Source organism: Microcaecilia unicolor, chromosome 11 (genome assembly GCF_901765095.1).
Source record: "Microcaecilia unicolor chromosome 11, aMicUni1.1, whole genome shotgun sequence".
In the NCBI taxonomy this organism is placed as follows: Eukaryota; Metazoa; Chordata; class Amphibia; order Gymnophiona; family Siphonopidae; genus Microcaecilia; species Microcaecilia unicolor.
This window is the reverse complement of record NC_044041.1, coordinates 196884089-196935844: the sequence shown is the minus strand read 5'-3', so window position 1 is coordinate 196935844 and position 51756 is coordinate 196884089. Positions and strand designations below refer to the sequence as shown.

Genomic DNA, 51756 nt, shown 5'->3' with positions numbered 1-51756 from the left:
TCTTTGGTCAGCCTCTACTTTTTTCTTCTGTGATTCGTCATCGTAGAGGATAACCCTGTTTTGTACCCTGGTCATTGGAGCCGACTCTGTGGGTGCTGTGGGTGCTTCAGCACCCCCAATATTGAGAAAATTCCTTGTATGTGTCCAGGGAGGGGTTATTTCCATTGGGCTTAGCATCCCCAATAATTTTGAAAAGTTGGCTCCTATGACCCTGGTTGAGACTGAACAGGAAGTAGAAAGCTGCTATGTCAAAAAATATAGACAAAAAAAAAAAAAAAAGCTGACACATGGAGTTGCTGGATCCAGTTGTCTCACTGGCTCCTTTGGAATAAATTCGAGAGACAGAGATCTCGAATCCTTCCTATAAATGTACAGCCACACCTGCTGCTGTCACTGCCCCAGCAGCAAGAGCAGAGCAGCTGGTCGGCCTGTCATATTCTACAGCTCGCTGACGTTTTACTAAGAATAAGCCGACATGCAAGCCTCCTCGAGTAGCCATAGCAGCCCTACCAGCTTTGCCACCTCATGCCTTTCAGAATTCTCCCACTGCTCACAAATGCCAGCCTAACACTAGGGGCAGGACAAGGAACAGTCCAGTGTTTTAACTCTCATGCTTTCAGGACTGCACCAAAATGTGCTCTTTTTTTACAGAGCTCTGTATTGATAGAACGGAAAGTTGATGAGACAGGACTTTGCATGATAGGGCTAGCTGGTTTCCCCTGGGCCCCCCCCCCCCCCACCCATGCAGGCAGCAGAGATGAAGCCAGTTTGCTGATGTCTTGGATCACAGTAGGGTTTGGAAGAGCTCCCAGAGATTAAATTCTGTAATGTCCCAAAATAACTACCGACAAACTCCGCAAGCAACATCTAAACTGTAGTTGACATCTGCTTTAAGCGTTCTCTTCAACCCTGTCACCGATAGGGGAGGTTTGTTTGTTATTTTTAAAGTGCAGTATTGACAGTAACCTATCGAGAGAATTCAGTTACCAGTTCTAGCAAAACTATCAGTTTACCTTGCTTCGTTCTGGCTATTTTTCTACTGACATTTCTGAGAGCTCCGCATCATTTTCCAGATTGAACACTGCCCTGATCCACACACTGTGATGTGAGAGACACCCAATCTTTTTCAACCAAGGCTTTCCCCACTATTTCCGTCCTGAAATTTCTCTCCTTTCCAAGGGGTCTTCCAGAGGCGTAGCCAGACACCTAATTTTGGGTGGGCCTGGGCCCAAGATGGGTGGGCAGAAGAACTCCGCCCTGTCCCACAAGGGATTTGGTCTCTCCCTGACTTGTCTGCATGCCATATGGTCTTTCAAACATCCCCCTCCCCTGCATACCTTTTAAATAGCAGATTTTCACCGGCAGCAAGCAGCAACTAATACACTCTGCTCATGTTGGCCCCACAGCCTTCCCTCTGATGCAACTTCCTGTTTCCACATAGGAGGGAAGGCTGTGGGGCCGGTGCGAACAGTATGTATCCGTCGCTGCTGGCTGTAGGCAACAATCTACTATTCACAAGGTATGCAGGAGGGACAGCTGTTGGGAGTTTTGGGCTGGTGGGGATTGGGGATCCCTGTCAGCCACATCATAGGTGTGCTGCTACTGGGTGGGCCTGAGCCCATAGTGGGTGGGCTCGGGCCCACCCTTGGCTACGCCCCTGCATTTTACTAAGCTTCAATACACATGCTTATGCAGAAACATGATGGCAGATAAAGGCCATAGGGCTCATCCAGTCTTCCCATCCTCAGCAACCTCTATCTCCTCCTTTCCCTAAGAGATCCCGCATGCCTGTCCTTGTCTCCACCACTTCCACCGGGAGGCTATTCCATGCATCCACCACCCTTCCCTTAGATTACTCCTGAGCCTGTAACCTCTTAACTTCTACGCCCCCTCATTCCAGAGTTTTCCGTCATTTGAAAGAGGCTCACCTCCTGTACATTAATACCACGGAGGTATTTAAAGGTCTCAATCATATCCCCTCTCTTCCGCCTTTCTTCCAGAGAATACATATTGAGGTCTATAAGACAGAGACCACTGACCAATTTTGCAGCCGCCCTCTGGAACGACTCCATCCTATTTTTGTCTTTTTGAAGGTGCAGCTCTAGCCAGAAAAATGTAGCTGTGTAGCAGGGGCATCATGGTTTGCACACAGTAGGGTCCAAGGACAGTCAACCTGATAAGTCAGTCTGGGCTCGTCTGGAGCATAAACCATCCAGTGCAACCAGCACATCATTTCAGTACTTGAATGAAATTGTTTACAGTGACAAGTCAATAGGACGCATCTCTTCGTCATCAGTGAGGTGCAATGCATTTTAAAAAGTGTAGCAAACTTCCTTTTATTGCAGTTATATCACCACAGAAATATGAAGGTCAAGATTCTTGACATTTAGGATTAATTTTCCTGTCACAAAAGATACATACTGCACATAAAGACTAATTTTGACATTGATTCACACTGTAAAAGATTCTCTAAGGTGAAATGTTTTAAGCAGAAAGTTCTGATACCTTAGTACTTCCATAGGAAGGATCATTCCCACTCTTCCTCCCCTCCCCCCCACACTGCACTCATACTTTGCCCATGGTGAAAAGTAGGCTGAGTCCAGAGCAGTGGCATAGCAAGGGCGGGGTGGTAGGGGCGGTCCGCCCCGGGTGCACGCTGCTGGAGGGTGCAGAGAGCACCCGCGCGCCTGTCGGCTCCGCTGGTTCCCTGCTCCCTCTGCCCCGGAACAGGTTACTTCCTGTTCCGGGGCAGAGGGAGCAGGGAGCCAGCGGAGCCGACAGGTGCGCGGCTGCTCTCTGCACCCTCCAGCAGCCAAGAATGCACCCGGTGGGGGGCTTGATGCACCGGGGGGGGGGGGGTATGTCACTGCGCCGGGGGTGTCATGCTGCACCCGGGGGGGGGGGGTGCGCAGCAGCAATCCGCCCCGGATGGCAGCCGACTTAGGAACGCCACTGGTCCAGAGAAGGGGTAAGAAATGATGCACATAGACTGCATAACCGATCTCTGTGAATCAACCTTTGCACCTGCTTCTTGGTACCCCGTTCTTTACAACAGAGAGCGAGGTTGCAGTGTTGCTCATGCAAAGAATTGCAAGACTGCAACCTCTACAAGGAACGGCAGGAGGAGGTGATGCTTCAGCATTACCCACGTCCCCCCCCCCCTGATTCTATATATTGCGCCAAACCGCACATAAATCTATAACTACGTGTGTAGATTGTTTTAAGAAGCTGTTAAGCGTTGTTAACAACTCTTAACAAGCAATAATGAGCAGTAATTGGCAACAATTAGAATTTACACGCGTACATTGCTAAGCATATTCTGTAATGTACTGCATCTAAATTCTAATGCATGCACGCAAAAAGAGGCGTGCTTAGGGGAAGTGTGGAAATGGGCGTTTCATGGGCGTTCCAAAATCTACACGCGTTGTTATAAAATATGGACCACTGCGCGTAAATCTACGTGCAGGGGTTTACACCAGCTTTTCATTGGTGTAAATGGATGCGCGTAGATTTAGCCACATGAACTATGCCTAAGCGTACTCTAAATACCACACATAGAATATGCGTAGGCGTAATTGTCTAACGCGTGTTAATTTTAGGTACCGTATATATAGAATCGGGCCCTTTGTGTCTCAGGGAGGTTATTAACACTTAGACCGTGTGGTCACTGCCTTAAGTTAAATGATGGGAGTGAGGTTTTACATAATCCAATTCAGTGCTGATATTTATATAGGTAGAGGTGCAAACCCCGTGATCATGCCAGGAAAAGCCATTCAGCAGGCTTAAACTAAACAGTTAGCTTATTCAGATAGAAGCTGAATATTGCTGATGTCTTGATAATTCTTGAGGCATCTTCGCTCGTCCCCTAACCCAGCCCACTTTTATTCAGATAGTATCTGGCTGTCTAATTTACTCAGTCCATATAAGTTTTTATAATACGTGGATTTGCAAATTATGCATTGAATGGCATCTGGCAAATGCATAATTTTGTTTTCTTTTTTGACTATCAGCCAGACTGAAATTTCTTACTGTATCACATGGTATAGCCCTCTCCTCAAGTCGCTTCACTGGCTCCCTATCCGCTTCCGCATACGGTTCAAACTTCTCCTTTTGACCTACAAGTGCATCCACTCCGCAGCTCCTCAGTACCTTTCCGCTCTCATCTCTCCCTACACTCCTCCCCGTGAACTCCGTTCGCTGGGTAAATGTCTCCTGTCGTCACCCTTCTCCCCCACTGCTAACTCCCGGCTCCGTTCCTTCTATCTCGCTGCTCCCTATGCCTGGAATAGACTCCCTGAGCCAGTATGTCAGGCTCAGTCTCTGGCTGTCTTCAAGTCTAGGCTTAAAGCCCACCTCTTTGCTACTGCTTTCGACTCCTAACCATGACTCTCTTACTCAACACCCTCACTTATCACCCCTACCACTGCAATTTCCCCACCCCTAGCTGTCTGTTCGTCTGTCCAGTTTAGATTGTAAGCTCTGTTGAGCAGGGATTGTCTTTTCATGTTAATTTGTACAGCGCTGCGTAAGTCTAGTAGCGCTATAGAAATGTTTAATAGTAGTAGTAGTACTTCCCAGACAGAACTCAGTTTTCTGTAATAAAAATGTGACCATAGTAACACAAATTTGTGACTTTTTAGTGGAGTGGAGGAGTGGCCTAGTGGTTAGGGTGGTGAACTTTGGTCCTGGGGAACTGAGGAACTGAGTTCGATTCCCACTTCAGACACAGGCAGCTCCTTGTGACTCTGGGCAAGTCACTTAACCCTCCATTGCCCCATGTAAGCCGCATTGAGCCTGCCATGAGTGGGAAAAGCGTGGGGTACAAATGTAACAAAAACAAAAATAAACCCAGACAGGGAGGAAGGGGCATTTGTCACTCATCTTTGCTCTTCATGTAACCTGTCATATACATTCCTGAAAAACAGTTCGGCGTTCAGGGAATTGTTTGGCTTGTAGGAATACTGTGGATGGCTTTGTTCACCCCATAGCTGCTCTGTTGCATTCTGGAGGTCTTGCGTCCTGTACTGAAAAGGCCGCATGGTGTTTTCAGTCTGAGTCAAAGAGTCTACGAAGACACACTGTGCTCCCTCAATGAGTTCACCATGAGTCCCAGTGACTGCATGCAGAGAAGGGGATGGCGGTTGTTCATCCAGCCCGTGGTCTGACAGGCAGTCCTCCTGAACCTGCACCGTGGATAATAGTGATAAGAGTCCCGCTGGATGTGGCCTGTAGTTGTTGGAGCCCACGCCTACTTCTAGCACTGATAAAAGCAAAGGAATGTCTTTCTCGTCATTATCTCTATCTATTTGTAACGTCAGCTTGTTGCTGTTGAATGGGAACCTGGTTTCTCGAGGGCATTGGTGTGGGTATGAGAGAACATCCAACCCTGTAGCCTTCATGGATGGATGACTCTCCGAGGACTCATCGGGTGCAAGCTGAGTTTGACATTGGTATTGCGGTGCATTCACTTCAGCCAGACTAATGCCATCAGTCGGAGTATTTGCGCGTTCTTGGTCAAGTTGATAGATGCTGTGGCTGCCGGGACTGGTCACCTGAGCATAAACTCCGTAAGTTAAAGGCAACTTCTTGCTGCTCCCATCCGGGGTGTATTTCTGTTTAAACTGAGAACAAGAGGTGAAGGGAGACTGATCCTTTGGAGGCGATGATTTGGAAAGGGATTGAGAATATATGGTCTGCAATCTGTAGGCGTTTCCTGACGGAGCTAAAGGTTGAGACGACTCAGTTTTGTTGGCAGCATGCGTTCCAATGCCGGGAAATGGCGCTGCTGAAGGAAGTCCACCAGGCCATGAAAAGACGTTTATGGAAGAATTCCTCGTGTCTTCCTTCGATGGAGTCATTGGCTGGAATGGGGTCATCCCTTTGAAATCCTGGTTGGGTGAGACAGAGCAAAAAATACGTATAGAAATAAAGGTTAATAAATAAAATTAAAAAAGGATGTTCTTACTTTAAATGAGAGCTCTGTTACATTTTCTCATGCTGCTTCATTTGCTACCTACAGTTGGCGGCTACCAGTTTAGTGACCACAAGTAAGTTAGGTTATCGTCCCACCTCCCAGTTTATCCAAAACGAGCAATCATGCAAATGAACAAAAAAACCAAAAGTAGGGTAAAGTCACTCCTTCCTCTATCTGACCTTAAGCCTCAGTTACACCTGGGGCTCCCAAGACCTGTCCTGCTGGCCACGCAGCCAGTCGGTTTTGCAGGATATCAGGGATAATCACAAGACCCCCCCCCCCCCCCCTGCCTAGAGGTATCAGGATTCCTGGGTCCTCTCTTCCCCCTGCTAAAGATAACTGAGCTTGGCAGGAGAACGTTGCGTTTTCCCCATTGTAGCTTACAAAGCTAGGTGGGATTATGGGAATGGTGGCAGCAATTATGGATTCACGGAGTGGCTGTCACAGCTTCTGCCAATTCCCCGTCAAACAAACCCTCTCCTGCCCAGGCCTAGTGAAATTAATGTCTCTCTCCTCTGCTTTTTTCTCAGTGGTCTAACTGATTTTTAAATGCCCCCATCCTACACACTTGTTTTATTTTTGGACATTGTCAGAGTTCAGTTTTTGTTACCTGTACGTCTGTTATCTTCTCTGAGCTATAGTGGTGGTGGGGGAGGGGCAGGGGCACCGAGTCCGAGGCATCTTAAGCAAGTAAGGTCATATAAGTAGGATTTTTCCTGGAGGTTAAGTGCTTGGAATAGGCTAGTTGTGGCTGGGGAGATACTGTGGTGAGCAGGTTGTTTAGCCCAGTGCCAGGGACTTTGGACAGGAAGCGTAGCATGAGCTGTGATCCATCACAATAGGAGAAAACTAAGCTTGGACAATATGATGACGTGCCCTGAAAAGGCCTAGCTATTATCACAATAGACTTAGCAAGGATCCCAGGTTGCCCAATTTACCCACAGAGCAGGGGCGTAGCCAGACCTCGTGGTGGGAGGGGGCCAGAGCCCAAGATGGGGGCACATTTTGATCTGCCGCTCCCCCCCCCCCCCCCACTGCCTCATCGCCCTGCCGCTCCCCCCCCCCCACACTGCCTCATCGCCCTGCCGCTTCCCCCCCCCCCCACTGCCATAGCAAATACCTTAACTGGTGGGGGTCCCCAATCCCCGCCAGCTGAAGCCTTGTCCAGCGCCGGTCGAGGACAAGGCTTCAGCTGGCAGGGGTTGGGGACACCCCCCCCCAGCAAAACCAGGTACCCAGAGGAAATGTAGGGGACCCAGGCCCCTGTGGCCCCACGTAGCTACGCTACTGCCACAGACGGCAGCCAGATTGCTGGGATTAGGATGGGTTCAGGGTACTGTTTTGTAAACATATTATTATGTGTTATGGAACAATAAAGAAAACTGTGGCCCTTTAATTCTGGTGGGAGGCGGCGCTGGTGGTTGGGAGGCGGAGATTGTGCCGGGCAGACTTATACGGTCTGTGCCCTGAAAAAGACAGATACAAATCAAGGGGCTGGTGGTTGGGAGGTGGGGCTAGTGCTGGGCAAGACTTCTACGGTCTGTGCCCTAAAATGGCAGATACAAATCAAGGTAAGGTATACACAAAAAGTAGCACATATGAGTTTATCTTGTTGGGCAGACTGGATGGACCGTGCAGGTCTTTTTCTGCCGTCATCTACTCTGTTACTATGTTACTATGTCTGTGTTTCTTCAGGGAGAGAGGGAAATGGGGATTCATGACAACCTGTATGATTATGCATGAGATATATTTGTATACATTGGAAACCCAGTGCATGCAAATTTGTCTTATACACAGTCATTGTGGATATCCCAACCACCAGACTATCCTGAGAACTTGGTGTAGATAGGGCACAAAAAAAACCCCATTTAATTATGCACTGCCCTTCCCCCCACACCAATCTTCTGAACCAGCTTTTCCTTCAGAAAAGTGGGCTCAAAAGGTCCGTGGGTGGATCGATTCCAAGCATCTCGATCCATTGTTTCTTGACGTGCAAAAGTCATTCACCAGAGATTTGGGCTGTTGTCTTGGATGTTGTACGTATTTGTGGCACACGCAACACAGGGTTAAAACCAGGAGTCCGAATGAGAACGCCAGTCCCACCAACAACAGCTGGAGCCACGTGGAATCTGGTGAAAGAAAAAGAAAACAGGCAAAGAATACATTAATAATATGTTCCACAAAATCCGCCCACCCCCCCCCCTCCAGCAAAACAAGCTTTTAAAGTGACAGAGACAGCGCAGAGGCTTAACGCCACTGAGCCATGGTTGACAACAAATGCCAGTGTTCCTCAAATGTCCCCTTTCCCTGCTCTTTTAGCGTCATTTTTAACTAGCTTTTTACATTTCTTATCGTTATACAGATGACAAAAAAAACAGATTGATGACATCCAACATGATGTTGCTGATGTCTTGGGATCATGGGAAAATATTGTGGTAACAGAGAGGGGCATTATCGAACGCGAATGGCCATCTCCGTGGGCGCCTATTTCTGTGAACGGGACAAACCGCATTTTCGAAAAAAGATGGGCGCCCGTCTTTTTTCCGATAATACGGGTTGCGCGGGGCAAATGCCTAGGAGTTGGCCGTTTTTCAGCTGAGCGCTATCGGTTTTCAGCGATAATGGAAACCGAAGGCGCCCTTCTCAAAAAAACGAACAAAACCAAGGCTTCGGAGAAGGTAGTGTCGGCAGCTGGCCTTGCTGAGTTTAAAGGGGGTCTGGACAGATTTCTGAAGGAAAAGTCCATTGATTGTTATTAAATTTTGGGTTTTTTGCCAGGTTCTTGGGGCCTGGATTGGCCGCTGTCGGAGACAGAGTGCTGGGCTTGATGGACCTTTGGTCTTTTCCCAGCGTGGCAGTGCTTATGTGCTTATGTGCATTGGGTCATGGGAGGGGCCAGGATTCGTAGTGCACTGGTCCCCCTCACATGCCAGGACACCAACTGGGCACCCTAGGGGGCACTTTTACAAATTAAAAAAAAACAGTAAAAGAGCTCCCAGGTGCATAGCACCCTTCCCTTGTGTGCTGAGCCCCCCCAAATCCCCCCAAAACCCACTGCCCACAAGTCTACACCATTACCATAACCCTAAGGGGTGAAGGGGGGCACCTACATGTGGGTACAGTGGGTTTTGGAGGGCTCAGCATTAACCACCACAAGTGTAACAGGTGGGGGGTGGGGTGGGCCTGGGTCCGCCTGCCTGAAGTCCACTGCACCAGGCACCTGCATACTGCTGTCAGGGAGCTGGGTATGACATTTGAGGCTGCGATACAGGCTGGAAATAAAAAGTTTTAAAAGTTGGTTTTTTTTTGGTGGGAGGGGGTTAGTGAACAGGATAATGTGCTTTAGCAACGTTTCCGAGAAAAGAGAACGTTAGCAACGTAAGGGGAAAAAAATTGAGAACAAAGATAACCTCAGAGTAAGATGACTTGTCTAAAACCACAATGACCTGTCTAAAACCATGTAAAGCATTGCCTTAAGATAAGTGCGTAAAAACAGCTGTTTTTAGAGCATAATGTTGGAGAGACAGACACAGACAATACAGTAATACCTCGGCTTTCGTTGACTTCAGTTATTGTTGGTTTCGGTTTTCGTTGATTTTTTCCGCGAGAAATTTGGCTCGGATTTCGTCGGTTGCCTCGGATTTCGTCGGCGTGCCCACGTGACTTTGCTGCTAATTTTGCGAAAACGCGTTCTCCTGCTCAGTGTGACGACGTTTTTCACGTCTAGCCAAACAATTCCATTGCTTTCCAGTGTTTTTGTGCTTTTTTTATTCATATGGAAATAATTGCCTCGGTTTTCATCGGTTTCGGATTTCGCCGATTGTTTTCGGACGGATTATCGACAAACACCGAGGTATCACTTGTATCTTTGTATATCTGGACTGTCCTCCCATGAGAAAATTACTAATTGTATCTGTGCTTTTGGCAATTAATAAAAGAAATTGATTTTTCTCATACGTAGCCTAGTCTTTCCTTACTCGAAATTGTGGTTGGCTGATACATAATATCATGTGGTAGCCAGGCGGAAGTTCTAATTTCACACATTTTGCATGCATGTAGGCACATACGTACCTTAGTAAAAGGGCCCCAAGGAAATCTTAATTTAGCGCACATTTATTTTTAGTGTGTGATTAAAAACGCTAGCGCGCCTTTGTGTAACAGACTCCTTAAAGGCGCGCTAGCATTTTTAATCACACACTAAAAATAAATGTGCGCTAAATGCTAGAGACACCCATATATTCCTATGGGCGTCTCTAGCGTTTAGCGCATGCTAATCATTAGCACATGCTAAAAATGCTGGCGTTCCTTTGTATAAAGACCAGGGCCGCCGAGAGACTAGGCCGGGCCCGGGGCAAGGCCACCCCACCTCTGCCCCCCCCCCCCCCCGCCACTGCCGCCCCCCGTCGCTGCAGTCCGTGGTCTCACCTGCCTGCCTCCATAGCTCCAGGCCCCCTTCGTTCAAAGTGGCAGTCGCAGATCGCGTCTCTTCTGGCCTTCCCTCCCTGTGTCCCGCCCTCGTCTGATGTAACTTCCGGTTTCCGCGAGAGCGGGACACAGGGAAGGAAGGCCAGAAGAGACGCGATCTGCGACTGCCGCTTTGAATGAAGGGGGCCCGGAGCCGTGGAGGCAGGCAAGTGAGACCGGGGACTGCAGCGCCGGCGGCCTGACCCCGGTGCCGGGCCCCCCTCGGAGGCCCGGGCCTGGGGAATTTTGCCCCCCCCCCTCTCGGCGGCCCTGAAAAAGACCGCCTAAGTACATTAGAAGTCTGTCTTCCTGAAAGGTTAAAACGATGCTGTTTCTAATAAGTAATAATCACAACTGGTTGGGCTCGGGAAATTCTCGAATGGGGACGCAAGTGCGTAAGGGAATCAGAAAGTAAAGTAGCTGAGTCGATTTGTTTTTTTGTTTATTTTAAATAAACTGTATTTTATCTCACTCTGGTGCCCCCTTTCTGAATCTGCAAATATTTCGCAAACCCAAGTCATGCACGAAGCGGCTGATCTCGCCCACTTACCTGGCAGTGTTCTCACCAGGAAAGCTTGCTCCTCACTGTTTTCTGCACTTTTACGGATTGAAAAGAAAACGATCCCATTATATTCAGTGTCTGGGTCTAAGCTGACAACGTCAATTTCTTTTTCCTTCTTTGTCATTCTCCACTGTGAGCAAGAATTAGAGAGTGATGAAGAGATAGATTTCCACACCTACAGATTTTTTTAAAATGTATTTGTACATAGGTAAGGTAAGGGCTGAGCAGCAACGGTATAGCCAAGGGTGGGCCCAGGCCCACCCAGTAGCAGCACACCTATGATGTGGCTGGCAGGGATCCCCAAGCCTAGGGTTACCATATGTCCGAATTTACCCGGACATGTCCGGGCAACCAGACGGGTTTTGCCAACCTGCCCGTTTGTCTGGATTTCTGGACAAATGGGCAAATTGCTAGCCTCCCCTTACTTACTACTGCCCTGGTGGTCTAGTGACCTCTTCCGCCTTCAGGACAGGAAAGAGCCCCCCTCTTTCCTGCCGGGAGAGCTGCCCTGCATGCATCCTTCCTGGGAGCCAATTCAAAATGGCCGCCAAGAGTTGAAGTGACCTCGTGAGACTTCAACTCTCGGTGGCCATTTTGACTCTTTCCTGCCCCGAAGAGGTCGCTAGACCACCAGGGCAGTAGTAAGGTAAGGGGAGGGGGGTGACGGGGAGGGGCGGTGACAGGGTATGTGACAGAGGGGAGGGGAAAATGTGACAGGGGGTGGGGCGAGGGTGTGACAGGGGGCGGGTAGGGTGTGTGGTGGGGGCGGGGCATGTGTCCTCCTTTTTGGGGGACAAAATATGGTAACTCTACCCAAGCCCCACCAGCCAAAACAACTCCCAACAACTGTCCCTCCTGCATACTTTGTAAATAGCAGGTCTTCACCTGCATCGAGCAGCGACTGATACATACTGTTCGCACTAGCCCCACAGCCTTCCCTCTGACGTATTCCCACCTATGCGGAAACAGGAAGTTGCATCAGAGGGAAGGCTGTAGGGCCAACATGAGCAGTGTGCATTAGCTGTTGCTCGCTGCCAGTGAAAATCTGCTATTTAAAAGGTACGCGGGGGAGGGGAGATGTTTGATATATCATATGGCATGCAGACGAGAGAGGGAGAGACCGAATCATTTGTGGGATAGGGCAGAGTTCTTCTTCCTACCCATCTTGGGCCCAGGCCCACCCAAAATTGAGTGTCTAGCTACGCGCCCCTGCTGAGCAGTTACATTAACATTAACAATAAATTTATATTCCACCGAATGCTTTTTGGTTCAATGCGGACCACACGTTAAAGAAAACTGAACTTTTTCAGGAATAACAAAATATAATCTATCAAAAACAGAACATTTCTAAGCTACATATTCTACTTAACATTATTTAGTGCAAATTTTCTAAACAGGTAAGTTTTAATCTGTTTGTGGAATTGGTGGGGGACAAGTGGCATCTTTCCATTGATGTTAAGTGTGTTCCTAGCTTGTTTTGTGGGGTTTAAATATGTCGATAGGGAAGGGGGGGGGGGCAGGGAGGAACTTTAATCTCATTTTGTTTTGTTTTTGTTCCATTAGTACATAAGTACATAAGTACATAAGTACATAAGTAATGCCACACTGGGAAAATACCAAGGGTCCATCGAGCCCAGCATCCTGTCCACGACAGCGGCCAATCCAGGCCAAGGGCACCTGGCAAGCTTCCCAAACGTACAAACATTCTATACATGTTATTCCTGGAATTTTGGAGTTTTCCAAGTCCATTTAGTAGCGGTCTATGGACTTGTCCTTTAGGAAACCGTCCAACCCCTTTTTAAACTCTGCTAAGCTAACCGCCTTCACCACTTTCTCCGGCAACGAATTCCAGAGTTTAATTACACGTTGGGTGAAGAAAACTTTTCTCCGATTTGTTTTAAATTTACTACACTGTAGTTTCATCGCTTGCCCCCTAGTCCTAGTATTTTTGGAAAGCATGAACAGACGCTTCACATCCACCTGTTCCACTCCACTCATTATTTTATATACCTCTATCATGTCTCCCCTCAGCCGTCATTTCAGTGCATGTTAAAATGAACAAAAAATATGAATATAGAAATATAAAACAATAGGCCATCAAATCATTTATTTATTTATTTATTTATTTATTTATTCATACGTGTGTCCCACAATTATCCAAAAACAAGTTTTGATTCAATGTGGCTTACATTTAATAGTAGTTTATACTTTCATAATTGTTTAGAATTTACTATGGGGCTTTTTTATTAAGCTGCATGAGGTGTCTATGAACGCCCAACGTGCATCCATTTTGAATTACCGCCCAGCTACCGTGTGGCCCTTGTGGTAATTTCATTTTTGATGCACGTCCGCCACGCGCGCCGGAAAATATTTTAATTTTCCTGCGTGCGTGCGTGCATGCGTGCGGTAGTAGGCATTTTATGCGCGTAGACCATTACCGCCCGGTTACCACATGAGACCTTACTGCTGGCTGGCGATAAGGTCTCGCACCCAAAATGGACGCGCGGCAATTTTCATTTTGCTGCACAACCATTTTCGGCAAAAAATTTTAAAAAGGCCTTTTTTACAGGTGCGCCGAAAAATGATTCCGCACGGGCCCAAAACACGCGTCTACACTACCGCAGGCCATTTTGCAGCGTGCCTTTGTAAAAGGGCTCCATTTTATTATATTTTGTATCTATCTCTCTATATAAAAGGCAACCCCAACGTTCTGAAGCCTCCACCGAAGTTGAGGCGCCCGAGATATCCGGTGTGCCCTGGAGTGTCTGCACCGCCCTCGCGTCAAAACGTCATGACGTCGAGGGCGGAGCTATGACACTCGAGGGCCGAAACGGAAACGCCACCCACAGCGAACAAGGCAAGTAGCTCGGAGGGACGGAGGGAGGGGGCCCCTTGCTAGCGCCCGTTTCATTCCGCTCAGAAACGGGCATTTTTTCCTAGTATATAATATTATACACTTTACTAATGAAGTCTAATATTTTCATATATAATATATACAAGTCTAGTACATATAAGAGCCAGCTCTGATGATATAGCTGAGCTCCTATATCGAATCTAGGGAGCATTAATTTGTATTGTGTTTGGCATCATTTTAAAACGTTTGCACCTATGCTAGTATTTAAAAACCAATATCCAAACTAAGTCCAAACTTAAAACCCACCTCTTTACCACTGCTTTTGACTCCTAACCTCTACTCACTTGCCCTGTCCTTTAACCTCACTTATTTATTCCCTTACCCTTAATCGTTCTGTCTGTTTACCTGTCTTATCTAGATTATAAGACAGGTAAACAGGTTGGCAGAGCTGGTGGTTGGGAGGCGGGGCTAGTGCTGGGCAGACTTATATGGTCTGTGCCAGAGCTGGTGGTGGGAGGCGGGACTGGTAGTTGGGAGGCTGGGATAGTGCTGGGCAGACTTATAGGGTCTGTGCCAGAGCTGGTGGTTGGGAGGCGGGGCTAGTGCTGGGCAGACTTATACGGTCTATGCCGGGGTTGGTGGTTGGGAGGCGGGGCTAGTGCTGGGCAGACTTATAGGGTCTGTGCCAGAGCTGGTGGTTGGGAGGTGGGGATAGGACTGGCCAGACTTATACGGTCTGTGCCAGAGCTGGTGGTGGGAGGCGGGACTGGTAGTTGGGAGGCGAGGATAGTGCTGGGCAGACTTATACAGTCTGCTCCAGAGCTGGTGGTTGGGAGGCGGGGTTGGTGGTTGGGAGGTGGGAATAGTGCTGGGCAGACTTATACGGTCTGTGCCAGAGCCGGTGGTGGGAGGCAGGGATAGTGCTGGGCAGACTTATAGGGTCTGTACCAGAGCTGGTGGTGGGAGGCGGGACTGGTAGTTGGGAGGCGAGGATAGTGCTGGGCAGACTTATACGGTCTGTGCCAGAGCCGGTGGTGGGAGGCGAGTCTGGTAGTTGGGAGGCGGGGATAGTGCTGGGCAGACTTATACGGTCTGTGCCAGAGCCGGTGGTGGGAGGCGGGGCTGGTGGTTGGGAGGCGGGGATAGTGCTGGGCAGACTTATACGGTCTGTGCCAGAGCTGGTGGTGGGAGGCGGGGATAGTGCTGGGCAGACTTATACGGTCTGTGTCAGAGCCGGTGGTTGGGAGGCAGGGCTGGTGGTTGGGAGGCGGGGATAGTGCTGGGCAGACTTATACGGTCTGTGCCAGAGCCGGTGGTGGGAGGTGGGGATAGTGCTGGGCAGACTTATACGGTCTGTGCCAGAGCCGGTGGTTGGGAGGCGGGGCTGGTGGTTGGGAGGCGGGGATAGTGCTGGGCAGACTTATACGTTCTGTGCCCTGAAGAGGACAGTACAAATAAAAAAGTAGCACATATGAATTTATTTTCTTGGGCAGACTGGACGGACCGTGCAGGTCTTTTTCTGCCGTCATCTACTATGTATAAGCTCTTTGAGCAGGGACTGTCTTTTTGTGTATTGTGTACAGTGCTGCGTATGCCTTGTAGCGCTATAGAAATGATAAGTAGTAGTAGTAGTAATATGGCTATGTTTTAGTTTCCACCTGCACTGGGGTAAAATGTAAATACAAAGGATCACAGAAATCATGCTAGCGATGTAAAACACTCGAACAACTTTCTTCCAGCAAAAAACAAACCCTGACTCTTGTCGTTAAGCAGTAACTGTAATCTTCATAAGCTCTTTTAACTTTTGAACTGCAGGCATCTAGCGGGCAAAGTGATATGGCTAGAGCAAATCCAATTAGAAACTTATACCATATATAGTTGCTCTAAATCGTAGAAATTTAATTAAGCATTTGAACCCTGGGCTTATGAGGCTAGTTATTACTAATTATAGTTAATGTGGTTCAAATGCTTAATTAAATTTCTGCGATTTAGAGCAACGATATATGGTATGCATTAATATGCTGCAGATACAACTTGACACCCTTAATTTATGAGCTCACATCTACTAAAATATTCCAAAAGTCTTGTGGCAGTAAATAGAAGCAATGTCTCTTACCTGCTTGCTGGTCTTTAAGTTGGATATAATCAAGTGGTAAAGAATGTCGTAGTTATAGATGCTTTCTACGGTCTCCTGATACCCGTCCTTACTTCTTAAAGGTATGTAGGGAGGCTGAATGACAAACTTTATAGATCGAACACCGGCAACATAGCTTAATGTAGGACGTCCGAAGGCAGCTATAACAAACATATAGAACCTCATTAAATGTATCATGTTATGTTACGTATGCAGTACATATGGGGCATCAGCAATCTATAATGCACACATACCCCAGACTCTATTTATTTCTAAAGCTTATACCCCTTTTAAACCTAAGCGGCTAACATACATAATAATAACACATACACTACAAAAACAACATAATCCGCATAACCCCCCGCAAAATAACATGGAAAAGGCCCGAACAAAAAAATAAGAGACCCTTCCTTCCTTCCTTCATTTGGGTTTGGTTTCTGACGCTCTGCACGCACGTACAACGTGCAGGACGTCAGACTCACAGAAACAAGTTGTACGTGCGTGCAGAACGTCAGAAACCAAAGCCGAAGGAAGGAAGGAAGGAAGGAAGGAAGGAGACTTCGGCTGGCGGGGATTGGGACCCCCAAGCAAAGGGAGGTGAGGCTCGACGGCAGAGTGATGGCAGGAGGAGGGGGGGTTGAGAGGGTCATCGGTAGGGGGGTCCAGGGGCAAATCTACAGGGGCCAGGCCCCTGTGGCCCCATAGCAGATACGCCCCTGCCTTTTACTAAGCCATGTAGGTGCTTGCGTGTGTCAGTTTTGAACTACCGGCCAGCTACCGCGTAGCCCAAACTGTAATTTCATTTTTTGCGTGCGCCGGACATTTTCCGGCACGCGGTGCTAACTGGGTGGTAGTTGGCATTGTACATGCGTAAACCATTACTGTCCAGTGAGATCTTACCGCTAGGTCAATGGGTGGTGGTAAGGTCTCAGGCGCCAATTTTTATTTTGCTGCATGTCCATTTTTGCTCCCCCCCCCCAAAAGGCCTTTTTGGCAGGTGCGCTGAAAAATGAACCTGCGTGTGTCTAATACACGTGTCTACACCAGCACAGGCCATTTTTGGGTGCACCTTACTAAAAGGACCCCTAAGTTTTCAAAAGCTTCTTGAATTGTCCTGCATTTGCACAAAGGCCTATATAGCCAGGCAAAGCGTTCCAGAGAACTGGACCCGCAACTGAGAAGGCTGCAGCCCTCATCCTATATAATAATTCTCACCACTAACGTTCTAATGTGAGGCCTGCCTGTGTCCGTGGCTCCTGGAGTTGCTGAGCTAGGCTCCGTACCCAGGATGATGTCACTACTCCTCCCCCTGCCTGGGAATCAGTTGTCAGTGCGCCGCTCCCTGCCACTTCGGAGCGAGTGGCAGGGAGCGGCGCATCAAAAAACTACAAGCGCGGCACCACAGACCCCCCTCCCCCCTCGGCGCATCACCCAAGCCCCCCCCCCCGGCACATCAAACACCCCCCTCCCCCCACCGGAAGCACATCAACACCCCCCCCCCCCCCCGGGCACATTAACCCCCTCACCACCTGCAGCACTGCTGCTTCTCCTGTTGAGCAGCAGCGGCCGCTACAAAAAAAAAAGAGATGAACGTTTTTAAACCCAGCCCAAATCATTCGCAAATGCCCGAGTCTTAAAACGCAGTCTCTGCAGCCGCTCCTCCTCTCGCCTCCACGTCACTGCCCCTGGAGTAAGACCCCGGAGGAGCGCAGCGACGTGACAGGCGAGAGGAGGAGCGGCTGCAGAGACAGCGTTTTAAGACTCGGGCATTTGCAAATGATTTGGGCTGGGTTTAAAAACATTTATCGCTTTTTTTCTTTTTGTAGCGGCCGCTGCTGCTCAACAGGAGAAGCAGCAGCGGCCGGACAACGTTACCACTGGCAGCTGCGGGTGGCGAGGGGGTTTGATGTGCCGGGGGGGGGGGGGGAGGGTAGCTGGACATAGGTGGCTGGAGGGGGGCAGGGGAGGGAGGTGGGGAGGAGGTCCTGAGACCAGAGAGGTGGGGGTGGGGAGGGGGCCCTGCGAGAGGGGGGGTGGGGGCTCACACTCACTCACTGTCTCTCACATACACTCTCTCTGACACACTCCCTATCACACTCTATCACACACACACTCACACACACAGACACTCTGTCTCTCACACAAACACACACACACACACACACTCTGTCTCTCTCTCATTCTCTCTCTGACACACACACTCCATCTCTCACACACACTCTCTCTCAAACATACACACTCCAAGGAAAACCTTGCTAGCGCCCGTTTCATTTGTGTCAGAAACGGGCCTTTTTTACTAGTAAGAGCATAATGCGTATATCACTAACAGATCAGTTGCTAATTTCTTCACTGAATCTGATCTCAAATCCCTAGCGGATGCAATTTTATCACAGAATGTAAATACCACGGAACATTCCCACAAACCATCTGGTGAAGCAAACACAAAACTTTAAACTGAATCCTGAATTGCACAGGTAACCAATGAAGCTGCTTCAAAGTGGGAGTAATGATCCCACTTTGATACACCCACAATTACCTTCGTGGCGGCATGCTGCACCACCTGCAAAGCTTTAACACTAGCACTAGATACCCCCAAAATACAGGGGCCCTTTTACTAAGCCGTGTAGGCACCTATGCGCACCCAACGCGCGTCAGTTTGGAGTTACTGCCCGGCTACCGCGTGGCCCTTGCGGTAATTTCATTTTTTGACGCGCCTCCACTTCGCACGCCGGAAAATAATTTTTTATTTTCTGGCATGCGGCAGAAACCGGGCGGTAATCGTCATTCTTTGCATGCAGACGATTACCACACGGTTGACGCGCGAGACCTTACCGCCAAATCAATGGCTGGCGGTAAGGTCTCAGATCCAAAATTGGACGTGCGCCAGTTTTTATTTAGCTGCACATCCATTTTCGGCAAAAATGTTAAAAAGGCCTTTTTTACAGGTGCGCTGAAGAACAGGTCTGTGCACGCCCAAAACATGCGCCTACACTAGCGCAGCCCAATTTTCGGCGCACCTTAGTAAAAGGACCCCCCCCAAAGAATTACAGTAGTCCACCCTTGATATAACCATACTTCGCACAACATAGAGGTTGCGGGTGCCGAGGGCAGTTGCATGTTCAAACTAATTAGTTACCCCCATGACTACTAAGCCGCACTAGCTGTTGCGGGTGCGCTAACGCCGACACTGCCCATTCACTTTGAATGAGCTGTGTCGGCGTTGGCAAATGGCAGCCATTTGCGCAGCCTAGTAAACAGAGGGTTAATGTAGTATCAACAATCAATAATTGAGATTAATTGGCAATTATTTGGAGCCTCTGCTCCAGGCACCTTTTTATAATTTGAAGTGCCTGTATACAAATGCTAGAAGCCTAAAAAGTAAGATGGGAGAGTTAGAGTATTTAGTACTAAATGATGAGGAAGATATAAAAGACATCTCAGAGACTTGGTGGAAAGAGAATAATCAATTGGACACTGTGTTAACAGGGTACAAATTGTATTGCAATGATAGAGAGGATCAAATTGGAGGGGGGGGGGGGGTTAACGATAGTAACGTAGTAAGTGACGGCAGATAAAGACCTGAACGGTTCATCCAGTCTGCCCAACAAGATAAACTCATTTTACATGGTATGTGATACTTTATACCCGAGTTTGTCATTCTCAGGGCACAGACCGTAGAAGTCTGCCCATATCTGTTCTAGTACTAAAAGTTCTGAAGATTCTGGAATCCTAAAGAGTTACAAGATTCCGGAATCCCAATTAGTAGCAACATTCCATGTAGAATCCCAAAGAGTAACATAGTAACATAGTCTGCCCAGCACTGTTCTTGTACTAAAGGTTCTGAAGCTAACGTCGAAGCCCCTTAAAATTTACACTCAAGTCCATCAGTCACGATCAGGGCGTAGACCGTAGAAGTCTGCCCAGCTCTGTTCTTGTACTAAAAGTTCTGAAGATTCTAGAATCCTAGAGTTAAAAGATTCCAGAATCCCAATTAGTATCAACATTCCATGTAGAACCCCAAAGAGTAACATAGAGGGGCATAATCGAACTGGCCACCCATTTTAAGGGCGTCCATCTTTCGTTTCGATAATACGGTTGTGGCTGGCCAAATCTCAAAATTTAGGTCAACCGAAATGTTGAGATCACCGACCTTAGAGATGGGCAGCCTCGGTTTTCGCCTATAATGGAAACCGAGGACGCCCATCTCAAAAACGACAAAATTCAAGGCTTTTGGTCGTGGGAGGAACCAGCATTCATAGGGCACTGGTCCCCCTCACATGCCAGGACACCAATCAGGCACCCTAGGGGGCACTGCAGTGGACATCACAAATTGTTCCCAGCTGCATAGCTCCCTTACCTTGTGTGCTGAGCACCCCAACCCCCCCCCCAAACCCACTACCCACAACTCTACACCACTATAGCCCTTAGGGATGACGGTGGGCACCTACATGTGGGTACACTGGGTTTTGGGTGGTTTTTGGAGGACTCACATTTACCACCACAAGTGTAACAGGTAGAGGGGGGTATGGGCCTGGGTCCACCTGTCTGAAGTGCACTGCACCCACTAAAAACTGCTTCAGGGACCTGCATACTGCTGTCATGGAGCTGGGTATGATATTTGAGGCTGGCATAGAGGCTGGCAAAAAAATGTTTTTTTTAATTGTTTTTTTTGGGTGGGAGGGGGTTGGTGACCACTGGGGGAGTAAGGGGAGGTCATCCCTGATTCCCTCCGGTGGTCATCTGGTCAGTTTGGGCACCTTTTCAAGGCTTGGTCGTGAAACAAAAGGGACCAAGTAAAGTCGGCCAACTGCTCGTCAGGGACGCCCTTCTTTTTTCCACTATGGGCCGAAAACGCCCATCTCTTAACCACGCCCCCGTCCCACCTTCGGCACACTGACGACATGCCCCCTTGAACTTTGGCCGTCCCCGCGACGGAAAGCAGTTGAGGGCGGCCAAAATCAGCTTTCGATTATGCCGATTTGGCCAGCCCTGAGAGAAGGACGCCCATCTTCCGATTTGTGTCGGAAGATGGGCGCCCTTCTCTTTCGAAAATGAGCTGGATAGTAACATAGTAAATGACGGCAGAAAAAAGACCTTACGGTCCATCCAGTCTGCCCAACAAGATAAACTCATTTTACATGGTATGTGATACTTTATACCTGAGTTTGATTTGTCCTTGCCTTTCTCAGGGCCCAGACCGTAGAAGTCTGCCGAGCACTGTCCTTGAACTAAACATTCTGAAGCTAACATCGAAGCCCCTTAAAATTTACACTCCAGCCCATCCCTATCTGTTCAGTCACAACCAGGGCATAGACAGTAGAAGTCTGCCCAGCTCCTGTTTTGTTTCCCAATTACCGGCGTCGCCACCCAATCTACGCGCTATATGTTAAAGAGGGAATTGAGTCAAATACGATAAACATTCCACATGAAACAGTTAGCAGTGCGGAATCATTATGGCTAGAAATCATACTAGTAATTTTCTCATCATAATAGCTATCAGCTCATTTGCATTCCGTTTTCGTTAGTTGCTACCGTGACAGGAAAATGGCTTGGATAACCCTTTTGTGCATGTCTCGTTTTAGTACTAGCTTGCTAAACCGGCTGGTTAGGTTTAGTGCATCTGGCCCTAGGGGCGGAGCTAGCACTTAACCTGTTAGTTGTGATATTCAGAGTTCTGTAGCAACATGTATGAGATGCTTTGACAGAGCAGCCAAGGGCAGCGGCTCATGAGAGCAAGGGAAGAATCCTCACTTCGCTTAGGGGAAAACCTCTTTGAATCGACCCATCTTGAGGTGCAGTTCTTCGACACTGCCGCCACCCTGGCATTGTACTGCTCAGTCCAGTCCAGCTCCAATGTCAGGTTACAGAAAGTGTTTGTGATGTTTTGGCAGTCGCTCTTAAGAAGCCATTCACTTTCACCATACCTACAACACAGAAGGCAAATTGAGTTCCAAGTGTAGATAAACATTTTAATTGCATTTATTGCAACATCCTAGAAATCTGTGCAACATGATTTATAACACGCCATCAAATACAAGTTAAAACGCAAGTCCACAAATTACACAGGCTACAGAATTGGACTCTCCCTCCCAGGCCTGACGACAGAGAGGGTCAGGGAGGTATCGTGATCCCAGCGGGGTCTGTGTCAGGGGCCCGGCCCGGCTGACTATAATTTTAAAAAATGATAAAACACGTGCAGTGCAGCCAGGCCCGTCCTGAAACCAGAGCGCGCAATGCCGGGCCCTTTCGTGAATCCACAATGTTCTGCACACGCGCACTGCAGGGGCCCCCGCAAATTTCATCCAGGCCCCTGGTTTGGGGACCCCCGCCAGCTGAAGCCTTCTTCAGCGCCGGTCTCCGGCGCAGCCGCGTTCGCTGCCCTGTTCTTCTTTCTTCTTGCTCCTCCTGTGCACGCTGACACTCCTTTGCGTGAAACTGAGAAGGAGCGTCAGCTTGCACAGGACAGGAGGAGCAAGAAGAAAGAAGAGCAAGGCAGCGAACGCGGCTGCGCCGGAGACCGGCGCTGAAGAAGGCTTTGGCTGGCGGGGGTTGGGGACCCCTGCCAACAAAGGTATTTGTTTGTGAGGCGAGGAGAGGGGGTGAGGAGGTGAGGCGGTGGGGGGGGGGGGGGGGGCGGCACTCAAAATGTGCCCCCAACCTCGGGCTTTGGCCACCTCCCACAGTAAGGTCTGGCTACGCCCCTGGCGCACTGGCAACTGCTGGCTTGGCGCACTCTGTCCTCAGCCGCTTGCAACTGCAGCCAAATGCACCGTAGGTAAGGTTATGCCAGCTCTGAACCCCCCTATATAAGGGACCATGTACTTCTCTGCCCTGGGGCCCATCCTGGCTGTCGGCACCCCTGCTTCCTCCTACAGAAAACAAACATTTCCACACACTTAATTCCTGTAAATACTGGTAGAATATTTATTTATAAAAGTTCATATCCTGCTTCCCCGCTCTTTGGAGAATGTCTTTGAGTTAAAAAAATATATGTACACAGTAAAATCACAATGCTAACCAGAAAGGATAGCCTCAGTGTAGTAAATTTGTCATGAAAATTCATCAAGGGGAATGTGGTGAGCCAGTTCTGCCGGGATCCCCCCCCCCCCCCCCACCCACCGCGTGCCATTTTCTGCCCACACATTATTTTTTTAGCGCAAGTGGCAGGGGCACGCACTGCCCAGTTACCACCAGGCTACCACAGGAGCCCTTAACGTCTCCTAAATAGGAAGCGCCGCGGTAGGGGGTCCACCAGGAAATAGCCTACATGGCAAATGTTTCCACTTACCGCACGGCCATTTCCGTCCTCTGCCTGCAAATTCCTTTTTATCAGGTGGCGATAAAAGGGGGCCACGGCGCGTGGCAAACCCGTGGGCTGATGCCACCGCAGGGATCCTTTTACCGCCCCTTGGTAAAAGGGGCTCCATATGCATAAAATGCTAGAATCTTCTTGTAATTCTGGCCAGATGTTACTTAACAGAGATCTCTGTATTATCAGCAAATGAAAAACAGTAAACCCCTGGATTCTATATATGGCGCTCAAAATTGCGCATGGAAATTTGGGCACACAGCCAAAATTCTGCATGCAATTCAACTGAATAACAAACCAATTAGCATTAATAATTGGGCGCTAATAATCAATAATAATTTTTTTTTTTAATTCAGTGCTTCACGAATTATCTTTGGAAGATTATTCCAAAGTACAGGAGCAATCCGAAAAAGAAATAATAACTCTCATTGGACTGGCGTGAGTGTTTTCCAAGAGCCCACGTTAGTACCTCCCTCAGACCTACCTGTCAGGTGCAATGACCTCTTGAATGAATTCCTACATCTGGTACAATAAGATGCATACAACCTGCAAAGGATCCGTCTTTTCCCCAGACTAAAACCCTGCGTGATTCCACAAGTAACTTAGGCCTTCTTTTAAAAGCTGCCCTAGCAATTCCTGCACAGTTAGGGCCTCTTTTACAAAGCCACACCTCCAATTCTCATGTGTCAAATGACAAGAAGCCCAGTCAATTCCAGGGCCGCCGAGAGACTAGGCACGGCGCTGCCCGATTACCGCTAGGCAACTGCTGTGCTAAAAAAATTTGGACCTATTTTCACCAGCGTGGGAAATAGCGCATGCCAGGGGCGTAGCTACGTGGGGCCAGGGGGGCATGGGCCCCCGTAGATTTGACCCTGCCTCCCCCCGCCGCCAATTCCTTCGACCCCTCCCCCTAACCCTGCCCTGCCGCCGTCGGGTACCTTTGCTGGCGGGAGTCCCCACAGACTCACAGAAACAGAAGCCTGCCCTTGCAGATCAGCAAAAGCAGCCGTGCTGGAGAAGAGGACTTTGGCTGGCGGGGGTTGGGGACCCTCGCCAGCAAAGGTACCCGACGGCAGTGGCGGGGAAGGGTTGGTGGCAGCGGGAAGAGGGGGTCGAAAGGGTTGGTGCTGGGGGGGCTCAAAGGTGGTTGGCGGGGGGGGGGGTGCTACAATGTGCCCCCTCACCTCGAGCTCTGGACCCCCCTCTCGCCGAAGTCTGGCTACGCCCCTGGCGCATGCTGGGCCTTGAACTACCGCCAGTGAGCGTGTTGGGCGGCGGTAGATCCAGATCAGCGCACAATAAGCCCACGTTGGGCTTACTGCCGCTTTGTAAAAGGGGCCCTCAATTCCTACGGGCTTCCTCTCATTTTCCGCACAGGAATCGTTAGCGCGGGCTTTGGAAAAGCAGCCCTCAGGTATGAAAGAGCAATTTACTTTTTATACTGGACGCTGTAGGCCGTGTCACCAGCTGATGCCTCCCAATGCACAATGTGTTCAAAGTTCACCGACTTAAACGTCACATTCTTTGGAAGTGGCAGACAGTTCGCAGTGGAGTATCCTAGAAATGAAAACAGGCTGTTTTTAGGAAAACTAATTAAAGGCCTTCCGACAGCCACCCAACTTAAAACACAAGCTAATCAGAAGTAAACTCCCAACACAGACTGAAAAGGAAGAGAAGGGCACATTTCCCTGTAATATATCCTGCTGCGAGCTATGCCAAAACATTTCACAGGACCCCACTGTCATTCACAAAGAAAAAATATTCAGCATAAAGGAATCTTTCACGTGCTCATCTTCCAATGTGGTATATATCATTCTGTGTAAAAAATGTAACGAAGGATGCTATATTGGAGAAACAGGCCAGATGCTTAAGACAAGATTTAATTTACATAGACATAACATGAAGAAAGCTGGTGCCAGTCAGGTTCCCACCCCTGTAGGCCAACACTTTACAGGACCAGAACACTGTACCCATGATTTCATAGTAAGAATCCTGAAAGGTAACTTTAAAACAATACAGGAACGTAAGACCTTTGAAGTTAGAATGATTGAATAATAAGGATCTGGGTTTTCTAGCCCATTATAAACCATAAAGTTGTATTTCTCTGTTTATCACCCTCCTCTCACCTTCCCACACCATCCTGTTAGAATATCAATGAAATGCTTTGATGTCCCCATGCATACCCTCACCCTCCCACTCTGTCAGACTGTCAAAGTAATGCTTGGATGTCTCACTTATATATACTATCTGCTACCACATTTGCTTATTTCCGATCTGATGAAGAAGGGCAACTTTCGAAAGCTAATCAAGAAATGTATTAAGTTATGTCCAATAAAAAAAAGGTATCATCTTATTTTCTTTTCCATGTTTTCTTTTGTTTGATTTCCATTGATAACCTTTAAGAGTGGACTAACACGGCTACCACACCTCTCTAGAAAAACTACGAATGCAACATTTGCAGCCCAAAGCTTTAAGGCTGAACTTGACACTTCATTGAGAGTTTTCCGATCAACGGCGACTACTTCAGCACGTTAGAAATAAAGACGAGTGGAGCACTTCTGTAAGCTTGTGCCTAGAGCTACACGCCAGTTACACGTCTGAAATGTGCCTTTAATTGGCATTTTTCACACGTAAACGCACCATTCTGTAAAATAGCGTGCAACTCCGAGGTGGGAAGAAACGTGGACGGACAAGGGCATGGTAACAAGTGACATACATAGAATAAATTGCAAAGGGGTCATACAGCGAAAGGCAACCTGCGCTGGCGTCTGCGCGTGTTTTTCACACGTTCCAAGGCCCCCTTTTTCCACAGCGGGTAAAAGGCAGGTCTTTGGGGGTTTTTTTTTCAAGAAATGGCCTTGCGGCAAGTGAAGCGCTTGCCGCATGGCCATTTCAGGGGGGGGGGGGGTCCTTACCGTCACCCGTGGAGGTGTCGCTAAGGGCTCCCACACTAACCCAGCGGTAACTGCTGGGTACACACTGGCACTACAAAAATTGAAATATTTTTCGAAAATGGCACATGCTTGGGGAGGGAACTACGGCAGTAGCCTGGCAATGCTTCCCTTTTAGTCAGCGGTAAGCCCGCGTTGGGCTTACCACCGCTTCATAAAAGACACCCAAAATGCTTATAAACTTGTGGTTAGAGCACCGGTCTTGCAATCCAGAAGTGGCCAGTTCAAATCCCACTGCTGCTCCTTGTGATCTTGGGCGAGTCACTTAACCCTCCATTGCCTCAGGTACAAACTTAGATTGTGAGCCCTCCGGGGACAGAGAAATATCCAGTGTACCTGAATGTAACTCACCTTGACCTACTACTGAAAAAGGTGTGAGCAAAGTCCAAAATAAATAAATAAAATAAATAAATGGTTGGATAATTTCCTAAGAGAGGAGTACATAAGTCATTGATAAGATGGACTTAGGATAAGCAACTCTTGGGATCTTGCCAGGTACTTGTGACCTGGATTGGCCACTGTAGGAAACAGGAGACTGGACTTGATTGACCTTCGGTCTGTCCTGGTGTGGCAGTGCTTATGTTCTTATGTGCTAGTTGAATATGTAATAAAGTTGTGTCCTTGAATTGTCAATTCCTCCTGCAGTGGGTTCATGGGCAGGGACATGAGCGTGCAAACTCCCACGTTAATGATGTGAAAATCTCAGTGTTCATGCTGTCCTCATGTTTGCACAAAGCAATGAGTCCTGACGATTACTAATCTGATACCATATATGAGATGTTTACAAGAGGTCTAACCCAGCTCAAAGTCCTTCTACTTCCAAGCATATTGAAAAACATTTCATACCTAAGTCCTTTGGCAATAAACAGTCTTTACACAGCCCCGAGGCCCAGGTTACGGGACCAGTCACTTTTTTTGCCAAGCTGTTGTGTGGCAGGGCAAGCCTTGAAATGGTTTCAGTGAAACCAAATATTTGTGACTCATTGAATGGGACGGAAGTATAGTAGTTGAAACCTGCAGCCCAGCACAGACCCTTCTCCACGGCCACTACTCATTCTGTAACCTTGAGCTGGCCATGCAAACGTCTCCCCCCAGCCCCTCAGATTTTTAAACACCACGGTCAGCATTGGATTCAAATAAGTGTACCTGGACGTAACTCACCTTGAGCTACTACCGAAAAAAAAGTTGTGAGCAAAATCCAAATAAATAAATAAATAAAACGCTGACTTCAGCGCTTTCTCTTCCATTCTATTCCATGGACTTATATTCACCCCATTCCAATAGTCACCCCATTCCTGACAGATTCCTTCTACTACTACTATTTATCATTTCTAAAGCGCTACTAGACGTACGCAGCGCTGTGCACTTGAACATGAAGAGACAGTCCCTGTTCGACAGAGCTTACAATCTAATTAGGACAGACAAACAGGACAAATAAGGGATAAGGACAAAGAGTAGCAAGATTCCGGAATCCCAAAGAGTAGCAAGATTCCGTGCAGAACCCCAAAGAGTGGCAAGATTCCAGAATCCCAAAGACTACTACTACTAGTACTTATCATTTCTATAGCGCTACTAGACGTACGCAGAGCTGTGCACTTGAACATGAAGAGACAGTCCCTGTTCGACAAAGCTTACAATCTAATTAGGACAGACAAACAGGACAAATAAGGGATAAGGACAAAGAGTAGCAAGATTCCGGAATCCCAAAGAGTAGCAAGATTCCGTGCAGAACCCCAAAGAGTGGCAAGATTCCAGAATCCCAAAGACTACTACTACTAGTACTTATCATTTCTATAGCGCTACTAGACGTACGCAGCGCTGTGCACTTGAACATGAAGAGACAGTCCCTGTTTGACAGAGCTTACAATCTAATTAGGACAAACAGGACAAATAAGGGATAAGGACAAAGAGTAGCAAGATTCCGGAATCCCAAAGACTACTACTACTTATCATTTCTATAGCACTACTAGACGTACGCAGCGCTGTACACTTGAACATGAAGAGACAGTCCCTGTTTGACAGAGCTTACAATCTAATTAGGACAAACAGGACAAATAAGGGATAAGGACAAAGAGTAGCAAGATTCCGGAATCCCAAAGAGTAGCAAGATTCCGTGCAGAACCCCAAAGAGTGGCAAGATTCCAGAATCCCAAAGACTACTACTACTAGTACTTATCATTTCTATAGCGCTACTAGACGTACGCAGCGCTGTGCACTTGAACATGAAGAGACAGTCCCTGTTCGACAGAGCTTACAATCTAATTAGGACAGACAAACAGGACAAATAAGGGATAAGGACAAAGAGTAGCAAGACTCCGGAATCCCAGAGTAGCAAGATTCCGTGCAGAATCCCAAAGAGTAGCAAGATTCCGGAATCCCAAAGACTACTACTACTTATCATTTCTATAGCACTACTAGACGTACGCAGCGCTGTACACTTGAACATGAAGAGACAGTCCCTGTTTGACAGAGCTTACAATCTAATTAGGACAAACAGGACAAATAAGGGATAAGGACAAAGAGTAGCAAGATTCCGGAATCCCAAAGAGTAGCAAGATTCCGTGCAGAACCCCAAAGAGTGGCAAGATTCCAGAATCCCAAAGACTACTACTACTAGTACTTATCATTTCTATAGCGCTACTAGACGTACGCAGCGCTGTACACTTGAACATGAAGAGACAGTCCCTGCTCGACAGATCTTACAATCTAATTAGGACAGATCTTACAATCTAATTAGGACAAACAAGGGATAAGGGAATATTAAAGTGAGGATGATAAAATAAGGGTTCTGAACAAGTGAATAAGGGTTAGGAGTTAAAAGCAGGAATCCACAAATATAATCATCAGCTCAAATACCTAATTAATCAACTCTGCAGAATTTTCAAAAATAAGTATGTTTCCACGGTTTCACCAAAAACTGAATAAGACGCCATTTTTCTGATTTGCAGTGAGAGATCATTCCAAATTTTAGGGGCCCTTTTTCTAAGGCGTGTAGGCGCCTACGCGCGTCCAATGTACATCAATATGGAACTACTGCCCGGCTACTACGAGCCCCAGGCAGTAGTTCCATTTTTTACGCGTGTCCGATATGCGCACCCGAAAATATTTTATTTTCTACCACGTGGCACTGACCGGGCGGTAATTGGCAGTGTACGCACGCTGACAATTGCCGCCCGGTTAACGCATGAAACCTTACCGCTAACTCAATGGATGGCAGTAAGATCCCAATGCCTAATACTCACCTCTCAACACAATACGAACAAATTCACCACCATCAATACACCAAAACTGAACCTACCAATCTCGGACACCCTAAAGATTCTTGGAGTTACCATAGACCGACACCTAACACTTGAGAGCCATGCGAAAAATACAACCAAAAAGATGTTCCAATCAATGTGGAAATTAAAAAGAATAAGACCATATTTCCCAAGGACCATCTTCCACAATCTGGTACAATCATTGGTACTTAGTCATCTAGACTATTGTAATGCACTCTATGCCGGCTGTAAAGAGCAAATACTCAAAAAAAACTCCAGACAGCCCAGAACACAGCAGCTAGACTTATATTCGGAAAATCAAAATATGAAAGTGCTAAACCCCTACGAGAAAAGTTACATTGGCTTCCACTTCTTTAACGCATCACGTTCAAAATATGTACCCTAGTTCACAAAATCATTCATGGCGATGCCCCCAGCCTACATGTCAGACCTGATAGACTTACCACCCAGGAATGCTAGGAAATCATCTCGAACATTCCTTAATCTTCATTTCCCCCAACTGTTTGTAAAGGTCTAAAATTCAAACTAACGCATGCATCAACTTTTTCCTATCTGAGCACACAATTCTGGAACGCACTGCCGCGCAACCTAAAAATGATCGATGAACTGACCAACTTCCGCAAACTACTGAAAACCCATTGCTGCTACTACTACTATTTAGCATTTCTATAGCGCTACAAGGCGTACGCAGCGCTGCACAAACATAGAAGAAAGACGGTCCCTGCTCAAAGAGCTTACAATCTAATAGACAAAAAATAAAGTAAGCAAATCAAATCAATTAATGTGTACAGGAAGGAGGAGAGGAGGGTAGGCGGAGGCGAGTGGTTACAAGTGGTTACGAGTCAAAAGCAATGTTAAAGGGGTGGGCTTTCAGTCTAGATTTAAAGGTGGCCAAGGATGGGGCAAGACAGAGGGGCTCAGGAAGTTTATTCCAGGCGTAGGGTGCAGCGAAACAGAATAAATCCAAGCCTGTATACAGGCTTGGATATGGGGGTGGGCAGTATTCACAATGGAGAAGGGTAGTTAGTGGGGTTCCTCAGGGGTCTGTGCTAGGTCCGCTGCTTTTTAATATATTTATAAATGATTTAGAGATGGGAGTAACTAGCGAGGTAATTAAATTTGCTGATGACACAAAGTTATTCAAAGTCGTTAACTCGCGACAGGATTGTGAAAAATTACAAGAGGACCTTACGAGACTGGGAGACTGGGCGGCTAAATGGCAGATGACGTTTAATGTGAGCAAGTGCAAGGTGATGCATGTGGGAAAAAAGAACCCGAATTATAACTACGTCATGCAAGGTTCCACGTTAGGAGTTATGGACCAAGAAAGGGATCTGGGTGTCGTCGTCGATAACACGCTGAAACCTTCTGCTCAGTGTGCTGCTGCGGCTAGGAAAGCGAATAGAATGTTGGGTATTATTAGGAAAGGTATGGAAAACAGGTGTGAGGATGTTATAATGCCGTTGTATCGCTCCATGGTGCGACCGCACCTTGAGTATTGTGTTCAATTCTGGTCGCCGCATCTCAAGAAAGATATAGTAGAATTGGAAAAGGTGCAGCGAAGGGCGACTAAAATGATAGCGGGGATGGGATGACTTCCCTATGAAGAAAGACTAAGGAGGCTAGGGCTATTCAGCTTGGAGAAGAGACAGCTGAGGGGAGACATGATAGAGGTATATAAAATAATGAGTGGAGTGGAACAGGTGGATGTGAAGCGTCTGTTCACGCTTTCCAAAAATACTAGGACTAGGGGGCATGCGATTAAACTACAGTGTAGTAAATTTAAAACAAATCGGAGAAATTTTTTCTTCACCCAACGTGTAATTAAACTCTGGAATTCATTGCCGGAAAATGTGGTGAAGGCGGTTAGCTTAGCAGAGTTTAAAAAGGGGTTGGACGGTTTCCTAAAGGACAAGTCCATAAACCGCTACTAAACGGACTTGGAAAAATCCAAAATCCCAGGAATAACATGTATAGAATGTTTGTACGTTTGGGAAGCTTGCCAGGTACCCTTGGCCTGGATTGGCCGCTGTCGTGGACAAGATGCTGGGCTCGATGGACCCTTGGTCTTTTCCCAGTATGGCATTACTTTTGTACTTATATAACTGCCTTGGGTACCACTACACAGGACTCCGATGTCACTTGCTTTAGGACATGATCTTTGGGCAGAAACCCCCCATTCCCACTGCTTTCCTGTCTCACCTTAAAGCAGGTCCCAATTGTGGTTCAGCATCAAAGCACCCTAAGCTCTGAGGAATGTGTTTAACCAACAAATACAAGACTTGACATTTCTGTGATTTATAAATGGCCACCTACCTGTAATGAGACAAGTCACTGCTGAACAGACTGTGTTTTGGGCTCAACAGAAAGATGCAGGCAAGGTCCACACACAATAGGCATGACATTTATAATGCATTTAACAAGCTGAAAGGTACACCAAGTCAAAAGACAGGAGAGAGGGAAAACAATGAAACCATGAAGGATGCTTGACAACCAGGGGATCCCATTTCAAATCCTGCTGCTGCTCCTTGTGACCCTGGGCAAGTCACTTAACCCTCCATTGCCTCAGGTGCAAACATTAGATCATGAGCCCTCTGGGGACAGGAAAATGCCTAGTGTACCCGAATGTAACTTAACAGGAGCTGAAAAAAGGGTGAGAGAGAAATAAATTAATACAGGAGTCCTTTTACTAAGGTGCGCTGAAAAATGGCCTGCGGTAGTGTAGATGCGTGTTTCGGGTGCGCGCAGAATTATTTTTCAACGCACCTACAAAACATGCCTTTTTAAAAATTTTTGCCAAAAACGGACATGTGGCAAAATGAAAATTGCCGCGCGTCCATTTTGGGTCTGAGACCTTACCGCCAGCCATTGACCTAGCAGAAAAGTCTCACACGGTAATTACGTGTATCAAATGCCACTTGGCGCGTGCCCGATACACGAATCCGAAAATAAAAATTATTTTTCAGATGCGCATATCAGACGTGCGCCAAAAATGAAATGACTGCAAGAGCCACCTGGTAGCTGGGTGATGACTTCATTTTGGCACGCGTTGGGCGCACGAAGACGCTTACGCAGCTTACTAAAAGAACTCCTTAGTTTTTCCCCAGTGGTGATTTTGCGTCAGTTCACCGACCTTGGAATCTTCCCCACTGAAGTTAGAATGGAAGATGGAAGCCACTGCTGGGTCTCACGGAAAGACCCGTTTACTAAGGTGCACTGAAAAATGGCCTGCGCTGCTGTAGATGTGTGTATTGGACGTGCACAGATCCATTTTTCAGCGCACCTGCAGAAAAGGCCTTTTTTGGGGGGACTGAAAATGGACGTGTGGCAAAATATAAGTACATAAGTATTGCCATACTGGGAAAGATCAAAGGTCCATCAAGCCTAGCATCCTGTTTCCAACAGTGGCCAATCCAGGTCAAAAATATCTGGCAAGATCCCAAAAAGTACAAAACATTTTACACTGCTTATCCCAGAAATAGTGGATTTTCCCCAAGTCCATTTAATAACGGTCTATGGACTTTTCCTTTAGGAAGCCGTCCAAACCTTTTTTAAACTCCGCTAAGCTAACCACCTTTACCACATTCTCTGGCAACGAATTCCAGAGTTTGATTACACGTTGAGTGAAGAAACATTTTCTCCGATTCATTTTAAATTTACTACATTGTAGCTTCATTGCATGCCACCTAGTCCTAGTATTTTTGGAACGCGTGAACAGACGCTTCACATCTACCCATTCAACTCCACTCATTATTTTATAGATCTCTAATCATATCTCCCCTCAGCCGCCTTTTCTCCAAGCTGAAGAGACCTAGCCGCTTTAGCCTTTCCTCATAGGGAAGTCGTCCCATCCCCTTTATCATTTTCGTCGCCCTTCTTTGCACCTTTTCTAATTCCACTATATCTTTTTTGAGATGCAGCGACCAGAATTGAACACAATAAAAATTGGTGCGCATCCATATTGGGTCTGAGACCTTACTGCCAGCCATTGACCTAGTAGTAAGGTCTCTCGCGTTAACTGTGCGATAATCGCCTATGCGCATCAAGTCAGAGTTACCGCCCGATTTTCGCCATGTGCCAGAAAATAAAATATATTTTCTGGCGCATTTAGCGGAAGCACGTCAAGAATGAAATTACCGCACGGGCCATGCGGTAGCCGGGCAGAAACTCCAAACTGACGTGTGCTGGGCACACGCGTAGGCCCTTACATGACTTAGTAAAAGGGTCCCACAGTTCCTTATTTTTAAAGAGAATTATCACACTTTCCCAAGGTTAGAACAGCAAAATTCTGACATTAGCCGGGTGATATCACTAGGGTTGGTGCAAGCGTATTATTTATTTATTTATAGCCCGCCTTTATCCAATCACAATCTCGGATTCATCTCAGTTCAATCATTCTTCAAGATAAGCCGTGAGGTTAGCTGGGCTAAGTCCCACAGTCTGAATATTGGCCTCGTTATGTATATTGAGAGGGTGGCAGGGGTGTATGTAGTCTGCCAGCGTTACAGGTAAAGTGCCCGCTGATAGTCCTTTAAATTTTTGTTTCTGCCCGGGCTTGCTGCCCCCCCTAAGTGACTTCCGAACCCCTCCCTGTCCGCTAAATAATCCCTCTGACTCGCTCTGGTCTACTCTAAATGCAGCCTGTCTAATATCTTGTGACTATTAACTTTGGTTCCTTGAAAGCCACATTGAACCTACCACTAGGTGGGAAAATGCGGGATACAAATGCAATAAATAAATAAAATAATGTTTTATGCTGGCCCTGGCTATCATGGAAGCTTGTGGCATGACTAGAATTTAATTAAGCTGATTATTTCCTTCTAAAGGAATCCTGTTCAGAAGGAATGGATCCTCAGGAGCTTAACCGAGATTGGATAGCAGAGCCGGTAGTGGGAGGCGGGGCTGGAGGTTGGGAGGCGGGGATAGTGCTGGGCAGACTTATACGGTCTGTGCCAGAACCGGTGGTGGGAGGCGGGGCTGGTGGTTGGGAGGCGGGGATAGTGCTGGGCAGACTTATACGGTCTGTGCCAGAGCCGGTGGTGGGAGGCGGGGATAGTGCTGGGCAGACATATACGGTCTGTGCCCTGAAGAGCATAGGTACAAATCAAAGTAGGGTATACACAAAAAGTAGCACACACGAGTTATCTTGTTGTGCAGACTGGATGGACCGTGCAGGTCTTTTTTTCTGCCGTCATCTACTAAGTTACTATTTTGGTAGAGTTGCAGGGAAAGAGATTGAAGTTGTGCAGACATCAGGGGGCAAGAGATGAAGGCATCAGCGGGAGGCTCTGATTTTGCAAGCATGAGAAAGGAGAGCAGGCTGGGAGGCTGATAGTCACCAGGAACAAGGTCAAAGTTTGCAGGCAGCAGCAACCTGCCAAGTTCTAGACTTCAGGAACGAAGATAACGAAATAGGCTCCAGGCTGTTCCTTTTTATTGGACTCGGGGGCTCTTTCCAGGACTGGTGAACTCTAGGTAAACCTTCAGTTTTGCCGTTCTCCTTCAATTAATTGTTACGTCCCTACCCTGCTCCCCATCATTTTCCCCAAAATAATCCTGGGCATACTTTGTTTTGTATCTCTTTGACAATTTGACAAAATAAAAAAAAAAAGAAGCACATGTAAATTCCAATTATTGACTAATAGACCCCTCCCAATCTCTTTTCCTTTTGCTTATCCTACCTTTACCTTTACATACTCAATTTACTTATTCTTAAAACCTCACTTTCACTGCTTATAACATTCTCCTTAAGACCTTGCTATTGTAATTGTATTAACTATGTAAGCCGCATTGAGCCTGCAATGTGTGGGCAAGCGCGGGGTACAAATGTAATAAATAAATAATAATTTCCAAAAGGCATTTATCCAAGTGAATGGGCTTTTTGAAAACTGCCCACCCTTTCTGCAGGCAACAGTAGGTACTGATAGTTGGTTGTATTTCTGCGGCCGTCAGGACCTAGTGCTTTGCCTCAAATGCGGTTGTTCATTGTTGCACCCAGAATCTGCCACCCTAGGCAACTGCACCTGTTTCCTCTTCATCGGGCTAACATAAAATGAGTTGGGAATCAGGAAGACGGGCAGGAGGGGGCAGACAATAGAAAGCAGCTCATATGTAGGCTCTTGGGTTCATTTTCGAAAGAGAAGGGCGCCCATCTTTCGACACAAACCGGGAGATGGGCGTTCTTCTCCCAGGGTCGCCCAAATCGGCATAACCGAAAGCCAATTTTGGGCGCCCTCAACTGCTTTCCGTCACGGGGACGACCAAAGTTCCCGTGGGCATGTCGGAAGCATAGGGAAGGCAGGACTGGGGTGTGCTTAACACATGGGCGTCCTCGGCCGATAATGGAAAAAAGAAGGGCGTCCCTGACAAACACTTGGCCGACTTTACTTGGTCCTTTTTTTTTTATGACCAAGCCACAAAAATGTGCCCCAAATGACCACCGGAGGGAATCGAGGATGACCTCCCCCTACTCCCCCAGTGGTCACTAACCCCCTCCCACCCTAAAAAAAATGTTAAAATATTTTTCCAGCCTCTATGTCAGCCTCAAATATCATACCCAGCTCCATGACAGCAGTATGCAGGTCCCTGGAGCAGTTTTAGTGGGTACTGCAGTGCACTTCAGGCAGGCAGACCCAGGCCCATCCCCCCCTACCTGTTCCACTTGTGTTGGTAAATGTGAGCCCTCCAAAACCCACTGTACCCACATCTAGGTGCCCCCCTTCATCCCTAAGGGCTATGGTAGTGGTGTACAGTTGTGAGGAGTGGGTTTTGGGGGGGCTCAACACACAAGGTAAGGGAGATATGCACCTGGGAGCTTTTTCTGAAGTCCACTGCAGTGCCCCCTAGGGTGCCCGGTTGGTGACCTGGCATGTCAGGGGGACCAGTGCACTACGCATGCTGGCTCCTTCCACAACCAAAGGGCTTGCATTTGGTCGTTTCTGAGATGGGCATCCTCGGTTTCCATTATCACCGAAAATCTGGGACGACCATCTCTAAGGTCGACCTAAATGTTGAGATTTGGGCGTCCCCGACCGTATTATCGAAATGAAAGATAGACGTCCAGCTTGTTTCGATAATAGGGTTTCATTGCCCCTGTCTGGGGACGTCCTGCGAGGACGCCCTCAGGAAAACATGGGCGCCCCCCCCCCCCCCGTTCGATTATGCTCCTCTCTGTGGTCTCCCACATTGAGGGCAGAAATTTGTGGGATCTAGAAGGTGATTCTGTAGCTGCAGTGGTTGTCAGAAGCCTCTTTTTCCGATAGACCCTTTATTTTGCCGGCCGTGGAAAAGGGCTTTAGTTCACTACACCTGCTTTATTACAGACGAGCAAAGTCAAATCTTTCATTCGGCTTTAATGGACTTCAGTGTAATTATCAAATAGGTTGGTTTTTTGTTGTTGTTGTTTCATTCCAGTTTTTAAAGTGAAAGCGGGGGGGGGGGGGGGGGCTATTCCTCCTTATACCTATTTTTATGGCACTAATGGACAGATGCGGCACTGTACGAGTTTAGACACAACGGGTCCCTGCCTGAAGAGCTTATAATGTTAGTGGTTACTGGAGATAATGGGAGATATGTGACTTGCCCTAGGTCACAGGGAGTGTCAGTTACAGAAGCAGGATCTGAACCCTGGCTTCTCCAGTTCTCAGCACTTTGTTCTACCCACTAGACTCCCCAGGTGCTGATACAGCAAGAACCCACCTGCCTGAGCTAACCAAAAGTCGCCTCTCTCCCCCAGCAGTGCTGTGCAAACTGCGAGAAGACAATTTACTTACTGATCAAGGAGCAGAGAACAGAAATGATCAGGAACCTCTTCATTTAGTGCCTCTGGCTGCCGAGCAGGCACCGAAAGGTCCGCGAGCAGCTATCTCGCCCCTCGTCTGATCCTGCGTCTTAGGAAAATGCCTCCCGAGCCTCCCGGCACAGAGCTGGCTCATATCACCCAGCTGGAGTTTCATGCAGTCCCTTGGATGTGAGTGACGAAATGTCTTTCCTGTGCAGGTGTGCAAGGTGAAGTGATGATAGCGTGGGCTGGAATGCCAGCATGTTTGTTTCCTCATAAGGGAGTTCCCTTCCTCATGCCATCGAACAGCCTTTCCAAGGAGGTCCTTCTGGCTGGATGATTTCTCTCTTGGTTCATCGTGTACAGATTGATATTAGGCAAATAAATACAGACAGTGCAAGGTTGAGGCTGACAATGTGACGGTATGAGTAACAGACACATAACATAGCCCAGAAGGGAAAATTAATCCCATCCATCCTGCTATCACCTTAATACTTACGCATTTGACCCCTGACGCAGGCGCTGCGAGCCAAAACACGGCCCCGTGTCGGGTCATTTTATGGAAGATTGATGGTCAAGCCATACGATTAAAGGAACTGTGTCCCTTTTTTTGAAGGCTTTTGGTGCTTTCTTTGCTCTATCACCTTAATGCTACCACATACCATGTAAAATGAGTTTATCTTGTTGGGCAGACTGGAAAACTCTTTTTATTGGAAAAAACTAAAAACAAATAACATACAAATCAAAAACAAGCCCCTAGCTATACACGGTCCTCCTATCTATGTACACCCCCTCCCCCTCCTCAATAGTACAGTGGAAACTGTTTATTAGAAAGACCAAAGAAAAAAACCGGACATGCAAATCAAACCCCAGGCTCCTAGCTAGACATGGTCTGCCTATCTATGTACACCCCCTCCTCAATAATACAATGGATCAACCCCCCCCCCCGACCCCCCACAACCCCTTCAGACAACTGGCACACAATCCCCTGTGAAGCATGTCCCCTCATGGCGGCTTAAGCCTCACGTGTCTCCACCACCTCGAAGCCACCCCCACCCCTTTTTCCACCCTTTCCCACTTCGCCGCTTCCTGCACCGCCCTTACCACATCCCAGCTGACTACCTCCGCCGGCCGGACCTCCTGGTACAGGGACACCCTGCAGCGCGCCATCCAGAGGCAGTACCGCAATATCACCGAAATCAGAAAGCGTGTTACCGGATCCCCGCGTCCCTCTCCACCCTCTGGGCCATACACCCAGTCCGCATAGCTGTAGTTGCGGAAACTGGGGATCTGCAGCAACGAGGAAACCCGGTCAGAGACCTGGACTGTAAATGGGCACCTCACCAGGAAATGCTCCATCGTCTCTTCAGTTCCAGCACATTCCTCCCGTGGGCACCCTCTATCCCGCACATTGCGATATTTCAAATTTCCTCGGACGTACAGTCTACCGTGAAAGGACAGCCACGCCAGGTCTTTATACTTCACCGGGATGCGGTTCGAAGCAATCAACCGTAACCCCTGCTGCATCCGTGGGGCCGGCGCGTCCCTCAGCGCCAGAGGAGCTGAGAACACCTGCGCCCGTACTCTGTCCATCCAGACCCCCCGTTGTCCTGCCTTCACCTCCCCCACCGTCAGCCCCCACACCCTCACCAATTTCACTAGGGTCTTGCAATAACTCACCCCCCCCGGAGCCCCCCTTCGCAGTGCCACTACCCTCCCCCCCTCCCGCCATAGGTCCCAATATCTCGGCCACCACTGCAGGACACTCCTAGCCCACCCCGGTGGCTCCCGCCCTACCGCCCTACCCGCCCTCCCCAGATTGAACTGCAGGAACAAAGCGCTGAAAAACAGGACTGGGTTTATCATGCCCCCCCCCCCCCTCCCTCCTAGACAGATAGGTAACATTCCGTTTTACCGGATTCGTCCTGTTGCCCCAGAGCAGCCGGAAGAACACCCCATACAAGGCCGCGTACCGGCTCTCCGGCAGCAGGCAGATGTAACTGACGAACAGAAACAAAGGAACTAAGTGTGCCTTGATGAGCTGTACCCGCTCCCCCATGGTCATTTTCCACCCTTCCATCTATCCACCCTCCCCTTCACTTCTTGGAGACACCTATCCCAGTTGTAGAGCCTATAATCCCCCTTCTCGAAGTATATTCCCAAGACCCGTATACGTTCCACAGCTGTAGGAAACCTACCTCCCAACTCAAATTGCAGCCCCTGATCCCCAACCCACAGGCTATTGGACTTTTGAAAATTGACCTGCGACGCTGTTGCCTGCGAGTATTCCTGGATCAGGTTCTGCAATCTACCTCCCTCCCTCTGGTCCGCTACCCACACTGTAACGTCATCTGCATACGCCACGACCCTTAACTGGTTATTGTCCCCCACCTCCACCCCTTCCAGCCCCTCCGCCCCCCCCTTCTCCAGCCGTCTTATAAAAGGGTCGATGGCGTATGCATACAACAGCGGGCTGAGTGGGCACCCCTGTCGGACCCCTGCCCCTACCTCAAACCCCTGCCCTCTCCACCCGTTAACCAGGGGAAAACACCCCGCATGCCGATAGAGTAGCTGTAATTGCTCTATCCAACCCTTCGGAAACCCATAGCGCTCCAGAATGCTCCATAGGACACCCCACTGCACTCTATCAAACGCTTTTTCCTGGTCGAGTGTTACCAACAGCCTACCATGCCCTCCCACTCTACTGCGTTCTACCCCCTCCCGCACCCACGCTGCAGCTTCCAAGACCCCTCTCCCTTTAACCCCACATGCTTGCGAGGCTGCTAGCAAATCCCCAGACACCTGCCTCATTCTCTGGAATAGCATTCGCGCGAAGATTTTTCGATCCGTATTAAGCAGTGCTATAGGCCGCCAGTTGGCCAGCATCGCCGGGTCCTTCCCCTTACTTAGTAGGATAAGAGCCGCCTCTGTCAAGGAACTAGGCAAGGAACCCTCCAACTGGGCTGCCCCCCATACCCTCACCAGGATCGGCACCAGCTGCTCCTTAAAGGCCTGGTAGAACTCAGTTGTTAGCCCATCCGGCCCCGGCGAGGTCTTCCTGTGGAGCGCCCCGATGGCTTCCTCCACCTCCTGTTCTGTCCACGGGTTCAAGAGGGCCTGAAGCTGGGGTCCCCCGTGACCTATCCCCGGGGTTCCTTCCACATAACACTCCATCTGCTCCATATCAATCTGCTGGGCTGAAAGGAACGCCGCAAAGTGGTCCCTCACTGCCCCCAGAATCCCCTCCTTGGTGTCCTGCAGGACCCCCTGTGCATCCCGCACCCCCTCCATCACCCTGCGCGCCCTCCGCTCCCGGCAGCATGCGAAGGGGTCCGGGCTACACATTTTCCCGAAGTCCCGCTCATACACCAAGGAGGTGTAGCGGTTGTACTGTACCTGCTCCAGGAGTGCTTGGAGATCATGTATTTCTTCCTCCCTCCCCCCTTGTGAAATCAATGTGTCCCTCTTTTTCTTTATTGCCATGCCCAACTTTGTCCTTTCCCTCCCCTCCCTTCTCGCCTGTCTGAGAAAGAATCCCCGCGTTCGTCTTTTCACTGTATCCCACCACTCCCCCAATGACTGAAATGCCCCCTGCACTGACACCTGATCTTCCAAAAACCGGCGGTACTCCTCCCGCACCTGCTCGCTACCTAACCACTTTAAATTTAGTCGCCATAACCCCCTCCCTGGCCTCTGCGCTGCCGCCCCCCCCACCTGAAGGAGGACCATGTGGTGGTCTGAAAAGTCCACGTCCACGGTTCGTGGACCCCCCAGACAAACCCCCTTCTTTACCAGGAATCTATCGATTCTACTTTTACACTGCCCTCGAAAGAACGTGAACCCCTCCTGTTCCTCACAGAAGGCCACATGCGCGTCTACCAGCTCCGCCTCCCGCATGATCCCTGCCAGCCTCACCCCATCATAGCCCACCTGTACCGATCGTCCCCCACTATCCTTTTTCCGCAATATGGTGTTAAAATCTCCCCCCCAGACTACTTGGCGCGAAGTGTATAGGTAGGGCTTGATCTTCCCAAAGAGGAGCACCCTTTCCTTCTTGCTTTGGGGCCCGTACACATTCACCACCCTCAGTGCTCTATCCTCCCAAATCGCATCCACAACAAGACATCTCCCCACCCCCAGCTCCACCACTCGCTGAATATTCACCCGGTGGGACTTAAATAGATCCCCACCCCACCATACCTCTCCCCCGCCAACCCCCACACCGAGGGACCCCACTTCCAGGCCCGCCTTGCCCGCCTGATCACCTCAATGGACCGCAGCCGAGTCTCCTGGAGCAGGAAGCAATCTGCTTGGACCCTCGCGAACCAGTCATACGCTAAACACTGCTTCTTCGGAGAGGCGATGCTGGCCACATTCAGCGTGGCAAATGTCAACACTAAGCCTGCCATCCTCATTGCGAGTCACGGGTCTGCTCACTCCCAACTTCTTTCCTTATCTCCTGGGATACCCCCTTCTTACCCTGAAGCAGGTCCTCTGCTATGCGGTCTACATCATCCCCTGCCAGATCCCCCTCCCCCCCCTGCAGCCGTCCTGTCTGCACCTTACCCCCCCCTCCCCCTTTCTTCCTTCCTTTCTTCTTTGCTCTATCCGGACCCACCCCCTGATCCCTCCCTCTCCCCTCTTCACCCCCGCCCCCTACCTCCTCCTCCGAGTCCTCCACCTCCCCCAAGTCCTCCAAGTCCTCCAGATCCTCCTCTAGCTCCACTCTGTCCCCCCAAGCCTGCACTTGGGCCTTCACCACCTGCCCGGCCCCCTCAGCTTTCCTCTTACTCCCCTTTCCCCTCCCTCCCTTCCTTCCCTCTTCCTCCTCCCTCACCCCTCCCCCTCCCCCCAGAGCCTTCCCGCCCTTCTTCCTACCACCAGTACCCTCCTCCAGTGCTTCCTCATATTTCCGTTTGCCCTCTCCAATCCCCCCTGCCGCCCCCCTCTTCCTCCATTAACTCCACCTCTTCTCCTTTCCCCTGTTCTTCCTCCTCCCTCCCAACCTCCCTATCCTCCTCCTCCTCCTCCAACACCTGAAATCTGTTCCCCCCCCTCTTCCCCTGCAGCGACCCCTCCCTGCCCACCCCTACTTTCCCCCCCCTCCGAAACTTCCCTTTCCTCTGTGGCACTTGTACCCACTCCCCCTCTCCCCCCTGCTCCACTCCTGACCCAGCCCCCTGCCGCCCCCCCTCCTGCATCCCCTCCTTCTCCTCCCCTTGCCCCTCCCTGCCTATCACCCCCTGCCCTATCCCCTCCTCCATTACCCCCCCTCCCCGTCCCTTCCCCCACATATCCCACTCGTTATGGGCCGCCCTAGGGCAGTTCCGATATGCATGGCCTAACCCGCCGCAGAGGTTGCACCTGATCGCGGTGCAGTCCTCTGTGGCATGCTGATCCCCGCATCTTCCACACTTTACCACTGGGCATGACATGCTGAAGTGCCTAAACGAACCACATCTGAAGCACTGCCGCGGCTGCCCCTTGTAAAAGCACAGTATCCTGTCACGACCGATAAAGGCAGCCGAAGGAATGTGCTGGACCACATGGCTCTCCTGTCTCAATTTGACCAGGGCTCCCCAACCTCCTGCCCAAACCCTGCTTGGATCCGGTAACTTTGTAAGTGGGGATCTCAGCTCCGCGTACCTCTGTAGCCAGTAGGCTAAATCTGCCCCAGAGATAGACTCATTTCTCACGAGCAGGGTGATCTGCACCAGGTCCGGCTTGCTGACTGGAATGGCCCTGAGGTCCCGCCACTCCCCCTTTCCCCTCACCCCCTCGTACCTTTCCCAGAATATTTCCATCCCCCTCTGGGTCATGAAGCTCAAGTCATATTCTGGGATGTTGATGGGGTGTATACACGCGTAAAAGTCCTCGGGTATAAACCCCATCCCCATCACCAGCCTCAAGACCCGATCCCTGGAGGGCATTGCCCCCTCCCCTATCCATTTGAGCTGTACCACATTTCGCCGCTTAGGCAGCTGTCCACCCCCTGTCCCCGCTCCCCCCCAACCCCTCCCTGGGCCCTCAAAACCACCCGATCTCCCCCCCTCCCTCCTTCCCCCTCCCTGGACTACTGCCGCAAAGGACTTGGACCCCAGCCCCCACCGCCCCCCCTCCACACTTGTTCCAGCCCTTCCCTCTGCCTCCCCCCCCTTCTGTCCCTCTGCCCCTCCCCTCATCCCTCTCCCTTCCTCAATATCCACCGCCCCCTCCCCCTCCCGTTGTCCCCCGTCCCCTTCCCTCTCAGACAAACATCCAGCAACGTCCATAGTCAGTTCTGCGGCTTGGGCTGCCTCCAACTGATTGTCCTGCCCATCTCCACTTCCTGGAACATCCCTGCTCGTCCCTGCCACTGCAGGCTCCAGCCTCTGGGCTAATCGCCTCCTCTCCTCTGTCTCCTGGCGATACTCTGGCACCTGCCCAGTCAGGTCTGCAGCTGGCGATACCAGACTCCCTGCTCGCTCTGCCCCCGAACTCCCTCCAACCTCCGGCACCAGGGGCGAAGCCTCCGGAACTCCGCCGCTCCCCTTGGCTCCTCGCTCCCAGCCGTCCTGCTGGCAGGTCTGCTCCACCACCTGCTGCACATCTGTTAGACTTGCCATGTCCACTTCTGTAGTCAACGAAAGTCTCTCAACAATCGGGTTACTTCCCCCTTGCTTCTGGTGCAGTCCCTCCTGCGTTCTCCCAATGGCTGGCGCTTCCCGGGGGCATAGCTTGTCTGTTCCTGATTCCGCCACAGGCTGGCTGTTAGCACCCCCCCGATTTCACCTCTTGTAATGGACAGCTGGTCAAATGAGCTCCCAGCTGCTGCCCGCTCCTATTCCTCTCTCTCCGACCCCTCTCCTGTAAACCGCCAGCTACTCCATGCTCAGGGAAGACCTCCCCTGCTCCCGGACTTCGTGGGCGGGGCTTCTCCAGATGCCATGCTGCTTCGGTTTCCACTTCAGTCATTGCAGACCCAGCCAAAAATACCGGAGTCTGCCTCTGCTGACCCTTTTCCAACAGGGCCTCCTTCACGGCAACTGTCTCTGCTGTTTGCACAACTGCAGGTAAGCCCTCTGAGACTTCGACCACCACCTCTGTAGAAAACAGGCTGCTACCTGCGTCTCCCTCTGCTGCCTCCATTATCTGGAGTTTTGAAAAGTTACTGAGTTCTGTCCTCCCCTCCACAGGTAGGATCTCTACTCCAGCCCCCACCTCAGAGCCATGTCCTGCCGCTGCCTCCTTATCCTCTGGCTGCTGGGTAAGTGCTCTAGACTGTGTTGCCAACTGTCTCATGTATTTTAAAGTGGGGTCACCTCTGAACCCAGACAACTCTTTTGAGTCTAATGCTGCTGAAGACACTGAAGCTTGCTGCAACTGTAGTGTTCCTGAACCCCCAGACTGTGGTATTGAAGCCATCCTTTCTCGGTTAACATAGAGCTCCCTCAAAGGATTCACAGAGCCCTTTTTTAAACAGTTCAACAAGTGTTCTTTTTTCCCCAACAACTTTGATATCCGGGCTTCCTCTTTAACATACATTTGTCTGTGCTCCGCTGGGGCAAATTTACACATAGTTCTTGCCATTTTCAGACGTTTTCCTAGCTCCACTACTTCTTTTTCCACCAGCTTAATTCGTCTTACAATATTTACCACACTACTTGCTGGATCATCAGGGTCATAGCTCACTTCAAGGAACTCCTCATCTGACGATCCACTCTCCTCACTCTCACTCTCAGCTGCCTCCAGCAAAGGCTTCTGGCAAACTTCCATCGCCTCTTCCTTCTCCCTTCCTTGGAAGCGCCCTTCTGGGGCCTGTACTATCTTCCTCCCCCCTCCACTGTCTTCTCGCTTACCTTCCGCAAGCTGGGCCATGGAGGGGGAAATGCTCTGGTGGCCTCCACTGGGCTGCTTCTCCCTTCGGTCCACTGGACTCCTTTCCCTTCTCCCGGTAGTCAAACCAGGGAGAGAGCCACTCCTTTCGGCCTTCTGGTCCCGGGCCCCAGGAGGCCCCATAGCCTGGGACTTTCCTGAGGCCTTCTCCCCAGGGACCCTCCTCATCTTTGGGGAGGGAGCTAGGTCTCACTCCCTTTCCACTGGAAGTCAGCAGAGCTCTCTAAAACACCTCCTTCCTCCTCAGCAGACTGGATGGACCGTACAGGTCTTTATCTGCCATCATTTACTATGTTACTCTTTGGGGTTCTACATGAAATGTTGCTATTAATTGGGATTCCGGAATCTTGTAACTCTTTAGGATTCCAGAATCTTCAGAACTTTTAGTACAAGAACAGTGCTGGGCAGACTTCTATGGTCTGTGCCCTGAGAATGGCAAGGACAAATCAAACTCGGGTATAAAGTATCATATACCATGTAAAATGAGTTTATCTTGTTGGGCAGACTGGATAGACCGTACAGGTCTTTATCTGTCGTCATTTACTATGTTACATCGGAGCGTTTGGCATGTAGAGGGTCTGTGTGGTGCCCTCTAAACCTCCCTCTTCCCCAGTTCAGTTTTGACCAGTGCTGGCTTTTTATATCAGTCCTGTTGTGCTCTTAGGTATTAGATGTGTATCAGCTGTTAATGAAAAAATGCTACACAACTCTGTTCTATTAAGATGTTTTAATGAATATTGTGTATTTATTTATTTATTGCATTTGTATCCCACATTCCCCCACCTATTTGCAGGCTCTCAATGTGGCTTACATAGATTTGTTAACATTATGATTTCAGGATATCAGATAGCGATCAGGGATGGGAAGAGAGAGGAAGGAAGAGAGTGATTGGGGTAGTTGTAGAAGGTAAGCGTTCATAATTGAGTGCGTTGATGAGGTGACTTAGTGAGGCTGTAGGTTCTCATTGTAGGCCTTGTTGAAGAAGAATGTTTTCAGAGATTTTCGAAAGATAGTTGTTTCGTTGATTGCTTTCAAGTCTGTAGGTAGTGCATTCCAGGGGCGTATCTGGACTTTGAAGGTAGGGGGGGCCAGAGCCAGAGGGAGGGGGCACATTTTAGCCCCCCCCCCCCAGCGCCACCGATCCCCCCCCGCCATTTCCGGACCCCCCCCCTCGCCACCAATGACACTCTCCACCCCCTCCCGCTGCCGCCAACCCTCCCCCGCTGCTGTCACTTACCTTTGCTGGCGGTGGACCCCAACCCCCCGCCAGCCGAGGTCCTCTCTTCCATGCAGGCTGCAAGTTGCAACGCTTCCTGTTCTTCTGAGTCTGACGTCCTGCACGTACAACGCGCAGGACGTCAGACTGAGTTCCAAATTCTGAGTCTGACGTGTGCAGGACGTCAGACTCAGAAGAACAGGAAGCGTTGCAACTTGCATCCTGCACGGAAGAGAGGACTTCGGCTGCCGGGGGCTTGGGGTCCCCCGCCAGCAAAGATCGGCCACGGGTTGGTGGCGGGCGTGCGGGAGGGAGAGGGAGGTGGAGAGGGTCGATGGTAGGGGGGTCCAGGGCGAAATCTGCGGGGGCCCAGGCCCCTGTGGCCCCACGCAGATACGCCCCTGGTGCATTCCATAACTGCGTGCGCATGTAAGAGACATTGTAAGTAGCATACTGTGCAGAAAGGCGTACTGAAGTTAGCAGGACTCTTCCACAAGAGATGTAATGAACTTACCTATAGACATTAGTTTCTAATTTTTTGCATTCTCCATAACTTCTGCATTTGCCTACCTGTGGTTTTTATAATTATTACGCATTTCATCCACAGACTGTTAATTCCTGACACTCAATTCTCATCAGTGATTCTCTCCAGCTTATAATTGAAAAAGAAAAACGCCTATATTGCGACCCAAATCGGGAGATAGACGTTTATCTCACAAAAACGAATAAATCGGTATAATGGAAAGCCAATTTTGAACGTTTTCAACTGCACTCCATCGCAGATGCGGACAAAGTTGATGGGGGCGTGTCAGAGGTGTGGCAAAGGTGGAACTGGGGCGTGGTTATCGGCCGAGGAGAGATGTACGCGTTAGGGCGATAATCAAAAAAAATAAAGGCGTTTTTAGCGAACATTTAGGCCACTTTTGTTGGACCCTTTTTTCACACAAACAGGTCCCAAAAAAGTGCTCTAAATGACCAGATGACCATCGGAAGGAATCGGGGATGACCTCCCCTGACTCCCCCAGTGGTCACTAACCCCCTCCCACCACAAAACATGATGTTTCACAACATTTTATTTTCACCCTCAAATGTCATACCCACCTCCCTGGCAGCAGTATGCAGGTCCCTGGAGCAGTTGTTAGGGGGTGCAGTGGACTTCAGGCAGGTGGACCCAGGCCCATCCCCCCCCCACCTATTACAATTGTGCTGCTTAATGCTTAGTCGTCCAACCCCCCCAAACCCACTGTACCCACATGTAGGTGCCCCCCTTCACCCCTTAGGGCTATAGTAATGGTGTAGACTTGTGGGCAGTGGGTTTTGAGGGGGATTTGGGGGGCTCAACACACAAGGGAAGGGTGCTATGCACCTGGGAGCTCTTTTACCTTTTTTTTTGTTTTTGTAAAAGTGCCCCCTAGGGTGCCCGGTTAGTGTCCTGGCATGTGAGGGGGACCAGTGCACTACGAATCCTGGCCCCTCCCACGAATAAATGTCTTGGAGTTATTCGTTTTTGAGCTGGGCGCTTTCATTTTCCGTTATCGCTGAAAAACAAAAACGCCCAGCTCACAAATTGTCGAATAAAACATGGACGTCTATTTTTTGAGAAAATACGGTTCGGTCCGCCCCTTCACAGACCCGTTCTTGGAGATAAACGCCCATGGAGATAGACATTTTCATTCGATTATGCCCCTCCACGTGTTGTAGATTGTATTTTTTTTTTTTTTTCGTATTCCATTCCTTTATTTTCTGGTGCTCTTCTTAATCATCCCCCCCCCCCCCCCCCATTTTATGTATAGTGTTTAAGTATGTTCCGTTCCACACACATATATATATTTTTTTATTATTATTGATACTCTTAATATTTGATATGTATTTTATTACATTGTTATCAACTATCTCCTTTTGAGATTACGCTGTTTATGTTAATTTTTATCTACTACTCTTCTATGGATTACCACATGGAACGTATTACGTGGTTAATTTTGTCCATCTGATTTATTACCTTTTTAATTTCACTATATATATTATTTGATTACTATATTTGATTCGTCACATGTACGCATGTATTTTATATGATTTAATCCTTCTATGTTTTATATGCAAATTTGCGTTGTTTTTTTTATACATGTCCTATTATTTTTAGACCCCCCCCCCCCCCCGATGTAGGCTTTACGCCGAAACGCAGTACTGTGTCGGGTTTTGAAGAATAAAGAAGTAGCATCATCCCTAGGATTCTACGAGGGGGGGGGGGAGCCTAAATTTGTGAGCAATCGGGAGCTGTGTGCGCAACCAGACTGTGTAACAAGCCATTAACGCTTAATAATTGGCTGATAACAATCACTTCTCGGTGTTAATTGGCACTAATTTGAAGGTGCGCAATGGTCTATGTGCAGTTCCCTAAAGAATGCACCTACGTTTTCTTGCACGCAGCCCAAAATGAGGCATGGCCATGGGAAGGCCATGGGAGGGTCAGGGGTGTTCCCAACACTTGGGCGCACTCTTACAGAATGCTATAGTTTCCACTCCTAAATTAGGCATGGGAATTGGCGCAAAGGGTGCAGGCTCTTTACTGAATATCGCTTTATTAATTTAATTATTATTATTTATTGCATTTGTATCCCACATTTTCCCACCTATTTGCAGGCTCAATGTGGCTTACATAGTTTTGGTAAGACATAGTAATTCCAGGATGTCAGATATAACTGGTAATGTACAGAGATTAATAAGGGAAGAGGGAAGGAAGGTGTTAGGTAGGCTAGTGTAGAAGGTGGACTTTAATAATTGGGTGGTGAGGTAGTTTTGTACATCTATGGGTTTTCTTTGTAGGTTCAATGTGGCTTACGTTCAAGAAAAACATCAACAATACAGTACAGTCAGATCTTTAATTATAACATTTTAACATATTAGGAATAATTGTGTTTGTCATGAAGCTAGGCAAGATTATTGGTTATGTTGAAGCACATAAGAGACACGGCAACATTAGTTTATTGCCTTTTGATACGGAATCTCAGATAATCTTCTAAGTATCTCAGTTGCTTGGGCAGATAATTCCAGAGTTTGGTACTCTTGATATGTGACGCCTGCGACAAGGATTGATTTGTAAGAAAGACCTTTGCAGTTTGGATAATGGCGCCTGAGGTATTCTCTAGATCTTTTTACTGTATTACGTGAAGGTAAATCAATTCGTTGTTGCAGGGTAGGAGGATGATAAACCATATATGGTTTGGTAAACATGCCGATTTTTTTTCCCAGTGCTTAACTTTGGGTGCAATTTACTGAATCCATCCCAATAGTCTGTTATTGAGATGGACATGGAGAAGTCACTGCTTGGCCCGGGACTGGTAGCATGAAATGTTGCTACTATTTGGGTTTCTGCCAGGTGCTCGTGACCTGGATTGGTCCCTGTTGGAAGCAGCTTCATTCTTCACCCGGCTAACGAAACGCATTCAGACTGCAGCTAGTAGAAAGTTGTATTATTCCATTCAGCTCCTCGTTCATTCTCAAGAGACCACAGTGGATGAACGAGGGCCCAAATACCCAGCTTAGCCCATGGTCTTCCCTGCAATGTAATCAAAGCTATTGAGATGCAGCGCTCTGTCAAAGGGTTAAGCATAGCAACACTTGCGTTCTTCAGTATCCTAGAGTACAAAGCACATTTCATATCAGAAAGTCCAGAGGTTATCTTCCAGCACCACCATCTCCTCAGGTTATGAGTAAACCAAGGTCTTCTGTTAGGGTTAATATTTAACTCATCAAAAACAGAGAACTGGACTTGCCTTCTTCAACGATAAATAAGCTTAAAATTGCACGGAAAACCTAAACCTGGTATTGTATGAAAATAACTTCCTCCCAAGAGTCCAAGATCACTTTGATCATGGCTCCCCCATGGAAACTTTGCAGTGGATTCATCAAGGTCTTGCTCTACATGCACGGAGTGAAAGCAAAGTCTTAGCGGTCTGGCGGGGGAGCAGGGTCCACCAGTCCCAAGAACATAGTATCATTCTGCAAATGCGTTTACGAAACCTCTCCAGGTTCTATACTGGCCATCTCATTGTTTGCCTTTTCAGTGGTTTTCCTTCTCCTCTAGTAATGTTGATGACCAAATCCCCCTTTTCTCTCTAAGCTGGAGCCTGGCGAAAACACCAGAAATACCAGAATGTTCAAGAAAATACAGAATGTGAACATTTACATTATGTACTCTGGGGATGAAATCATTCTCCCCGCACTGGGAGAAGGATACGGAAAGCTTAACCTATTACGGGATATCACTCCCTCCCCCTCCCCCCCCCCACAAGGCTCATTGTAGATAGGCCTTAGAAATCAGAATTGAAAAGTCTAGGTCAGAACATGCTCAATTCCCCTGTATTTTACAAAAGGCTGTGCTGAATGTGGAGCCTAGTATAAAATAGATACAAGGATGTGCAGCAATGCAGGCACTATTTGCCAGGAAGCACAGCGAGAGCAACCATTTTGCAAATATACAGGTGGGAAAATGAGCAGCACAAGCCCTGAAGCTTCCACGTGGAAGTGCAGACATTTTTATACGTCACCCCACTTCTCCTCCTAGAACACTGGCTCCTTGTCTCTGTCCACATTCGCTTCAAGCTCCATTTGTTCGTCTTCAAATATCGCGGTTCCAACTGCCCCAGCATACTAAAACAACTTCACTCAACGTGTAATTAAACTCTGGAATTCGTCGCCAGAGAATGTGGTAAAGGCAGTTAGCTTAGTGGAGTTTAAAAAAGGTTTGGACGGCTTCGTAAAGGAAAGGTCCATAGACCGTTATTAAATGGACTTGGGGAAAATCCACTATTTCTGGGATAAGCAGTATAAAATGATTTGTACGTTTTGGGGATCTTGTCGGATATTTGTGACCTGGATTGGCCACTGCTGGAAACAGGATGCTGGGCTCGATGGACCTTTGGTCTTTCCCAGTATGGCAATACTTATGTACTTAAACTGCTTATCCCTTACTGCTCTCCACGCAAATTTCGCTCCTCCTCAGACAACCTTCTCTGTGTCCCGTCACCTTTCTCTCTCCTGTGATACCGCCTTTAGATGCCTAGGTCCCAAGCTTTGGACCTCCCTCCCTCCTGCCCTCAGATGGCTGATGCCTCTATAGTCAAGTCACTGCTGAAATTGTTTCTTTACTCTGACTCTTTTGACGCTGCTGCTTGACGCCTTGTCTGCCCTCCCTATTCCCTATCCACTCCACCTCCCCTCCCATCAGCAATAACTAGGATTATATTCTGTTGCATTAACCAATTAGAGAGTCCATTTTACTAAGCCGCATAAGCGTCTATGTGCACCCAACGTGTGCCAAAATGGAGTTACCGCCCAGTTACTGCATGGTTCTTGC

General features: G+C 48.7%; 1 protein-coding gene across 1 annotated transcript; it reads right to left on the bottom strand.

Moving 5' to 3' along the window:
* Positions 1–4778: 4778 nt before the first annotated feature.
* On the bottom strand, positions 4779–37514 carry IL22RA1 (interleukin 22 receptor subunit alpha 1). The gene is made up of 7 exons (XM_030218833.1): positions 37302–37514; positions 24731–24854; positions 21740–21912; positions 15971–16149; positions 10989–11130; positions 7982–8103; positions 4779–5888 (listed from the first exon to the last, which is right to left on the bottom strand). The coding sequence occupies exons 1-7, from the start codon at positions 37342–37344 to the stop codon at positions 4878–4880; spliced, it is 1794 nt and encodes a 597-aa protein (XP_030074693.1). The 5' UTR covers positions 37345–37514; the 3' UTR covers positions 4779–4877.
* Positions 37515–51756: the final 14242 nt, after the last annotated feature.

What these genes read in the sequence shown, in the direction of transcription:
- IL22RA1 (XM_030218833.1), bottom strand. Translation starts at nt 37,344, where the DNA reads ATGAAGAGGTTCCTGATCATTTCTGTTCTCTGCTCCTTGATCA. An exon ending in TGTTCTCTGCTCCTTGATCA is followed by an intron (nt 24,855 to 37,301) that starts GTAAGTAAATTG and finishes TTTCATTTCTAG; the next exon opens with GATACTCCACTGCGAACTGT. An exon ending in ACTTAAAGACCAGCAAGCAG is followed by an intron (nt 11,131 to 15,970) that starts GTAAGAGACATT and finishes TCTTGCTCACAG; the next exon opens with TGGAGAATGACAAAGAAGGA.